Raw genomic sequence first — 50520 nt, 5'->3', positions numbered from 1 at the left:
AATTTAATTTTTTTTAGTCGATTTTTTGAGTTTAATGCATATAAAAAGTACAGATCGCCAAACTTTGTTTAAAAATATGATAAAGATATTGAAAATAAGGTACGACCGGAATTTAACCCCCTGCTTGGAGCAATTTTCAAAAACCACCAACTCGCCAATAACGGTCTTGCGCCGTGTTTTGCGAAATGTTCAAAAGCGAGGGAGCAGATGTCCAATCATAGCACATAATAAAGGCGAAAGATAATAGGTTTGCCAGTCTGGAGGTTGCCAGCTTTGGCGCGTTATCGCAACTTTGTGAAGAAGGGGGTTAAACTCCGGTCGTACCTTATAGCATACGATAAAGATTTACATTTAAGATACCAAATTTCATTTACCTAGGTTATTACGTTTTTGAATGGACAACTGGACACTGGAGTATAAAAGTACAGATTGATTGACAGTCACCTTTAAACAGATTTTGTTCCGAATTTGTTGCAGATCCACATTTTAGATGATGAATCTGTGCACCAAATTTTTCCATTTAACTCTTTTCTTTTTGTAGTTATCGCTTTAACTTTCTTTCGAACAGCTGAGCAAACAGACTACCTTCTGAATATATTTCACTCATAATTTGAGTGCTTTTCCGTTAGCCGGGCGCAAACGAAAAATCGCCAAGTAATGTAGAATTCCGCCAAATTCGCGTTTGGTTCGCTACATTTGCGCCCGGCTAACGGAAAAGTAGCATAATATAATTTGATGTAAATACACAAATTTGTCGAAAAGACCATGTAACAAATTTCATCCCTGTCACTCAAAACATTATTCAATTATCATGTTCACATAGAAGCAGAAATAATATCAAAAATGTTTTATTTTATTTTCGCAAAGATCAGAGAAATTTGAAAAGTAAAGATTCGTCAAAATCCCGAATATAATATTTTTGTCGATTACGGGAGAGTGAGGCTAATTGCTTCAATTTTTGGAAAAATGTCATTATTTTTAAATGCATGAGTGATTTTTTGAATATTAGCAATTTTTTATAGCTTCAATTATTCATTTCTAACAAGCATTAAAAAAATATTAAGCGATTCATTGATTTTCGTACCAGAAATATCTTTCTCCTTTTAAATTTGTTGATTGTTGCAGCTTACTCTAGATTATAGGGCAAATTGTAACAATAAAAACATAAATATTTAAAATTATTTTATCATTATCTTATTAATAAAAGTGCATAAGGCATATGGGATTATTATCATTTGGCATAATGATAATAAATTATATCAAGGTTATGGTTCACAGCATGATAAAGACAAAAAACTATTTAATCATTCAGCACAAAAATCTGCTCCAAAATTGCAGTCAACCCAAGTAAATGGTAAACTGCTTCCTATCGTACACATTTTGCAAATTAAGCATTGAATTCATTCTCGTTTTTCGGAATTACAGGAGATGATAGCCTCTTTGTAATGTCTTGGCTTCTGAGTTGGAAAAGTTCCTGATTTGATCTGATCGATTTCACCGAGGGTTTACCTTGTAAATGGATGTACTATATGCTAAATTTGTCGGGATTGAGCGTCTTTCCCTAGTGGGTCGGATGTGATAAGCTGAAGCAACTTATCCTTGTGCCAGCTTAAGTGCTATCCTCGTCGTCTGATAGCTGTCCAGCATTACGTAGTCTGCCCCAAATCCAGCCTGTTGTTGCTTCATAATGGAGTGTTAATATAATATATCGTCAGAATTGCTGCACGCATTTCCCTAAAGTAGAGCAAAACCACTCTTCTTTTTCAGAATCTGTATTTTGGTTTGGAATCCTATTTTCCGTCTTTTTCTTCATTTCTTATCTCTTTTGGATTTTTTTTCCTTAAATTTTATCTTTGTTTTAATCTTTTTTCTTGTTTTTATTTCTTATTAATCATATCGTCATTTTCTTTTTCTTTCGATTCTTTATTAGTTAATTAGACATTTTTATTGGTTAATTAGTTCATTTGGTGAGTTAGACACTTTTTTTTTATTTTATTTGTTTTTATTAAGTGACTTTCTTTTAAACTCCTTCAAAGATGAATTCTTAGGGAGAAATCTGAACTTTAAAAGTGCGTGTTAATATTTAAAGCAGAAAGTCTAATGATATGAGTAAAATACATATGAAGGTAAGCCTCGCAAGTTGTAATATACCTCGTCTCATCACATAGTTCGGGCTGTTTTTGTTGATTTACACACGCACACACACACAAATGATTTCGATTGGTAAAAAAGTGAAAGCACTTTTTTAAATCTTGAAACTTAGGCAAAGTAAAAAAGTAAAATCACTAATTAATTTAATTTAAATAAAAGTTTACGAAATATATTTTGCTTCATTTACTGGAAATTTGGAAATTTCCATTTACTTTTCTCCATCTACTAAAAAAAACAACCCATGTTCACAATTTCACATTAGTATTTTCGTTGGACATTGACTGTTATGATGTAATAAGTTCTGTCATAAAAACCATGTTTAGCTAGAATTCTGATTAAAACTTTTAAAAGACGCGGTTTTGGCCTTTTAAATGTAGATTCTTATCAAATTTTGAAACCAATCTGTAGAATTCTACCGTTTCCTGGTCTAGCGCTGGTTGTCTATTATTTTATGTATCACTTACATGTAAAAGCGAGAATATAAAAACTTAATGAATTAGATAAATGAAATTTAATATACGACTTTATTTAAATTGTAACTTTTGTGTCAAAATTTCTTTTCAGTTTATCGGAAAAGGGCATCGAAAATGCATACGTGGCTTTCTCCTCTACTCTACAAAGTATTTGTGGATATCTGAAAAAGAAAATCCGAGGGCTCGCGGTATTTAAAGGTTCCCGAAGGTCCGCAATTTTTGTATGAGGGAAGAGGGGGGGTAACATCATTATTTTGAAGCCTGCCAAAATGTTTTCAAAACTGCAGTTGGTTGATTCTATTTGTGTAAAAACCCTATTATTCACACGAAAGTATTGGCTAAAATCATTTTAAAAATGTTATTTAAATGTAAAAACTTTGCCGTTTTTCTAGTATTAAATATATTAATCTATAAGTAACATAGTAGAGACAGTAACTTTAAGGGCTAACTATGTTCGGAGCATCAGTTTTGGAGAAATGTTAAGAACAAGGTAATAGCATTTGTATTTCGCTTTTTAAAATCAAATATAATGGAAGGGGATGGGAAAAATAATTTGTGCTTCGTCAGAAATAAATAGTTTACAACGTTACACTATTGAGTTCAGTTAAAAAAAAAATCATCTCACAGCGCATTTCAAATAAAGTTATCTACTTTTGTCAAATATAAAAGACACTAATTTTTCATAGTGATGAACAAATGCCAGATATGAGATAAAACATGACCAGTATTCGTTGCTAACAATTTTGCAATCATTAGACGAATCATGCCTATTTTATAAGACATTTTTACATGTTAAAAACTATATGCAAAATAACAACAGACAGACCAAATAATTTACTTATATTTCTAGAAAAAAATCATATTCGAAATATCATTGCTCATCTTGGATTCAATTGACAAATAGAAGAGAAAAACTCGTTTTTTATATTTACGAATTCTATAAACAGCAGTAATAGAATAAAAATGAAAAAAAGAAGGCAGGGATGAATTTATAAGTAGCAGATATGCAAACTGGAACTGCTTGGAAGTCAGTCCCAAAAGGCATAAAAATTCGTCTCACTTAGTAGAGCAGTGGTAGAGCTGTATTGGGTACAGACCAGTCTTGGCATACTGCCAACTATGTAACACTTTTTCTTCTCTTCCTCAATTTCTCCCACGAAAATAATGTTCTAAGTTATATTCCATTACAATATATAAATGAATGAAAAGCCACAAAAAAAGAGATTGTCATTTTATTTGAAATGGATTTTATTGAAAACTATAGTAAACCCAAGAAAAATGTGTAAAATATTCTTCATACTAAGCGACAATTTTCAACTTCATTTAATCGTTTCATATTTTTCGTATTCGAGCTAAAATAATAGTAATGTATATAATTATATCAAAATTATGCATATGGCTTCACTTTTTATATCTGAATGTACTGTAAGAAATAGAGTGAACATTTCATATATATTTAGATAGGTGTTTTTGCTAGTATTAATGATATTACTAGATCATTATTTGCTTGTATTAATGATTATCAACATCATCCAAGTGGTAGAAATCTAGAGGCGTTTTCTTTGACGAATATCACCAGGAATCTCAATCCTCAGTTAGTTCTATTGTAAGTTGGACTGCATTCAATGTTTCTTGTTTTCCATTATGAACAAGCAGAAAGAAATGGATTTTATTCAGCTGTGAACTTCTTTTTCTAATGATAATGATATTGCTTTTATTTCCACATTATTCAGGAGGCAGAAATCTAGAGGTGTTTCCTTTGACGAATACCGCCAGGAATCTCAATCCTCAGTTAGTTCTATTGTAAGTTGGACTGCATTCAATGTTTCTTGTTTTCCATTATGAACAGGCAGAAAGAAATGGATTTTATACAGCTGTGAACTTCTTTTTCTAATGATAATGATATTGCTTTTATTTCCACATTATCCAGGAGGCAGAAATCTAGAGGTGTTTCCTTTGACGAATACCGCCAGGAATCTCAATCCTCAGTTAGTTCTATTGTAAGTTGGACTGCATTCAATGTTTCTTGTTTTCCATTATGAACAGGCAGAAAGAAATGGATTTTATACAGCTGTGAACTTCTTTTTCTAATGATAATGATATTGCTTTTATTTCCACATTATCCAGGAGGCAGAAATCTAGAGGTGTTTCCTTTGACGAATACCGCCAGGAATCTCAATCCTCAGTTAGTTCTATTGTAGATTGGACTGCATTCAATGTTTCTTGTTTTCCATTATGAACAGGCAGAAAGAAATGGATTTTATACAGCTGTGAACTTCTTTTTCTAATGATAATGATATTGCTTTTATTTCCACGTTAGCTAGGAGGTAGAAATCTAGAGGCGTTTTCTTTGATGTATATCGCCAGGAATCCTTATCCTCAATCAATACTATTGTAGATTGAAATGCTTTCAAAGTTTCTTATTTTTCGTTAGAAACATAGAGGTCGATTTTTTTTTGAATCACATGAGACATTTATTGCACCAATTATAGCAGCCATTTTTGGTTTCAGTTTTTAAATAATTGTGATTTAGAATTTCATATATTCGAGTACAGAAAATACAATGATTCAATTTCCATGTTTGAGTTTTTTTCCCAATATTACTTTAAAGCAGCTGTTGTGTCAAGTTATATATGCAGATTTTTTTCCATTCAAGTCCAGTAAAGAAGATACGGCAAAAAATAATCAATTAAAAGCAAAATATATATTTTTTATTTAGGATTACAATAATCCCAAATTAACTCATAGCCATTTTTTCCGTTGATGTAAATGGATTTAAGAATAGCTCCAATCCATCCCAAAATCAGCACTACGCCTACAATCTCGTAAAAATCCAAGCTCAGGTACATAAGTAACTTTATGAACCAGAAAAAGAGGCTCCAGCGTCCAACCTCACGCCTGGCTCTGTTGAAATCCATTTCGGAATTCAAATCGATGTATTTATCTCTAATAAAATAACGAATAAATCGCAGTCCAATAATCAGAATTGTATTCAAGATCGCAGTCAAAAAATTCAAGCGCACTTTTCAATAACAAAGTACAAAATGTGAGAAACAATCGCTAATAACAAAACAATTGATATTTTCAAACAATGAAATGATGCATTATATGGTTACTGAACAATACAATTTAAGACTAAATGGTACTGTTATACAGTTTAATAATATAGTTTATAATATAGCTTGCAATATTTTACAACAATTTAAAATTATATGTAGCTAATCTTGTCAACAATGGTTTGTTTAAACAATGCAATTTGTGATATCAAATTTTGCTGAGTTTTCATACAATATATTGCAATAACATACAAAACCGAGAAAAATGAAATCATTGATATAAAAAACCCCACTCTGCATACTCTATACAAAAGTAATACCAAATTATAGATTATGCCAACAGCGAAGTAATTCTAATTATTGTGAGGTCATTAGATATGAACAATTCTAACTAATAAAAAAATTATACAATTTAATAAAAGAAGCTCAAAAACACTCAGATAAAAACTATTTATTAATACATCATTCATTATTATAATATATCAAAATTTTTTCCCCTATTCAATCTTTAAATTTCGAAGCCACACTTTTGTAAATCTGAAACGTTTTTGCATTGAAACTACTCAAACTTTTACTAGCAATGTCATTTATCAATATAGGTTTGAAATTTTATGTACTTCGTGAAAAAAATCTGGCACTAAAATATTCTACCGACTCCAGATTAAGTACGCATCTTGCTAAGACATATATAATGATTTGGGTTAAAATCTGTTCCTATATGACCCTTTATATCAACAGCAACGCAAAGCCGCCAAAGTCCAAAAAGAGAATAGATACTAACAGGTAGATAAAGCATAAAGAAGATTCAGAAGGAAGGCAAGTGGACAAACACTGGTTAATTATTTGAGAACCCTTATCAGTGACAAATTCTAAAAGGTGCCATTTGATTTCGATTTTAATTTGATTTTTTTATAGTTTTAGTAACTCTCCCATTTTTTAAAGAAAGTAAAAACAACCAGCAGGAGTGATTTTACCGGAAATTTTTTTTCGTATGCTCCTCAATAAATTTTTTTTTATCCAACTCCGCTCCCGCATAAAATTGTGGTCCTTCGGAAACGTCGAGAATATCTTGCATCGCAATGGGGGACAATAATTGCAGATTATAAATCTTTCATGTAAATCTGCATTTTTATTGAATCTATTGTGATATGTATTTTACACGCATTTTTACCGACAGACTGAATCAAAATGTGATAGGGCGTTAAAGTTGTAATAACAAGATAATTTTACGAATTTCATTAATTTCGTATTCCAAACTTGAAGTGGTTAGTAGAAATAAGATTCTTTGACAACTACGCTGCTCGACGAATGTGTGACCTGTTAGATCAAGCCACAGAATGTTTCGCTACTTGTTAATCGTCTTCAGTTCGTAATGATATTTTAACTCTAATTTCAATTTAATTAATTTTCAAGATTTTATCTTAATTTAGCCCATAGTAAGTGCATTCTCTTATTTCGTGATCCAATTCCACTATCGCTACTTAATTAATTCAAGAGAAGCTTTGTTAAGCTGTCGAATCAGCTAAAATCTAACTTTCCCACACTGCGCGTGAAGAGATAAAATACCGCTGATCAGCAAATTCTATTTTAAAATCTCCCTGTGTTTCCCCTACCTTGTCCACATGTAGTTTCCCCTTCAGCAACTTGCTTTCTTGCTGTCTAATCCTCTCCAAAATCTCTGCGTGTCGGCGACTCCGACTACTCTTCATACACCACTTCAGACGATACACACAACTTCTCTGACTATCCACACAACAACTTCTTCGTCGCTTCAGAGTTCCCGTCTTTTATAGTTCCGGGAGGCGGGGCTAGAATATTCAGACCAATCAGAGTGTACCTCGGTGTATCTCGGTTATTTCTGGATGGATCGTGAAACTTCTCGAACTTTCCGGTATTATTCATTTAGTCGCAAAACTCGCCAAATTCATCGCCAAGTCGCCAAATAGTCGCCAAGCTCTCAGGTCATTGACGCACAGGACAGATCTTACAAAGGTTTTAACCGTTTTTCCCAGGATGACACAATTCGTCCCGATTAACAAAATTACGGATTTGTAACAATATATATATATATATATATATATATATATATATATATATATATATATTGATTATTATTCTCTATATTAATTCTAAAAATACTAAAAATTCGTCCAATTTTCCTACTTTATGAAATAAAATTTTACGCTAAATTATCTATAAATTGAATCAAAATTTTAAGTGTTGAGATCTTGCACATGCGCAGAAATCATAAGTGTTATTAGCATTGTGATTTTAGGTTAGACTTCAATAGCATTTGAAACTTGATGTGGTCATTCCTATTAAGAATCTTTGAACCCTTTGTCTTTCTTGGGATGTGTGGCCTCGTGAATAGAACGACAGGGTATTCCAGTCCTTTTCGCTGGATTTCATTTCGAGTTTCGAAACCAGAGAATAGTTTTATAAACTTTTTGTCTCTTTTTATACATTTTAATTATTATTCTCCATACTTATTATACAGTCATTACGAATTCGGCAAAATTTCATACTTCATGAAATAAAATTTTACGTCAAATTATCTATACATTTAATTTAAAATTTAAGTGCTGAGATTTTGCGCATGCTCAGAAATCATTGGTAATCTTAGCATTGTGCTTTTAGGCGAGATTTCTTTGTATTTGAGATTAGTGGTATTAAGAATCTTAGACACATGTGTTCCTCGAATGATTGGCCTGGTGGATAGAAAGCCTGGGTGTACCGCCTGCATTCCGTGGGTCTTTAGTTCGGTTTTGGAAACCGATCGAAAGTTTTATATATATTATTTCTTTTTTATATATATTTTGATTATTATTCCTCTAATGATTCTATAGTTACTACGAATTTGTCCAATTTTCATACTCTATGAAATAAAATTTTAAATCGAAATATCTATATATTTAATTAAAATTTTAAGTGTCAAGATCTTGCACATGCGCCGAAATCATTCTAATTCTTAGCATTGTGTTTTAAACGAGATTTTCATCGTATTCAAAACCTGAAGTGGTTAATCATATTAAGGATCGTATACCCGTGTGCCGCTCGAAGGTTGTGTGACCTCATGGATAGAACGTTAGGTATACATCTGCTTTTTGTTGGTCCGAGTCTCGAAACCGTTGAATAGTTTTATATATTTTTCTCCTTTTCCATATATTTTGGTTATTAGTATCTAAACTAACTCCACTGTTGCTACAAATTCATCAAATTTTCATACCTCCTAAAAAAATTTAAAGACAAAATATGTATATATTTAAATGAAATTTTAAGTGTCGAGATCTTGGACATGCGCAGAGATCATCCGTATTCTTAGAATTGTGCTATAAGATCAGATTTACATCCTGTTTCAAATTTAAAGTGGTTAATCGTATCAAGAATCTTAGACCGTGCCGCCACAGTAGGAATGCCTGGCCTGCTGGAAAGAGCTGCATGGTGCTTTACGCTTCTTTTTGCTGATCCTCATTTCGATTCTGGAAGTCATTAAATAATTTTTCTATATTTTTATTCTTTTTATATTTTTTATTGATTTTTTTTAAATACTAACTTTACAATTACGACAAATTAGACCAATTTTCCTACTTTATAAAAAAAAATTTATGTTAAAATATTTATAAATTTAATTGTAATTTTATTCGTCGAGATTTTTCACATTGCCAAAGATCATTCGTATTCTTAGCATTGTGCTTTCAGACGAGATATCTATCGCATTTGAATCTTGAAGTGGTTAATGGTATTAAGAATCTTAGACCATGACACTGCTGTAGTAATGTGTGGCCTGGTGCATAACACGACGTACTTCTTTTTGCTGATCCTCAGTTCGAGTCTGGAAACAGCGAATAATTTTTCTATATATTTTTTCTTCTTTTAAATTTTTTCATTATTAAATTATTACGAATTCGACCAATTTTCCTGCATCTTAAAAGAAAATTTGATGTCAAAATATCTAAAAATATCTATAAATTTAAATGAAATTTTTCGCGTCAAGATCTTGCACATGCGCAGAGATTTTCCATATTCTTAGCATTGGGCTTTCAGACGAGATTTAAATCGCATTTGTAAGTTGAAGTGGTTAATCGTATAAAAAATCTTAGATCGTGGCGATGCTGTAGGAGTGTGTGGCCTGGTGGATAGAAGGAGATGGTTCTTTCTTTTGTTTTTTGCTGATCCTCAGTTTTAGTCTGGAAGCCATCGAATAGTTTTTCTATATTTGCACACTTTTCATATTTTTTTTCTTGATTTTTTAAATAATAATAATTTTTCTAAATATTTTCTTTTTTTAATATTTTTATTATTTTTAAAATGCTGAATTTTTAGTTGTTACGAATTCGACTAATTGTCCTACATCGTGAAAGAAAATTTGGCGTCAAAATATTTAAAAGTTTAATTGAAATTTTACGTGTCGAGATCTTGGACATGCGCAGGGATCACCCGTATTCTTAGCATTGTCACAACTACCGATAGACAAGGCCTCTGCAGTCTTCCGTGACGTCAGAACGAGACGTGACACTTCATTCCTTTAACGTTAAGTCTGAGCGCTAGAGAGTCAGGTGAAATTACTTTTCACTTGTTAATATCATTTCTTAGACATTCATATCATGCAATTCAACACACATATATTGTAGAATTCGTTAATAATTAAAATGCAGCCGCTTTCCACTTCATCCTGGAGGTACGACGCTTGGTATGCGTTACCTTCTTTACATTATGTGCTAGGTAGATTTCCCAGTAGGTGTATCCCCCCTAGATTTAAAACTATTTATTTAGGCAAAAAATGAATGAAAAAAATTGTTGATGAATTTCAAAACAACTCCATACAAAAATGGTTTTATGAATATTTGCTGTGGCGTCAACTCCAAGTAAGCAATAAAAACAATATTCCACGAAACAGTATTCAATTCTATTGACACTTCAAATAATATCAAATAAATCTTTGAAACATTTAATTATATATTTTATCATTATTTTGTTATATATAACTTTACTAAATTTATGAAGTTGTCTTTTCTTTCCGGCTTCAGAAGAGCTTTTCAAGCTGTCATTTAATTATTCAATAATGCATTGAATGTGGACCAAATTACCAGTCTATAAACATTTTCTGGTTTATGTCCTGAATTGCATTCGCTATAATCATGTACTTCATTCAGTAAATCAATGAAAATTATCTCTGTTGCGAAATATTTTTGATTAAAAAATTTCAAAAAAATCTTCTTCATATATGGTATATAATTTTTGAATTATAATATAAAAATACATTTGCAATGTTTTTGTTGATTAATATCAAAACAACTCCATATAAAAATGGTTTTCTGAATATTTACTGTGGTGTCAACTCCAAGTAAGCAATAAAAGCAATATTCCACGAAACAGTCTTCAATTCTATTGACACTTCAAAATTATCAAATAAATCTTCGAAACCTTAGAAGAACTTTCTTATTTAACTATATATTTTATCATTTTAAGTACTAATTTGACATTTTGTCTTTCTAAATTATTCGGCTCCAATGCTTTTAATGATAAATTGTATGCATATTTAAAGATGTTATTCTTTTCAGTTTCATACAATAACTTTAATGTTTTGAAGGATGCTGTATTAAAATCAATTTTATTTTCAGATTTACTACTAGAACTCTGAGTTATTTTATCGTCAGAGTGAATGACATTATCATTAGTTTCTAGAACATTTTTAATACAATCTTGTGAATTTTTTTCTGAGATGGTTTCTTGAAAATTGGGGTAAAACATACTTATCATAAATGAGTTATTGATTTCATGCTTTATATTATTTAGTTTATTAGTGTATAAAAAGTTTATGAAATGTGCCCTCTTCTGAAATGAAAAGAAATATTAAGTTTCGAATCTATAATTGTGTCCGGTAGATGGCGACATTCAACCATAAATGCGTTATTGATTTCATGCTTTATGTTATTTCGTTTGTTAGTTTAAAAATAGCTTTTGAAAAGCGCCTTTTACTGAAATTAAATAAAATAATAAGTTTTGAATTTATAATTTTGTCCTGTAAGTGGCGACACCTAATCATTAATGCGTTATTGAATTCATTCGTTATTTTATTTCGTTTATTAGTTTAAAAAACGCTTACAAAATACGCGCACCACTGAAATTTGTTTCCAATTTATAATTTTGTCCTATAGATGGCGACTCCTAACCATAAATGCGTTATTGATTTCATCCTTTATGCTATTTCATTTATTAGTTTAAAAACAGCTTGCGAAAAGCGCCTTTTATCGAAATGAAACGAAATATTAAGTTTCGAATTTATAATAGTGTCCTGTAGATGGCGGCCCATAGCAATAAATGCGTTATTGATTTCATTCTTTATGGTATATAGTTTATTAGTTTAAAAACAGCTTGCGAAATGCGCCCTGTACTGAAATGAAATGAAATAGTTAGAATTGAATTTATAATTTTGTCCTGTATATGGCTACACCTATCCATAAATGCGCTATTGGTTTCATTCTTAATGTTATTTCGTTTGTTAGTTTAAAAACAGCTTGCGAAAAGCGCCCTCTACTGAAATGATTTGTTTTGAATTTATAATTTAAATATATAATATATATATATTGCTTCCAATATATTTTACTTCAAAATAAAAGATACGTTTTTTACTTCCAATATATTTTGCTTCAAAATAAGATTAAATATTACTAATTTAAAATGATAGGGTATTCATGTTAAAACCAATTTCAGTCAGAATACCACGAAAATAGTCGAAAAATTCTGCTTCTGGTATCTATGAGAGCGAATATGCTGAAAATAAATATGTGTATTCCCTGATCCCACATTATTTTAATAAGCTGTTAGAATGTATTCTTTAAAATAATGGGATATTCACGATAGATGGTGCTTGGTCTCTGGTGGTCTTGGTCTCTTGGTGTCACACTGACACCTTACTAGGTTGGATATCATCCCCTGTAACAATAAGACTGAGAATGCAGACATTCTTGAACAAAAACAGCTTGAAACGTTTTTTAATGAGAAATCTAATTGTTATTCAAACTTGAAGAAGATAGAAAAAATATCCCAGTTCTAAATTTTGTTTTATTGAAATTTTAATTCTATTTCTAAATGTAACTTCGTTTTCATTTACGAATCTCCATAAAATTGTACACGGTATTCATAAGAAGGCACACATGCACTTTTTCTAATATTCATCTGCATTGTTGCCAAAACTATTAAAAGAAAACTATTCAGCAATTAAAATTAATAAAAAATGCTGACTTGAAAAAAATATCCATATTCCTTTTCCATACCATGTCAACCCCCCGAGGGCATATCAGCCATGGGGATAAGAATCTTCCTTTAAAGTGGTTGGCTCTTGCCGCCGTGGTGAGTACAGAAATCGTGTAAGGTCTGCTACTCCCTACCGATAACGGAATATGCCTCCTCACGAAAAGGGATGCACCGTGGCCGGTGATGACCCTTAGAACTGAACCTTAGTTTCAGCCAGCTTAGTTTCTGTAGGGGAGCTCAAACAGATTTTTTTCCCGTGGACGAAGTAGCTATTTATGGTTTCCATATCATGCCATATTGTTTATATGTATGCGTGTGTGCGGCACAGGGTGAGAAAGACAAGCATTAATAACACACTTTACGAAAATTATCGCTTTATTAAACAAACATTCTTTATTTTCTGTATCAATCATAGAAACTCAGGTGCATTTTGAGCAGCGATACAATAGACAGTCAACTTCCTTAAAGTATGTCATGCTCGAGTTGGCATTCTCGTTCCCAGCTTTCTGGAATGAAGGGTTGAATTTTCTTCTCGAAGTATTCCAATGGACAGAATTCGGAACACCCCTCCAACACGAGAGAGTGAGGCTCCCCCACGTCACTCTCGGGCCTGGTGGAATTGAGGTAGAGAAGTCGCACAGCATTTATGTTGTTCTCCATCCTGTGGAGCTCGAGTATCAAAGTAGCGCTGTATGGTGGCCTTGGGATGTTTGTAAAATTCAAAGCCAGTAACACAGCCCCTAAATTGTTATCATGCTGAAAATAAAGAGCAGCTCAGGTTGTAAAGAATCAGCGTTAGTGATATTCCCAAAATTCCTATGCACGCTCTCTAATAAAAGTGTTAAACAAAGCCTTGCATGGCATTGGTGTATAATAGTTACGAAATATTTACTTATGACACGTGGTTAGCCCTTTTATTGAATCTATCGTACAATTCGTTTTGAGTTTTTTGGCGGTTAATCTTTTGCCTATGGTTAATAATATCCAAAATTCGGATTTGTGTTTTAGACGCGTTTTTTCCAATTGACTGACATCAAAATTTGACACAGAACTATACTTTCAGTCACAAACTCATGTACCAAATTTGACACAGAACTGCACTTGCAGTCACAAACTCATGTACCAAATTTGACACAAAACTACACTTGCAATAACAAACTCCTGTACCAAATTTGACACAGAACAACACTTGCAGTCACAAACTCATGTACCAAATTTGATATATTTAAGGTATTGCGTTTTTAAGTCGTCGCGTTTACATATTTCCAAAAATACAGGCCGAGAGACAGTCAACTCTTTACTGAATTTGGCTTCAAATTGGATAGGTGTCTACGCTATACATACTACGTGTGTGTACCGAATTTTGGTCTTACTCTTACCGTTTTGCAGCTATCGTGTTAACTTATATTTGAACAGCCGGACAGATAGATTTCCTTTGAATAGATTTTGCTCAAAATTTGACAAAAAAAAAAAAAAAAAAAATCTTTAAATTTGACCATACACTAAGTTTCATCCTTCTACTTCAAAGCATTTTTAATGATCCTTGTCATAGACAGACATAGTGTTGGAAAAGTATTTTTCAAACTCGTAGAGGACTGAAACGTGGGAATTCATCACAATATCAATTGAATTTTTTGATGACAATGACATGTTAACTTATATTTGAACAGCCGGACAGACAGATTTCCTTTAAATAGATTTTGCTCAAAATTTGACAAAAAAAATCTTTAAATTTGACCATACTCTAAGTTTCATCCTTCTAGTTCAAAGCATTTTTAATGATCCTTGTCATAGACAGACATAGTGTTGGAAAAGTATTTTTCAAACTCGTAGAGGACTGAAACGTGGGAATTCATCACAATCTCAATTGAATTTTTTGATGACAATGACATGTTAACTTATATTTGAACAGCCGGACAGACAGATTTCCTTTAAATAGATTTTGCTCAAAATTTGACAAAAAAAAAATCTTTAAATTTGACCATACTCTAAGTTTCATCCTTCTAGTTCAAAGCATTTTTAATGATCCTTGTCATAGACAGACATAGTGTTGGAAAAGTATTTTTCAAACTCGTAGAGGACTGAAACGTGGGAATTCATCACAATCTCAATTGAATTTTTTGATGACAATGACATGTTAACTTATATTTGAACAGCCGGACAGACAGATTTCCTTTAAATAGATTTTGCTCAAAATTTGACAAAAAAAATCTTTAAGTTTGACCATACTCTAAGTTTCATCCTTCTAGTTCAAAGCATTTTTAATGATCCTTGTCATAGACAGACATAGTGTTGGAAAAGTATTTTTCAAACTCGTAGAGGACTGAAACGTGGGAATTCATCACAATCTCAATTGAATTTTTTGATGACAATGACATGTTAACTTATATTTGAACAGCCGGACAGACAGATTTCCTTTAAATAGATTTTGCTCAAAATTTGACAAAAAAAATCTTTAAATTTGACCATACTCTAAGTTTCATCCTTCTAGTTCAAAGCATTTTTAATGATCCTTGTCATAGACAGACATAGTGTTGGAAAAGTATTTTTCAAACTCGTAGAGGACTGAAACGTGGGAATTCATCACAATCTCAATTGAATTTTTTGATGACAATGACATGTTAACTTATATTTGAACAGCCGGACAGACAGATTTCCTTTAAATAGATTTTGCTCAAAATTTGACAAAAAAAATCTTTAAATTTGACCATACTCTAAGTTTCATCCTTCTAGTTCAAAGCATTTTTAATGATCCTTGTCATAGACAGACATAGTGTTGGAAAAGTATTTTTCAAACTCGTAGAGGACTGAAACGTGGGAATTCATCACAATCTCAATTGAATTTTTTGATGACAATGACATGTTAACTTATATTTGAACAGCCGGACAGACAGATTTCCTTTAAATAGATTTTGCTCAAAATTTGACAAAAAAAATCTTTAAATTTGACCATACTCTAAGTTTCATCCTTCTAGTTCAAAGCATTTTTAATGATCCTTGTCATAGACAGACATAGTGTTGGAAAAGTATTTTTCAAACTCGTAGAGGACTGAAACGTGGGAATTCATCACAATCTCAATTGAATTTTTTGATGACAATGACATGTTAACTTATATTTGAACAGCCGGACAGACAGATTTCCTTTAAATAGATTTTGCTCAAAATTTGACAAAAAAAATCTTTAAATTTGACCATACTCTAAGTTTCATCCTTCTAGTTCAAAGCATTTTTAATGATCCTTGTCATAGACAGACATAGTGTTGGAAAAGTATTTTTCAAACTCGTAGAGGACTGAAACGTGGGAATTCATCACAATCTCAATTGAATTTTTTGATGACAATGACATGTTAACTTATATTTGAACAGCCGGACAGACAGATTTCCTTTAAATAGATTTTGCTCAAAATTTGACAAAAAAAATCTTTAAATTTGACCATACTCTAAGTTTCATCCTTCTAGTTCAAAGCATTTTTAATGATCCTTGTCATAGACAGACATAGTGTTGGAAAAGTATTTTTCAAACTCGTAGAGGACTGAAACGTGGGAATTCATCACAATCTCAATTGAATTTTTTGATGACAATGACATGTTAACTTATATTTGAACAGCCGGACAGACAGATTTCCTTTAAATAGATTTTGCTCAAAATTTGACAAAAAAAATTCTTTAAATTTGACCATACACTAAGTTTCATCCTTCTAGTTCAAAGCATTTTTAATGATCCTTGTCATAGACAGACATAGTGTTGGAAAAGTATTTTTCAAACTCGTAGAGGACTGAAACGTGGGAATTCATCACAATCTCAATTGAATTTTTTGATGACAATGACATGTTAACTTATATTTGAACAGCCGGACAGATAGATTTCCTTTAAATAGATTTTGCTCAAAATTTGACAAAAAAAATTCTTTAAATTTGACCATACACTAAGTTTCATCCTTCTACTTCAAAGCATTTTTAATGATCCTTGTCATAGACAGACATAGTGTTGGAAAAGTATTTTTCAAACTCGTAGAGGACTGAAACGTGGGAATTCATCACAATCTCAATTGAATTTTTTGATGACAATGACATGTTAACTTATATTTGAACAGCCGGACAGACAGATTTCCTTTGAATAGATTTTGCTCAAACTTTGGTAAGAAATCTTTAAATTTGGCCATACACTAAGTTTCATCCTTCTAGTTCAAAGCATTTTTAATGATCCTTGTCATAGACAGACATAGTGTTGGAAAAGTATTTTTCAAACTCGTAGAGGACTGAAACGTGGGAATTCATCACAATCTCAATTGAATTTTTTGATGACAATGACATGTTAACTTATATTTGAACAGCCGGACAGACAGATTTCCTTTGAATAGATTTTGCTCAAACTTTGGTAAGAAATCTTTAAATTTGGCCATACACTAAGTTTCATCCTTCTAGTTCAAAGCATTTTTAATGATCCTTGTCATAGACAGACATAGTGTTGGAAAAGTATTTTTCAAACTCGTAGAGGACTGAAACGTGGGAATTCGTCACAATCTCAATTGAATTTTTGATGACAATACTTCCTTCACACATCTTGCACGAGGAAGTTAAAAAAAATCAATTTCATAAATAAAAGCGTTTAAAATCAACACCTGGATCCTATGCAAATCGAGAACTGTTTTTTAAATCTCGGGGGAAAAAAACAGCGATAAGAAAGCCCTTATGGTTGACAATTTCTAAATTCAATAAATGGTTTTACAGGAAATAAATGTGTAAATGAAGCTTTTAAAAATTAACTTATGAAAGACAAACATTAATAATGATCTATTTCTATTTTTCTTTTATTTCTGCAATGATTCAAAAGTAACTTCATTTCACAAATGCAGCTCAATAAGGATTTTTACTACATACCAAAAAGAAAAAAATAAATAAATTTTGTTGCTTTGTTGAAATACTTACTGAAGAGAATACTTGAACTTTCATACCAGGATTTGATCCATTTATCTTTCTTTCCATATTTTCAATTATTTTTTCAAATAAAGGACCTGTAAATCAAAAGATTTCCCAAAAACTTATGAAACGTAACATAAAAATGTGTCTGAAGAGTATCCAATAACAGAAGATAAGTTCAATTTGAATGCCTTTAAATTTACATTTTGAAGTTTCCAAATCCTATTCGTAAAACCGTTCTGTATACACAGTAAGTTTTATTTTAGAGTAATAAAAGTGAGTAATAAATCAATCATGCAAAAAAAAAATCATTTAACATAGGATTTTTCAGAAAATTTTAATGATTCAGATTAACTTCTCCGATTATTGTGTTTACTGATGCCGATAAATAGCTTATTAATAGAGAATTTGTACAACAAGGTTGGGCCGGAATTGTAGTGAGAAATTTAAAGTTAATAGTATTTTGATACTCATATAAGACGAATGCAAAGGGAATACAAAATTTTCAATAAATTGTAAGTAAGGAATTATGGAGAGTCTATCAGCTTTCTGCAAAGAGGAATTAGATCTTTCAATTGTGTGAACGATTCGATAAGATAAAGTAATCGATATCTTTATTAACATAGCGCTATGAGAAAACTATACGAACAACATGCTTAAACGGAACTCTTCTATTAGATATGGGAGTTTGGGGTCAATAGAAATGTAATCGCAAAAATTAAGGCCCGACTTTAAACCTTGGAACTTAATAATGAAAATATTTTAGAAGACAATATGTCTAAATTTGAATAATTTGAAAAAATTGTGCGTGGATATGCAGAAAATTAAAATCCAACTATCTTTTTACACCTGTGATGTGCAAGCGTCTTTAGGAACGAGCCAAGAATAATTTTTTGGAGGGGCAATTTGATTAATTATTAATGTATCGATAAATAAACAAAAAAAGTATTTAAAATTTTTTTAATGCTATGAATATTGCAAGCGTATTGCTAAAAATTCACTAATAATACTTTCCGAAAGTGCTAATTATACTTGTATTTTAAGCTATTATACTTTATTTTAAAATAAAACCACCGGAAGTAGTCTCCCAGAAACTTTCTCGCACTCTTCAATTAAGGGAACTCCTGAAAAATTACGGACCTTGTGTAAAGCTGCAAATGCCTCGCATAGATTAGCGAACAATAGTTACTAAGTGCAGAACAGTAGTTACTTAGATGTGAATCATCCATCATTTTTATTGAATCTGTCGTGTGAATATGTATTTTGAATCTCTTATTGTTGACCGAATAGAACCAAAATTTGACACGGAAGTAGGCACGCAGTTGTAGGCACAAAACAATATAGTGAATTGCGTTGATTTATGTCATTCCGGGTATGAGTGATTGCATTTACAGTGTACAGATCAACTGACGGTCGACTTTTGACAAATTTGGTCCAAAATTTGAAAAGCATCTATATTTTAGAAGCTAAACCAGTGCTTCAAATTTTATGTACCCTATCTCTTTGCATTATCTAGTTACTGATCTCATTTTTAATCGAACAGACAGACAGGCTTCCAGTAAATAATTTTGTTCAAAATTTGATAGAAATCTATAAATTTAGTCGTAGGTTCTATAAACCAAATTTCATTCTCAAAAGTCTGTCTCAAAGCATTCTTGTGTTATTGTATTTACAGATAGACGTAAGGCCAAAAATGTGTTTTTCAAATTCAGGGAGATGAAACATGAAGATGCATCATTTTGATGTGAAAACGTGAAGAGCCAACATTTTCTCGAGTTTGAATTTTTCGACGATTGCAATACTTTCTCTATACTTCATATCCAAGAAAATAAATTCCTTATACCATTAATGCCAACATATTCATTATTCTAAAATTAATCTGTTTCACTGAATGCGCAATACCAACTTAAGATGAAAATCTATTATCTCCATGCATTTACCGAAGTTAATAAACCAGAAGAAGTTACCTCCTTGAAATTTTGTCGTATATTCCCCTCTTCCCCTGCATAAAATAATAGACCTTAGGTAATGCTGTAAATGCATTGCATGTCATTGATGAACGGTAGTTACGAAATGTAGATCTTTGATGTGAATGTAGCATTTTTGTTGAATCTAGTGTATGAATATGTATTTGGACACTTTTTTCCGACTGGCTGTTGAGCTGTAGACTATAGAATTGACAAGAAATGACAAGTGTGGACACAAGATCACATTCCAAGTTTTACTGATTTAAGTCCATTACATTTATGAATTATCGCGTTTATATGCATGCGAAAATACAGACAGACAGTCCACTCTTTGATAGATTTGATTCAGAATATGATAAGAATCGACATTTTACATGTTGAACTTGTCTATCAAATTCAAAGTTTAATTTAATAGTTTAGGTTTTGTAGCTATCGAGTTCGCTTTCAGCCGGACAGGCAAACTTCCCGAGAATAAATTTCGTTCAAAATTTGATAGATCTTTACATATCTGGCCGAAAGTCCATAAACCAAATTTCATCCGTCTAGTTCAAAGCGGTTTTGAGTTATTGGGCTTACATACAGACAGATATTACCCAAAAATAAGCGTTTGAGCTCAAGGAGCCCTATAACGTGGAGATTCATTAAAAGCTCGAGTTCAAAATTTTTAACAATTACAATATTTTCTTTGATACTTCGTATACGAGAAAGTAAAGGATTTTCCCTCGTAGCACAACCTAAGACAATGCGGGACCATACAAGATGACAGATGCAGTCACGTGTATTACGTGAATGTGACGTCAGAAGAACGAATCCGTTCAGAACAAGCACAATCAACTATATGAAGATATCTTACTCTGTAAAGCTTATTTTTTTAGAAAAAGCATATTTTTTTATGACAGTATATTATTTTATTAAAATTTATTTTCATGGCAGTTTAAATAAAACTAGTATTACGTGAATTCAGTGACCAAGAATTGGTTTACAGGCACTTAAACAGGAAAATTTTATTATTTAAAATTTAATATTCCTATCACTTAAAAATATCTTATTTATAACTAAAAAAAAATTAAATTTTAACTAAATGGTTCTGATACTCTTAATTCATCGTGAATTGAAATAGTAAATTACAAAGATACCTGTACGTAATCGCAGTATGGTGAAAGAACTGAAAAAGCTCCGATAGATGGCGTCTGCAACTTCTCCAATCTCATTCCAGTATTGTTCTGCCCATTCCGGAATTGAGATATTGTGTATTGTCTAGAATAGAATGAATTGAAAAATTAAAACTAATTTAATAGCGAATTAAAATATTTTCGAAGGTTTTAAAAAGTTACTTTATAGAAAGTAAAAAAGTGGAATCATACTCTAATTTAAAGGTAATATTCAATTTAGTAAAAAAAAAAAAAAAAAAAAAAAAAATTGGCTGACGCTTAGCCATAACAACATTTTACATCTTGAATGCAATATGAACACTTTTAAGATTTATTTTAATGCCAGAAGTTTATTAAAATAAGTGTTTTATTAAAATATGCGCGCCAAATTAAATAAAAGGTAGAACTTGCCTCAATAAGCAAAGTGTCATGCAGTCGAAAAGCACTATTTCCTCTTGAAACGTTATAGCCCACTTGATCAGATATAAAATCCAGTATTTTCTGAAAAATAAAAAAATATTTAATCAACTACTTCAGAAATTGATTTTATGTTGGGGAGGAGGAGGAAAGTGAAATCAAATTAAGGGGAAAAATTCTAAATATTGCGTCTAAGGAAAATATTTTGTCAGCTTTGGACCATTCTTAAAGAAATTTTTACAATATGCTTCAAGTTCTTCCATTCTTTACTTTATTGTTTATGAAACACAGGATGTCCGAAAAGTGTCTTCACATTTTCAAAATAATTCTTTAAAAACGGTTATGGACTCTTCAATTTTTATTTTCGATTAAAAAAAATCTCCAAAATTTTTGCACCTAGACTCGGGCTTTTTTTTCAGTATCAGAGCATTTCAATAAACACATCATAAGTTCTCCGCTATTCTGAAAAGTCGAACGAACTTCAATCTTAAAACTAGACATTAGAGTATATTTATTATGCTACTTATAAATCATCGGCATTGATGATTTCTGTTTTATACAGTCCGAATTTTACTACAGTTAATATTATTATTTTTAATACAGTTTATTGAAAAAAATTTTTAATCAACATTTCAAACTAAGCAGGCGCGATTGCTATTCTATTTCTGTCTTCTTTTTTCCATATAAAGAGAAAATATTATAAATCTCAAAAAGTTACTACTTTCAATTCCATTTTAGGTCTCCCAGAGTCCGAAAAATGCATTTTTAAATATTTTTTGTTTATCATAATACGACATTTCATAAATGAGAAGATAGATGTGGTTTTTACACCAAATTTGCATATTAATTTTAACGTTGGGCGCTAGTCTTTTATACATGATTCTCACTGAGTTGTAGCTAATTTCGGTAAATATGCGAAACAAATTCAGTATTACATTTTTTCGCCCAATTTTGTTAGAAATTATTTATTTTTTGAAAGAGCATTATCAATATAAGAAATTCAAATAACTATTTATAAGTTTTCATAAAACAAATATAAGTGTTATTTAGATTTTGAAACAATCTTCAACATGAAAGAATGGTTTTCTGTTACACGTTCCACAGAAATTTTTTTATTGTTTTTCTTCCTCCAGGAAATTTACGATTGGGGCATACTAATGAGTCACTATATTTTCCTTTGGCATCAAGTTGCAAAATATGTAGTTTTCCGTCTCATCTTTTCTCGCTATCTATTATTGATGGCTTTCCATATCGCGCAGTTTCATCGTCATTTAAATTTCCATTTAGTGACATAACTATTTTCCAATTTAATAAAGTGTTATGTTGTTACTGCTACTCTTATTACTAGAATCAAAATCTCTTTGAGAATTGTTTTCAAAACATTCACTGCTACTATCACTATCGAAATTTATAAAATTTTTCCATTCTTGTTTAGGCTCAATATATTAAAATCTCGGCGCAAAAAAAATAGCGGTATATCACTAGGAATGTCAATTGCTGCGTTGCTGATGCTTAACTAACAAAACAATCGTGCCCATACTTCATAGCGAATGAGTTTCAATAGATTTTTTTTATCACCCCCCCCCCGTCTATGACCGTAGCGCCAAAGCAATATTATCCCCTGAGAGCCGACTTATGACCATTAAGAGTTAAGATAAAATCTGTCAATGATATATCTGCTTATGTGTCCATTTTTTAAAATTAGAATACGATAAAAATAAAACGAGTCAGACTGGCTAAATTACACCTTTAGTAATTTGGACCTGATCTTTACACCTTTACTGCAGATGCACTTCAAATATAGTGTCGCATTGGTCAAGGACGATTGCGTGACATCTGACGGTTCCGAAATGCATCCTCGATTCTTTCCATTATGCGATAAATCTTGCATACTATGGAACAATATTACAACATATAGGACAAAAGACAATAATTTTTGTATTAAAATGTAAATACAATGTAAAACATTTGATTGGTACAAGCGCATTTTGTCATATACTGAAACATTTTGATACATACAGGGCGATTCATATGGGAAGGAAGGATAGTTGAGTTTACTGGCATAAGAGCCAAATTTGGCTATGCTGCGCCAAACATATGTTGAACGTATAAAAACATGGGCCTAAGTGAAGATTAGTGTGCACCAGCTGTTTGTCGCCAATATTGCAACCCATCGGATCCCTCTTATAGCAACCGTACTGCTGTTTTGTTTACTACTTGTTGCAATGGTTGAGTTGTACACAAACTACAATGACATTATGAAAAATATTAAATTAAAAATATTAAAAAAATATCGATTAAAGATTTTAATTTTGTTCTTTATTATAATTAAAATTTATTAAATAAAGAAAGTTAAGCTTATAATTAAAAGTTATTTTCTTCTTTCTTTTTTTAATGTGAATACGAACGGAAAATATTTATTCTTTTGCAATTTTTAATTGTCAGTATGCGCTTTAAAAAAATCGTCTGCAATCTCACTTTAAAAGACAGCTGCAATGGAATTCTTCGCAGTTCTCGTAATTCTTTTGGTGTAATAACGGTTGGTTCCCTTCATAATTTGTTATGTCGGGAGTATTTCGAACCTGTAGAATGGATGAAGGGTGAGTTAAATATGCATATAAATATATTTTACGAGTTGATGAAGTCAGGAAAGGATGCTTGTTTGAAATTTTGTATTGAGAATGGTTTGATATCGAACCGACAGAATGGATGAAGGATGAGTGGAATATATATATATTTTTTTACGAATTGATGAAGTTGGGAAAAGTATGTTTGTTTTGAAATTTTGTATGGAGAATGTTCCGATTGCTTATTTCTCCGTTTTTTCTTTTATTTTGGTTATGTACTGTTTCTATTATCCACACAGTCTTTATGTTCAATGTGCTAGCGAAGCTACTAGGTTCTCGCTCCCGCTGCTAGCGAAGCCGTAGGATGTTTTTTTAAGTTAAAAAATTCTGCCCGGTGCCTGTATTATACACGTAAGACATCTGTAGAAGGCACCGGGCAGTATGGAAGAAAAAAAAATACTTATCAGTAAAAAGTTCTGATTAGATGGCGGGAAATGGTAACCGTAACTGTTCCGCGGAAGTATTTGTTTATTTTGTCCGCCATCTTTATTGGCGACTTGGCATTGTTGGCGCAGCTGGGTGCACACTAAAATTCACTTTTACCAAAACATGTTAGGTGATTCATATGGAAAAAGGTCAAAAATAAAATACTCCCATGAAAACTGTAATTAATTTAATTTGATAAATCGAATTTACCGCTGTTTGAAGCAAATTCAGTTTTGCACTCGCATGGCGCCTGGGCTTTTCGGAATTTCTTCATAAATATGTCATGGAGTTTTGCAACGACTTCGATTTTGGCAGGTGTTCGTCCTGGGATGGTTTTCTTACACAAGCAGCCAGGATCCTGAAACTGCTTCATACATCGATCGATGCTGTGACGACGCAAAATCTCGTTGAACGGCGGGGAAGGAAGATGTTTTTGAATATTCCAAAACAAAAAATATTTTTGCTGCGGGAATAACGCTTTTGACATTTTCTCCTTTCCCTTTCTTGTAACTGGAAGAAATTTTGCTGTTGCCAGATTAAACTCAAATAAGTGTAGTTTCAAATTATAAATTATTTTATAATTCAAATTATAAATTATTATTATAATTTATATTAAAAATAAATTATTTTCAGAATTCATACTATGCTATTTTTGTACCATTTAAAATGAATCGCCCTGTATTTAGAGAATAAGCACAATTACTTTTGCCATTTTGCCATGATATATTTCAATATACTCCATAGCATTTAATTTAGACACAAATACCTTATGTTTCTGGAAGATCCCTTGTACTTGCATGGAATTATACAATCTCTTCGAATCAGCCAAAGATCGGGGGCAGGGACTAGCGAAACTCAGATACTGGAGAAAAAAAGATACATATTATATATCACATCATAAAGGAAGACACTCAACGGTTTATTATTTTTGTGTTGCTAACATCCTTTTTCCACTTCAAAAACAAAACCTGTTGCTATCAATAAGATCTCAATGGACAGAATATATTTTTACCGATTTCATACAAAGCATATTCAGTTTAAATAAAAACGCATTGTTATTTTTTAAATTTAAGCTAATAGAAAAAAAAAACATTATAGACCTTGTAAAATCATGGATTCGTTGCTCCTTCTTTCTATTAAAATGCCAATCTATACAAATCACGTTACTTCAGACTTGATCATCTTAACCCAATTATTTAATTTCATTACCCAACAAATAGCTAAGCAACTATTTTTGAAGAGGGATCAGAATGGGAAAGGCTGAATATACGAACGTTTCGCGTGAGCTTACTACTGCGATGCAATTTATTTCTGAATTTATTTATGACTGAATTCACCTATAAAAATTGCATTATCTGGCCTTTTTTTAACGTGAAACTACTTTAATGAGACTAGTTTTGGCATACATTAACTACAATGTATCAATTGCATGAGGCAAGCTGCATAAAAATATTCTTCATTTCGCAACAATTTGTCTAAATATTTTATAACCTCTATATATTACATATTTGAGTTGTTTTAAATGGTTATTTTAAAACTTGGTAATAACATTTGCAATAAGTTCTGAATGGTTTGTTCTGAACTTTTATGACGCAAAAATCAGAATACAGGTTATGCCACGCCAAACAAGTTGTTTTGTTTTCTTTCAGTCCAAATCTCAAAAGAGACGACTTCAATCAATATTAAGTAAAAATAAACATTTTTAAAGTGATAATAAAATATATTAGTCCATTAAACCCACAAAAGGTACTTCAAATTAAAATATAAAATCCTATGGATTTTAAAAAACAAAAATGTTAGCATGTGAATCTTTACCAAGCTACATTGGCAGAATCATGGTAGCTGTTTTAAAATAAAACAAGCGCTGTGAATTAAAGTATGGAAATTCATTAAGAATGTGAAAAATTGTTGCATCACAATTACAATGTAGACAGGTAGGGAATTAGCTCTTTTAATTGCAAGTATTTATAAGTGAATCTGGTGTGGCCGATTCGCAGATGGGTCAAAACGGCGTCATGTTTTTTAGCTATTTAAAGAAAGAAGGTCAGTTTTCTGTGGTAAATTTGGAAGTATGTAAGTTTCCAAATTCCATTCAATTTGTCTGCTGATGTAAAGGCAGTTCTGAGTTTGTTTCTTAAAGTCGCTTGAAAGTATGGAAGTCACCAAAAAAAAAGATATGCGGAAAAAGATGTCAACCAGTTTAATGATGTTCTTACATGAAATGATATCCAACATAATAAAATTGTAAAACCTCGAGAAATGTGTTTATAATGTAATTCTAAAACCTTAAAATTGAATTAAAACTTTCTTTATCAAGGTAGACCTTCTTGAGTTTGCAAATAATTATTTTTAAAATTATGTCTAACTTTCTTTGTACGTATGAACTCGACATCTCTAAGATAAATGGAATATCTGGTACGTAACCATAATATAAAATTTGCATCTTAATTTAACCAGATTCGTCAATGGATCCCCTATTGTCCGTGAATGTGATATTTCAGTACTAAAATGGGCTGGATGAATTAAATTTAGTAAGTAGTTTAACACCTAAGTGGCTGATCAGCTTAAAGTTTGGGTTCAATGGAAAGAAGTGTTGATGGAAAATGCTTATTCGATTCTCTTCACTATGCAACGAAGCAAAACCCAAAACGATCTCCTCTCATAAAAACATTAAAGTTGAGAGGAGAATATTCCCTTTATTTATTTTTGATTTTTTTATTATTATTATTATGGACCATTGATAGATTTAAAAGGTGCAGGAATCAAACCTGGCAAAACTGTACTAAGTATTTGGGTAAACAGTCAAAGGTAATGTTAAAAAACGAATAAACTGGAATAAATCCGTAAAAAAAAAAAAAAAAAAAAAAAAATCGATTTTGATAATTAGTGACAACAATTAAGTTTTTATTGAAAGTGAACTGCTGTGAAAACACTATTTTGTTAAAACTTGGAACCTCAAGTTATACAAACAAATAAAAATCAAAACATCTCTAGAACGGGATAGACAAGATGGAATTGGGAACTTTTTGGAAAATTCCTTCCAACATATATGAAAGTCTTTTAAGGGAAATAAATTGTTGAAACACAAAGAGAGAGCATTCTTGAATAAATGAGTTTTTGATGCATTGAACCGAAAACATTTTATTGGCTAAAGGGATATGAAAATATAGGATGCAGGTGCTCTGCAAGTTAAATTTTATTTCTTTACTTTATCCTGTTCCGTAGGAAGGTAGTGAATTGGAATAGGTTGCCAACTAAGACCTTCCTCGAACTTCCAGATTCCTTCCGGAGCGTAGAAAGCAGCGACGAGTGCCTCGGCGCTTCTCAGGCATCGATCCGCTGAGGAACTGTTCACAAGAACCTAAAAAATGAGGAGATAACACGTGTTAATTGCTAGCAGAACAGCGATGATTCATTACACAATAAGGTATTCACAAATATAGCAATTTAACTAGAAGTTAAGCTAATTAATCTCAAAATGGAATTGCACCATAGTAACCACAGTGTCAGTCACAAAGAATGTTATGGGTTGAAAATCATCTATCATATGAATCGAAATAGCAATCAGTGATATTCAGAGAGGATAAAAGTGCAGCCTGAATGGTTTAGATGGTTGGACAAAGAACTGTTATAATTTGTGCATAGAACTTCGATGTTGTTTCTACTTTTTCGTATACGAAGATTAGAGGAGGTATTGTAATCACCAAAATATTCGAACTCCACAGTTGCACGAATCTCCAAACCATTCAGCACATTTTTGTTCTGCACACTGTTCGAAAAGCACATTTTTTGGCAAATGTCTGACTGTGACAAAGATAACACGAAATCGCTTTGAATTTAGTTTAATTTTTTATATCAAATTTGTATCGTCGATTAAATTTTTAGCAAAATCTATTCAGAGAAAGTCTGCCCGGCTTTTCGAATACAAATTAACACGATACCTACAAAACGGAAGCAGATAGATTAATAAAATTCAGTATTTTTAGCACCTATAGTGTAGAAACTTATCAAATTTTGAGAAAATTCCAACAAGGGTTTCAATTTCTGACAATCTGTACCTTCATTAGCATGTAAATGTGAAAACTGAAAAACGTTGACTTATATACATCAAATTTGGTATGTGATTGTGAGACTGCAGCTATAGTTCTCTTTAAAATTTTTGTTTCAATCGAATGGAAAAAAACGGGTTTAAAAATATTCGATTTTCGGATACTATTAAACGGATGCTAGGGAATAATTGCCAAAAAAACTCGCCAAGGATAACACGATAATTTCAGTAAAAACTCTAAATTCCCGCCAAAGATTAAGATTATTTAATTGAAACTGGGTCTCAAGGCTGTTAGCCAAGTAGTTTGCTTTATCAATGTCAGAATTAACAATACTAACCAGGCCTTTAAGGGCGGAAATTTTTTGCGTTTTCTTTTTAAAGGATGAGACAAAATTCCAGAAGGTGCCATCATATGTGTTAGCATTAACAAGTTTATTAATAAATTCATTTTGCTCAGTTTTTTCGTTAAATATTTGGATAGTTTTATTGAGTTTATTCATAATTCTCTTGGAGACTGGGTTGCTAGTGTTTTGAAAGACCTTTCTGGCATAATTTCTTTCTTTTCGGAGATATCGAATTTTTGGGTCTATATCATTTCGATTAAATTTCAGTGGTTTCGAGGCAACAACTTTGGCATCAATAATTATTTTTTCAAAATAGTGAACAATTTCGTCAAGTTGCTCAGGAATTTGTGGATCCAAATTTTGATCGAATCTGGCAGTAGACAATATTTGTTTAAAATTGGTCCAATTAGTGGCAACTTTTCTATTGCTGTCTGGCAGTGAGTATTTAAGACAAAAGCTAAGAAGAACTGGATTATGATCGGAGTTGAGTTCGGGGATAGAAACTATTTCATATGGGAAAAGAAAGTCTTTAACAATTGCAAGATCTATTGTACTGGCAGAATAGACACCATATCTAGTGGAGGTACAAGGAGCTAAAATTTCTAAACCTGCATGCAGTGCAAAAGAATATGATGAGTTACCACGTGCATTATTATTTTGACAACCCCAACTGAAATTATGGGCGTTAAAATCGCCACAAATAACTTGATTCGAACTGATTTGTAGCAAGTTTTCAATGTCAAAACTAAAGAGAGCATTATCAGAACTAGAGAGATGTAAATAGAAGTAAGAGTAATTGAATCATTTTTAATGTCCAGGGCAACTAACCGTGGCTTCAACATAGTATAGAGCAGGAGGAGTGATCTCATGATGGGATATACTATTTTTAATCAGAATTACAGTACTACCACCAGTATTGTCAATCTTGTAACTATAGTAAGAGTGGTAATTAGCCAGAAAAATCTTTCTTTGCGGTCTAAGGTGAGTTTCTTAAATAAGAATTACATGGGGGTTATTTACAAAGGACCGAAAATCATTTATTTTGATTGAAATGCCATTTGCATTCCAGAAAAAAATACGCAGGCTGTTACATTTGAATGTTATTTTTCAGAGGGATTGACGAGACTATCAAAAATTTCAGAAAGAATTAAGACTTTGTCGACTGATGTTTTAGCATTTTTAAGTTTACGACTTTGAATTAAGAGGTTAGGAATTTCATTAAAAAGCTTTTTAATTTCTTTCATGCCCTCAATGAGTTCCTTAAAATCATTAGAATTCATGAAATTGGGGGTAGAAGTATCATCCTTGTCAACTTTTTGCGTTTCTCGTGGCGCCATCTGCCTTGCTTCAGCTGGTTTGAAAAGATCAGTGCAAGGTATGTTTTCACGAATTATTATTGAAAGTAGCTCTGCGTTGTTTAGTTATGTTGTTGCGATTTTGTTGTGGGGTATTTGGGAATGCCTCGCATCCTCTGTAAGAAGCAACATGCCCATTTTTGCCATAATTGATACATTTCGGGATTTTAATGCGCTCCTTGATTTCGCAAGCATTGGTCTCATGAGTATCACCGCATTTAAGACAACGTGACTTGATGTTGTAGCAATCTGCCCTGTGGTGAAAATAATTGCATTTTAAACACTGCCTTGTCATATTGCGAGCACGATATGGTTCAATGGAAACGCGAAGATAATTGATGCTATTGACGTTGTAAATACTATTGGTTTCATCATTGCGTTCCAGTTCGACTAGATAAAACGGCAGCGCCCTCTTTAATCTTGTTTGTGTAAGTTGAACTTTGGTGACTGGAAATCCGAGTTCATTTTTAATGTGTTCAAAAATTTCTTCTGATTCATCATCAATCAATAAGGAGACCTTTGATGACTACCTTAACTGGGCGTGTGCTCTTTGGGTTAATGATGTAGTTATCATAGCGCTGAGATGTTGCATAAGATGGAATTTTTTTGGTGTTGTTCGATAGAATTAGGGAACATTTTAATGAATCCGTTATTAAATTTATTTTCTGTAGAGCCATAGACTTTTTGAATATCAGCTAACATAGTTTGATATTTGTTAGCGTACTTAAGCAGTATGGGTTGGACTTTAGTTGGCGTAATTGCGGTTTCGGGCTCTCTTATATTTTTCATTAGTAAAAATTTATTTTTAGTGGTAATTTCTTGGTTGGAATTTTGAGAAGGGTTATTCCTTGCCTTTTTACGTTTAGTAGGGGATTGAAATTGTTCGTTGACTTGCACTTTAATGAATGTTGGGGGATTTAGAGATATGTTAAATTTGGAATACTGACAACAATGGAAATAAAAATCGAATTATTTTTTCACACTTTTATATCATTTACAATTGGTTGCAAAGGTGGAATTTCGTAACTGACTTTTTTCTTCTTTCTAAATGTGCTAGATTTGAAATTTTGGCACATTTTTGTGTTCGTGATGATAGTGCACCATTTTAACATTTTCAGATCTATTAATTAAAAGAATATTAGGTAAATAAATTAATTAACATTTAATTCGTACCAGTGGAGTTATGTAATAGTAAATATGTGAAAAACTGAATTTCAGGATTCCGTAATATTTACAAAAAATGAATAAATGGAAAACTAATTTTTTTTAAATTAAACTATTCTAACTTTAATTAAGTTTTTTTAAATTCTTTAAAATCGGTAACTTTAATTAACTATCTAAATGAAATATTAACAGAATTGTCAAGTTCAAAAAAAAAAAAAATTCACCGGGTTTATTAAGCTTTTATTTTTTAAATTGACTTGCTTTATAAACATAAAAAAGAGAACTTTGAAATCGATTTTCCACTCACTTCCGTATGTAGTGGAGCTTTGAAGTTTTATTTACCTGTGTATTCTCGATGCTAATACATTATTTCACTTTACTCTGATAAATTAATTGATGGGATATTTTTAGCGGCACTGGAAGAAAAATGTGTGGAAAATTTCGACAAAACTGATTTTTCTTCGCCTGAGGTCACAAAATTATATGTTTTGTTAAAAGAATTTTTCGGCAGCACGAATGAGAAGGCCCCTTACTTACCCCTCTCCGCACCCTTACCTGTCAGTTCAATTGAGCAGAAAATGGAAACTTAAAAATATTTGCTCATAATACTTGTGCACATCAACAATTTCAAGTTTTATTTAGTTATATTAATGTTTGAAAGCAACACTAGGACTATTTTGGGACAGACCTCGTGTTTTTGAACCGCGGTCAGATGATGAGGGCGATACCTGAGCTGGCACCACCGCAGTCTTCAAATTTCGACTCCTCACCAGATGGAGGATGTTTGGCCCCGACGGATTTAACATGCACCAAACCCGCTTACACGGTGGTTCTTCGGTGGAAATGGGTCACGAGCCTGAAACCCTCCCGTTCCGAAGCCGAGACCTTACCACTTGGCCACTGCAGTCCTCAACAAACTCAAATATATTTGTAAAAACATTTCTTAAATAGATGAATTTCAACAAAAGGGGATAGAAGAAGATTCGGTTATGCGAAAAACAATCTTTTATATAAAGAGAAATCATCAGATTTTATAAAATGTATAAATATTTCGAAATATAAAATAAGATTTAAGCCTATCTAATTAATTAAAAAGTAGCGCGATCCAAATCTGAATTAATTAATGTAACATATTCATAACTTACTTCATTCGGATTTGAAGTGACGAAATCTTTGTACATGGAACGCAGAAACTTTCCAACTGCATACTGCTGCTTCCGTCCTATCTAAAATCGAACAATCGAATCAGTTAGGAGAACATTACAGATTTATAACCCCATACAGATTGTCCTGAAAATGTGTAATTATTAATTCTTAAAATCTGTAAAGGAATCTGCATAGAAGTGGATGAAATTTTTTAAAATCCGCTTTAGTTATTTGATGTATTTAAAAATATTATTTAAATAATTATCAATCAAAACTTACACAGATCTGTAATCAGCCGTCATTTTATGGATTTCGGTTTCACTATTGAGTATAATATAAAAGTGTGCTTGGTTTATTACACAAAACTAAATAAGGGAAGTATTTAGTGCGTAAAAAAATTCTTAAAAGTTTTCAATAAAAGAGTTTTAAAAAATGCAGCATTAGAATTATTTTTATTTTACTATCACGTACCGGAAATGTATAAAGAGAAAATATAATAATTGTCGGAAAAATGCGATCTTGAAATTTTGACAAATTTCCGCGTTTCAGACATCCCAGAATCTGAAAAATACGTTTTGAAATCGTCTATCTATCACTCTGTAAGCACGATAATTCAAAAACATTCCGAGTTTAACAGATGAAATATATTTTAAAGAAGTTTGTCTTTCGGAGATCAGAATAATTACATTACGCGAAGAGATAATGTGAAAAATAAAAATTGGAACTCAATCTTAGTTATACGAATAAATTATCTGGTCACACAAATTTTGATCGGTCCAGTTGTACAAGAATTGCAAAACGTGAAAAAACTAAAAACTTAAAAAAAAAAAAAAAAAAAAAAAAAGACATTTGAAGAACAGTTTTATTATCTAAAATGTATATTTATGAAATTTCTGTTTAGTTTAAACAGAACATTAACGTCCTGCTTTAAAACAAAGCCAGGTTTATTTCGAGACGGATCTCGTAATTCTGAAACGCAGTCAGATGACGAGGACGACACCTGTGCTGGCAAACTTTCGCACCACAACAGTGGAAGGGCATTTGGGCCCAGCGGATTTTGGCAATCTTTCGGTGAACTTGGATATCGAATCTGGAGTCCTCAGGTCCCGAAGCCGTGACTTTACCATCAAGCCATCGTGGCCCATCAAATTTTGGGTCAATTCCATCAAAAGAGAGATCGTCTGTTGGTTTGTACATTTGCCTCCAAGTAAACGCGATAATTAAAAATCACAACGACTTAAATAAATGAAATATGGTATATAAAATGGTAATTCTGTGTCAAATTTTGATATGAATAGGTCTGAAAAACGAGCGCCTAAAATGCATATCCGATTTTCTTTACTATGGTACGAAGATGAAAACTCTCATGGCCAGTATGGTGAAAGCGCACCTTCGTAGCATTCACAGTCTGACTCAAGCTCCACAATTTGTATGCGTGGGAAGAAAAATAACTTTATTAGGAAGTATGCGAGAAAATTCTCGAAAGACCACTTTGCTTGGCATAATAGGATTCACTATTATATAATTGCATTTAAATCCAAGAACCGATTATGTGAGAAATCTCTCTTAATTTACTCAAAACCCGATTCTACTTATGATCCGTTGTGTGTATGGGCCTGGTGAACTCGAATCAAACATCATGGATCCATCGTCTTAACACTGGTAGTGCAAAAGCTCGGATAAGAGATGTCAGGTGCCGTACTCGTCAGATAATCATAGCTCAAAATTATAATGTTTGTGTTAAAATACGATATATTTTCGTGTTATTTTAACACTATACACCAATACAATAAACGAAACCGAATTATCTTAAATGGAGTCAAAATTATCTCCATGAAGAATCTTTCCAGCTCAGAAATAATACATTCATACCGCTGTTTGCCTTTATATTCATCATGTTTCATAAACTAATATGTTCTTTGAAGATAAGTTTGTTACGCCTTTTTGAAGGTACAGACATGATATTACATTGGGAATAACTCAGTTAATTTTTCTTCTGAGCAGCGATAAAATAACAGTTGATGAAATGATCACAAGTTCACTTGAATTTACTTTTATTTCGAAATGTTTAGTTCCAATAGGTGGAACTAAATGCTTTGTTTATTTGTTAAAAGAATAAGAATAACGAATTCATTAAAATTGCTTTGCATGAAATGTTCGTGTGGAACAACTTCTCTTTTATGATTAAATCTCCTTTAGGTATGAAGCATGAAAAAAAAAAAAAAAAAAAAAAGAAAGAAACGGATATTTGACATGATTTTGAAAGACGTTTAATTAATATTTATGTATTTATGAACGATTTTTAAGAATATTATAGCAACGAAGAATTTTACTTTATCACATCGAGTTGTCTATAATACGTTACAATAAGTAACAAATAAGTAATATCAACTAATTAAATCACAGGTTCGTTATTACTGAAATATTCCGGAAGTTGTTGTATGAGTAGTGAAATCCAAAGAATATAATGCAGCATGGTTTTAAAATTATAGTCAAACATTTACAATAGATTTACAAATTCTTTGAGAAACATTTGCAATTCGTAAGAGTGCAGTTAGTTGTGAAAGTAAGTTATGAACAAACAAGTAAACAAAAAAGGCATTAAAGAAAAAACATAAGTTGCGTATGGCAATAGTAGAATAATTAAAACAAATAAGTTTGAAAACACCAACGATATTCTGTGTCTTAATTAAAAGTAAGAAACCAAACGATAAATTAGTAATGCCATCTAAAGGTGCCATCACTCATAGAAATGCCGAACATAGGAATGCCGAGAAGTAATAATAGCGTTTTACAAAAGTTTATTATGGTTATTCTTTTTTCAAATAAATGTAGTGTTTTACTCGAGTAATTAATTTTCCCAAATGACGGTTTAATTTTTATATAATATGTGATTTTTCTCAAATTATTATAACATTTTTACCAGAGTGAGCTTCCCGAGACCTTCAGGCCAGGGAGCTGCTTCATTTGGATCACTGGAATATAACCTCGATGGAGACCGATCGCCATGCCGAAAAAGCTGGAAGAAAATTTCAAAAAAAGAAAATAATAAAAATAATAATTAATTGGGAAGGAAAATTTAAGTATCAAAATGTTTTTCTTCTTGAAGAAGCTACAGCCCTAAGTTAAAATCGAAACGCATTAATTTACTATTTACATAATAACTGACTTGAGCTGAATCAACTGAGTAGTAAAAAAAAAAAAAAAAAAAAAAAAAAAGAATGAAAAGAAAACTATGGTTGTCTTTTTCCTCGAATAAAATATTTGAGAAGTAATGTACAAGATTATAATGCAATGCGTTATATTTTTTGGTGTTTTGTGACAACTGTAAAAAATTACATTTATAAATGAATGATAGTAAGAAGAGACTTATGCAAAAATTAATTTTTGAAAGATGAAAAGTTTGTAAAATTTTGTAATACTTGATTATATTTTCCTTTATTTAAAGACACAGCTAAGATAATGTTGTTCGTTAATGAAACTTTGGATTGTATTGAAATAATAGTTCAAGTGTGAATCTTTTAAGAGTCATTTTCATTTCTCAATATTACTTAAAAAAAGGCTTTGTTAAGTAATGTCGAAATGTTCATTTATAAAATAATACTTTAAAAGAAAAAAGACAGAAAAAATTATATGAAGAATAAATAGGGAAAAGAATCACTAATTTTCTGCTTCTGGTGAAAAGATGCTTAATTCTGAAAACATTAAAATAATAAATAAATAAACTAGTTTATAACAAAAAGTTTAAAAAAAAATTAGTTTTATAAAAGAACAGAATTTTTATCAAATTCTTTCAGAATAAGGAAAAATGCAAACGATACTTTTTTTATCGTTGATTTGCTTCAAGATTTTATTTCCAGAAAATTACATTATATAATTATTTGAAATATTTTTAGAACAATCTGAACAAAAAAACCATAATGATCGCTCTTGTGGTGAACTCGCCTTTTCAAAATAAGTGTTTTCAAATAAAAAGAGCGATTCGTCTTACTTTTCGACTAGAAACTAGCTACCAAACAATTGTCTGTTTTGAAATTTAGGGGAAAAAACTTATTCCTTTAGAAATGCTTGTTACTATCTAATATATCAGAAATATTTATCAGATACTTCAATGCTTGAGATTCCGATTGCAAAAAAAAAGAAAAAAAAAAAAAAAAGAAAAGGAAAAAGAAAGAAAGAAAAGAAAAGAGAGTTAAGCCGCTATATAAGTGCCAAAACTTAGTTTTTTCTTATCGAAGTCTATTAGCTGTCGCAAAATGAGCAGATGTGTCAAGTTTCTTCATAATTTATACCCCTCAGGAAGAATATAGTAAAATAGAATAACAAAAGACATAAAATATTTCATCATACAAAAAAAATTTAAAAACTTCCTGGAAACAAAAGAACTAAAAAAATCGGTCGTAATAAAAATAAATAACACTGCAATAATTTTTTTAACTGACAGTTTAACTCGTTTTTGTTCATTGCTTTTTTTTCCTTCTGTGCTATCAATAATTTTTTTTTCAAAAATAACCAAAAATTCCATTAATAACCATTAAATTCCATTCCATAACCATAATTCCATTAATTCAAAAATAACCAAAAATTCCTACAAGCATTATTGTTATTTACATAATGAAATAAATTGGATTTTTAAGAAAAATAAAATCAGAGAAACATTCAAAAACTTTCTGAAAGCATCTTCTTGAAGAGAGAGAAAAAAATAATAATAACTTTTACATTTTCTTACTGTTTGCACTAATAGTAATGTCGTATTTTCTTTAGATGATTGACATGAACTTGAAAAAAGGCCAGTAAGCAGCAACAGCAACCAGAGTCTCATTTTGGGAAGCTGGAAATATTTGGTCTGCGATTGTTTCCTTGGAACTGAACACTTTTATCTCCTGTTCGAAGATAAGAACATACGTTAATATTGCAACGAAATTCATTGACCGTAAACATTATCGGAATATTAATCTTTTCCTTTTTGATCACAGTTGTGTTTACAAAGCTGTACTGGAAGTTTAAATGCAATGCAGTTTACAAATGCATTTGTAGTCATAATTTTTAACTATTAAAATTCCGCATTAAGTATAAAATTTAAAACATTTTTAAATCAACGAAAATTAAAACTGAACTCGAGATTCTGACGAGTTTCCACCTTTTAGACTTCCCTGAATTCGAGAAACATTTTTGTAAAATGTCTGTGACAAAGATAACTTAAAATTTCTTTGAGTTAGACGAATGAAATTTGGTATACGATCTTTAGAACAAATTTGTAGATTTCTATCAAAGTGTGAGCAAAATCTACTCGGAAATACACATGTCTGGCCAGCTATTCGAATATAAACTAATGTAATAACTGCAAAATGAAAAGAGCTAGATAAATAAAATTCCGTACACAGATTTAACATGCATAGTGTCAAATTTTGAATCATATCCTACAAGGGAGTGGCCATCTGTAGAAATTTACTTTCAGAAGTCTGTAAACGCAATAACTCAAAAACAGGACGACTTAAATATATCAAACTTGGTATGCAATTTAGTGATTACAAGTGTAGTACTGTGTCCAATTTTGGCATCAGTCGATTTGGTAAAAATACATCTAAAATACAAATTCACCTTTATTTAAGAATATGCGAGAAAGTTTCGGAGAGACTACACCAGCTTGTTAAGTGGAAGGAGCATCTTACATACGTCCAAAGTTATTTACTTCCAAAATGAGAATGCGTGCTATGCACTTCCCATGTTTTTAGAATTTAAAATATGCAAGATTTCAAAGGCAATAAAGATACTTTCCTATATTTATAAGTAAAATAATGGAAAAATTTTCCGGATTATATTACACATTCAGCCGGTAAACAAGACCTAAAAGAATATGCAAGTAATATGCGAAATAAAATAAAAGTAGCTGAATTATTTGGGGGGGGGGGTATTGTTGGAAGGAGAACGTCGCATTGCACATTTCAGTTTGAAGGAACATGAAATAAGTCACTCTGAAAGAGTTGTTTTAAATGGACATTTGCCAGTTTGCTTTCAGCTCAAAATGTTGAGTTTAGTTTAGATATATTAACATCCCGTTTTAAAGCAACACTAGGGCTATTTCGGAAGGACCTCATAATTTAAAAGAGGAGTCAGATGACAAGGTCGACTCTTGAGCTACCATCCCGCCCCACCACACTTCCATACCACACCAACGGGAGGAAGTTTGGCCCGACGGATTTAAGCGCTCACCAGACCCGCTTACACGACGTTCTTCGGTGGAATTGGGTCTCGCACCTGAGATCCTCAGGTTTCGAAGCCGAGACCTTACCACCAGGCCATCGCAGTCCTCAAAAAGTTGAGACTAGTGATAAAGCAGCCAGAATCCGTGGCATAGTACTATAACCTGAAAAAGATCACTATAAATAACATCATGTACCTCGAATCAATGGTTCTTGATACAAGAGGGAGCAGTTGATGGTCCTAACAAGTAGCCCTAACAATTCTTTTTCATTATGTTCGGCTACAAATAAAATTTATTTTACTTACCAAATTATATTGGACAAACTAGAATCTAGAAGAAATCTTTAAGAACTGTTGATAGTTTGTAATTAAAGAAATAAAATTCTTCAAAATTGTATTCTTTAAATATAAAATATAATTTCACAGCTTCAGCTTATAAATAAAACCTAAATGGTAAACAATAGCAGTTTTCTTTTAAGTATTAATGAAAATTGCATAAGGCTACTCATTCAGCTGTTCGTTACAAGATGACTGCACTTACCGAATAGAATTATTGATCCAAGTTAAATCGTGTCCGAAGTATAAACTTTGCATATCATTTATGTCAGTAAAACTTTTCTGACGCACTCCATCCAAAAAAAATTTTATGCTGTAGTAAATTGCCCTGAATTTCAAGTTGGACGGAAAACCAGTTTTGTCTCTCAGCAAAGTTCGAATGGTCATTACTATGGGTTCCGCCCATGCTTGAATCTGGAATTTTTGTTTGGCGCCGGTAGAACCAGTTCAGTTAATTTTAGTTAGCATTAGATCAGATAGTTTTCACGGGACACTAACGTGGTTTCGCTGGACAGCATAGAGTTAACATTAAGCCTGCGAGCAAGAAATTTCCTGACAAATAAAAACAGCTGTTGTAAGGAGTGACCGTTATGCACGGCTGGCCGCTTTGAGAGATTTTATTGCACATTTGAAATGAAACATTATCCACTTTAAGACCTTGTCAGACGGGAAAATGCGGTCTACACTTTGATGGACAGTTTTTCGTTGATGCCTTCAGGGAACCGGTTAAGCAAGATTTTCGCCACCGTGAGCTGAAAGTGTTGGCGATAGTGACGGAAAGAAATTGCAAATGAAATTCAATCAATCGTGTATGGCTTTGGTAGTGACGTAGTTGTCAAGAATGGCGCGATTGGCGCCAACATGAAACTAATTTGTAAATATATTTCCGAATCACTCCCTCTCTGTAAAAATACGGCAAAAAGAGTTATATGGTCTTATGATAAAAAATCGGTTTTGATTGGCTTTATTCATGAAAAGCCGGTTATTTGGAATCCACTAAATATTCATTATTAAAAAGAGTTATAGAAAAATTCGCACAAAAATAATCAGAAGATGAAGAGATACCAACATCAGTAGATAGTCATGAAAAACAAGAAAATGTATCTTCAGAGTTAAAAAATTTTTAATGTTTATGTGAACTGTCTTCTTTTTTGTGAAATATATTTGATCATATTGAATCTTTAATTTTTTAAAAAAAATAATGGTAGAATTTTTAATTATATGCTTTGAATTTCTAAAATATATAATTAACACCTTCCATATAATTAAAAAATTATTTAACTCCTTTGCTGATTAATAAGGATCAATTAATTTGCTGTCACATTTGAGGGAATTGTAAAATATGAATGACTTTGCTGCTGTTTAATGCTTTAATAATAATAAAAAAATGGTGAAGCTTTTATTTTTAAAGTTAATTGCACACCCACTCACAAAATGTCTTTTTTAGAGTATTTCTGTGTTAGATTTGATATTCACAATTTAATCTATAAAATACCAATACAGACACATTATGCAATTATTAGATTTTTTAAAATTATTTTTTAATGTAAACCTGTCATTATTACTGAACCCGAAGAGGACATTCTTTTTCTTAAGAGAATTCATTCTCTTTATTTCATTCTTCATATTAACTTGTCTTTTTTTAAAGTTCATTTAAAGGTACTAGCAAATGATAAAATTACACAAGTATAATGCTTACACCGTTTCTAATTGGGAATATTAGTTTGTAGCCTTCGGGTTAAAACTTAGTTCATACTTGAAGGCCGAATGTTAAACGCAATAGTTATCTTAACAGATATTTCAATGAGTGCTCTTTAATCCAATCAAAGATGGTATCCCATACTCGAATTATTCAATAAAGGGCTAAATTATTTACATTTTATTTGAAAATTTAAAGGATTTTGAAAATGTTAAAGTATTACATTTATGTCACTAATTGAATTAGCTATTCAAAGGAGGTAACAATACCACAATTTGTTTTTTCAAGGATATAAAAAAATTTCGAAATTCCTTATCTACTGTATATTTAAAATCAGGATTTTATGAAACTTACATAGGGATTTTATTCCTTTTGCTGTCATCATCTATATTAAAACACTTTGATATGTTGTTCATTTTTTAACTTATTTTCTTCTTCAAATTACCGATTTAATTAATTAAACTAATATAGTCAAATAAATAGTATCTTCATATTTAGAGAAGTTTGGTAAGTGATTTTTTTTTGCGTTAAATTCTAATATTTGAGAAATTTATTTTTAGATTTGAATTCTTAATTAAAAGTCTTAAAATATCTTACCTCATATAACTGCATAATTTTCAGTTTGTTTATACAAACGTAACGAAGGAAATCGTACAAAATAAAAGCAGTGTATAATATGATTTGTTTTCAGAGCTTTGGTAACAGCTTGGGTCCATGGCTTCGTGTGGTCTGCACCACACTCGAACATCAACTTTTATCAACTGCACCATCAGCTTTGATCAACTGAAATCGTGATTCATTTGACCGAGCTACAGTTTTCCAGTCGTCTAAGGAACAGCCGATATGGTCACGAGCCCAAGAGAGATGCAGGCGATTTTGTGCTGTAAATAAAAGCACCTGACCGTAGAGATGCATAATCCACGATTTTTTGAATAACAAATAATATTGCTATTGTTATTTTTAAATATGCGTTCCAAATATCTGTTATTTCAATCATATTATTAATTAAAAATTATTACTTAATATTAAATATAAAATTTATTAATTGTAATTAATAATTAATTTACTAATTTAATTAACGTGTGATTGAATTAATTTATCTGTTTCAGCTTACTTCTTAAATTTTTTATTTCTCAAAACTATTTATCTAATTTATTTATTAGAGTGAACCATTTTCTGGAAAAGATGAGTTAAAAATATATGTCATTTCTTTAAAATGTTTACTTTAGTCCTATATTTTACCAATAGATGGCGCCAGCAGTAGACAGAGTATATGTAATCAAAGTCAATCATGTCACGAGCAATAAAAAATGATCTGTATGGAATAGTGCATCATCAAATACGAATATCGGTGACTTCGCACTTTCCAGTGAAGCCTCGCACTTTCCGGTGAAATCACCGCTGCGATAAATTTCAGTGATATGCAATTCAATGATACGATACGATAATTCCAATAACCGGTCCGTTCACTTTTCAATCCAATCACAGATTTCTTTCGAGAGCTTCCATTGGACAGATCGTATCTGCACCGTTCCGGCAAATTTCAGTGATATCGTATCGATTGTTAGTTTCTATCGTGAGCCAAAACTTGTAATCGAAATATCATCAGAAAGATCGTATGAAGAATTTGAATGAGACTCCTCTTTGAAAAGTATTGATCACTTGTATTTGTGACTTTTTGATATTGGTTACGTAATAACCGCTCTGAAAATATTCGTCATCCCTACCTCACCGAGGTAACAAACACAACCTGTTGCACAATATCGTATAATATTGTGCGATATTATTTGATATTAAATAATATTCCAAAATATTAAAAATATTAACCAATGTCATCTAATATTATGCAATGTTTGTGTGCTACTATGCGAGTCAGTCTTCTGCCTCTAAAGCCGATTAAAGCCAAATTTCGACGCATTGTCCTAACTGACACGTCCGTCGTAGATCCCACATTGATTCCTGGGATTATTTCACGCAGTGTTGCTTGTCTATTAACACTGACAATTCTATGCACTCGTCGCTGATCTCTATTTAAGTGCAAACCGTCGGCACTGCTTTGTCCATGAAGGGAGATTATGCCTGAAATAGGTGTTCTCGGCCACGACCTCCGTAATACAAGGCCTCACAACTAGTTCGTGACGTCACACGATTAGGATGATTGCCTGCCGTGAGCAGAATCCTGCTTTCTTCCTTGATGTTTAGATATATTTTAAATTCACTTAAAAATAACTTATTATTCCAAATATTAAGACATTAATCTTGCATAAAATTCAAGATTTATTTTTTCCCGTGTGAATAAAAGAAACGACATGATAGAAAATCTTCCTCTATAGCGTATATTTACATTTATAACATTTAATAACATTCAAACTTTCGAAGATGTAAATTTATTAGATATATACATTGAGGTATTGTTAGTTTTCTTGTTTTAATAGTTTTTTTTATTTTATTAAAAGCTGTTAAAAATCGTTTTATTTTTTCCTTGAAAACATTTTTTAAAGCTTGAAATTAAATTAATCATTAAGACTTTTTAAAGTTTTTGATGATTTTTTTTTATTGTAGTGACAGGTAATACATGTATTTTATAAATTAACATGTAATTGTTTACTTCTCAAATTACTTATGAACTTTCAAATAAAATATTAATGTATTTAATATCAGATTTAAATTTTACACCAACTAATTCTGTTGATAAAAAAGAATTACTTTCACACCTTGTTTTTTCATATTAAGAATTGTTTTCATTTAATATATTAGTAATTCATACAATTTAATAAACTAGCTTTTATTATATCTGATTTCACATTCCAATGCATTTATACTTCATCTGAAGTAACAATAAAGGATAACACAAATAAAAAAAATCACACACTATTTGAATCATAACATTTTATTTTCAGAGAGACAATAACAAAATACATTTTGTTTCCCAACTTTATTATAAATTTCACACAGACAAATGAAAATAATTATAATATTAAATAAAATTAAAATACAAATTTATAAATAAAAGTTAATAACAATATTAAAAGAAACAATTGTGATAAAAGTCAATTAACAATTTAAACTGATATTACTTGTTATGCTTGAAAGTTTAATATTAAATATTTTTATCATCCCTCCTCTTTTTCAAGTTAGTAATTTTTAATTTTTTTTCCCCCTTTCTTTTTTCTGCTTTCTTTACAGCTAGGTTTTTTTTTCTGAACTAAAGCTTTTGACCATAAAAACTTGGGCACTAGAAGCAGAAGCTTCAGAATCACACGACATGCCCGTTACACAACCACCTTTATACTCAAAATATTCTTTTATGTGAACTTCATCTAGCAATAGTCACAATTTTATCTTTCTCCCGCAAATATTTAAATTTCTGTTTTATGTACAACAAAATATATGATTCTAGCTGTTCTAATTCTGGGCTTACACTATACTTTGAACACAGATGATTTATAGTATTTGGATGAGGCAGAACCAAATATCCACTTTGTCTTAGGAATTTATATGCAGATGGTGCTATAGTATACAGTAAAGATGAAAATATCATTATATCAGATGAATATCTGCGTGCATATTTATTATTTCCAAGAAAAGAAACTTGCTCCATCAAAAAATTAATTGCTTGCGAGCTAACTTCAGAATTTTCCGAAAGGGCCTTTAATAAGTTGCCTATTAACTGGACTGTATCTTTTACTTCAATTTTCCCTTTTAACTCATACATAAAATTTTCTAAATGATCTAGAATTTCTATAATTGTACCTGATTTACTTATGACTAATGGAAAAGAAAAATTGCCTAAACTTCTAACCTGCATGATCTGCAACATATGCATGGGCTTCTAATTTGGAAGAAATTAATAAAGAATGACTTACCTTAGAAGCTTGAAAAGTGTCTAGATAAATAAAAATTATTTCGTTTGCTTTTTGAATTACACTCCATATATTTGATTCAAAATTTTTAAATTAAATCAGAAAAAGTGTTGATTTTTTCTAACTCCTCTTTTTTTGCTATGTCCTGGAGACTGCTATTTAAAGCTGCTTTTAAGTTTTCCATATCCTTACGTGTTGCCCTATCCATTGGAGTTTCTCTTCTTGCTTTTGATTCCGAGGAAAAACATGAGGGTAAATTAGGGAAAATTGAAGGTACAGCACCAGGTACAAGCCTAGAAAAAAAAAAGTGGAATTCATTAGATAAAAAAAATTAGTAATTTTATAATGCATAAACTGAAAGCTAACGTATGTTGGACAGTATTAAACAAAATCATACTATTAAATAATAAAATTTAAAATCAACAGAAACAATCATTCATCCAAAATAAATAGTTCAATGTTGTGTTGGAATATCTAAAATATTTCTTTATACTACCATTCAAGTAATACAATATTCTACATGAATTAATCAATTGATTTTACAAGGTATGAAAAATTCATTTTAAAACAGTGAACTTTTCATTACTTTTTTTAAAAAGTTTAAGATATTTTGTAAAAGTTGCATTCATTTATAATTAAAGATTGTGTATAACTAATGATATTTAAAAATAATAAATATTAATTGTTTTATATATAATCTGATGATTTATAGATAAACAAATAAAAACTACATTTTCTAAATCTATATGAACATGCAATTCATATTGTTTTACAACTATATCTAACTTTTTTACATAATATTTTAGAACAAAATATAAATTTAATTTGCTACAATCTATAGTCATGATATATATAATTAAAATTTAAGTTTTATTATTCATTAAATGACTTTAAACTTTTTTTATAAGAGTATAATAACAGTAAATCACTTAAGTAATTTGTAAGATTTTGGTGATAATTATTACATATTTCTAAAAAAAACTTACCTTTTATACTCCATTGGTACTTGAATAAGTTCTCCTGTACTGGTATTAAACGCTTCTCTAACAGTTAAAAACTGATTTTCTGGAAAATGTTTAGCACAGACCTACATAATATATGAAACAAATATTAGGCCTAAGTCAAATTTTAAAAAATATATATGAAGTATAATTAAAAAGATACAGAAGCAAAACATTTTAAATATTAAGAACAAATAAAAAGACTATGAGAAATAACAATAAAACAAAGAAATTTTTTATTTAGCTCAAGCAAACAATAACAAAGTAATTGGAAGCATAAGGATCTAAATGTAGAGAAAACAAAATGACAGAAGATAAATGGAAGTTATACATAATTTTAAATGTTTCACAGTTCAAGAGAATTAATTAACTAAAAACTGTACAAAAAAGAATCAAACTTACCTTACTATACTTAGTTGGCACGAAATTGTCCCGCTTTACTGCAGAGATCCATGCTGTTCTAGTGTTTTCATCTCTTGGAAACGAAAATACTGAAATATTGGGGCTATTTTTCGTGTAATTACTTTTACAATTAGGAACACAGCACGCACTAGGCATCTTTATTACAATAAATTAAAATTAATATGAAAATAAAGATCAGAAAACTTTTAAATAAAACCAGTAACACATTACCCGCACTTCGCTACGCCAACATCTACCGTGACTAACCGCACTCTTTTACACCAGCTGCCTTTAGAGTTTTCTTGAAAATTCATCCAAACTCGTGACGTCACGGGCTGAACGTGTTGGCAGTTGTGAGGCCTTGTATTACGAAGGTCGTGTCTCGGCACACTCTCGAACTGTTGAATTTCCCTAAGGATTTCCGAAATGAAATGTACCTCCAACTACCATTTAGCGTTCAAAGTCTGTTAATTCCCGTCGAGCGGCCATAATCAGATCAGAAGCTTTTCCACGTGAATCGTTTGAATACAAATGAGAGCCCTGCTAATTCACTGCCCATTTATACATTTTGTATGCGATACTTCTGCTATCTCTATATTTACATATCGCCATCTCATGACTTTTGTCATCCGAGTCTATGCATATCAGTCAATATTGTATTCAATAGAAAGTGTGTATTCCGTGTTTCGCTTCTTTATAACAAGCGAAGAAATTTGAAATTCACCTGTTGAATGGAACAGAATTGTCATGCTCGAAGCAATATACTTTTGGTTTAGTTTTTATATTATAATGAAATGTTGCATATAAATGCGTAATTTAGAGGTTATAGTAACGTTCTGTTACTACAACCTTTCTTTTTTTTTTTGGTTAAAATAATTTTATTGATCATTTTATAACGATACCCTTTTTCAAAAGTATCAAATATTTCCAAAACAAAACATAATTTGAATATAATTACAAAGCAATTTTTTGTGCTTATATATAACATATCCGACCAAAAATTCGTTTAGCTGAAAACGTTTCTGAGTTATTTTTCCCACAGACAAAAATAAAACCAGAAATGTGTTTTTCGAACTTAGGGAGGTCTAAAACGTGGAGATGTGCCAAAATCTCGAGTTCAAATTTTTTTATATTTCGTATACGAGAAAGTTAAAAAAAAGTGAACTCGAGATTTTGACGAATCCCAATGTTTCAGACCTTTCCGAGTTCTTTAGATATATGATGTGTTAAACGCAATAATATATAACCAAAATCATATTATATATATATATATATTAACTGACCCGGCAAACGTTGTTCTGCCTTATAAATTATTTCTATTGAATATTTTAGATGTAAACGAGTGTATTGTAAGTGTGTAGGGATGGGATCTATGACAGAAAGAGGAATGGAGCACTGTAGACGATGGTCGCCGATAAAAACTAAAAAACACCAACCATTCATTTTCTCAATACAATGTATTTCATTAACGTAACGAACTTATACATTGTTTGATCTCTTAAAAGTTAAACGTAAATTGAAAAAAGAAATATATTTTTGTCCTAAAGTATAAAAATGAAAAGTAAAGTAAAGAAAATCAATATTCATTTCGAAGAACAATTGAGTGTACGATATTTTTTCTCAGCCCGTCTTTAGCCAACACAAATAAGCTCGATAGTTTGCCCGCGCGAGAACATGCCACGTGTGAAAAACATGGTGTGCCCAAATCTAAGCCGCAAACAGACATCGTTTGGCCTTGCGACTTATTGATTGTCATTGCGAATGCCTATCTAATAGGAAATTGAACGCGTTTGAATTCAATTGGCACGTCTGTGAGAATCACTGGAATTCGTGGCAGCAAAACATTTTCGGCTCGGAATTTACCATTCAAAATGGTGGCTTCGATAACGTTTTTCATCAATTTTTTAATGACCAATCACGTGTCATTGCACAGCCATGGTGGGTTCAAATTCCGAAGTAAAATAACCGGAGATCCAACTTTCAGTCGTAGAAGGTGTGGTGACATGCCTGGCAAATCCAGTGAGTTCAAAAACTCTGTTGGATAATTTACAGCTTCGTCAGCATCGATCAATTTATATGATACCAAGTCGCCTGGCAACGATGCTGTATCTTGAAGTTTAAATCGTCGACGTCCACATTATTTGCTGGCAAAATGGCTCTCTCTGCCAGCCAAGCATGATTTATGTATTTTGTAAGTACATCGGGAAATATGCGGTCAATGAGAGCATTTTGCGAATCAACGACAGTGCAGAAATGAGTGGGCAATTTTATGCACCCAGTATTTTCATAGACAGCAACTTTTCCATCACCGATATCTAACAATTGGTCCGAGAATGTGTCAGCAGATGGATCTTGTAGCATTTGGAGGTGCGTGTATATCTTTAGCTGGACTTTTTCCACATTACGCCACAGTGGCGATGATTTCAAGCAAGCGTTGATCTCCTCATCGTGCAGTGACCATGGATAGGAACACCTTAATTACCTAGCGTTATGAAATATACTTTACGACCTATTCTCATACCTACCAAATACACATAAAAATTTCATGAAAATCGGTCGAGCCGTTTCGGAGGAGTTCGAACACAATCACCGTGACATGAGATTTTTATATATTAGATATAAATTGAATGAAAAGAAAGCACAGAGATTTTAAATCTGCTGGATTTATATGAAAAGAAATAGTTTTGTTTATTGATTCTTCGAAAGCAACGAATATTCGACAAAAGCACAACTAGAAACTGTATAAATCTCAAAATATTTCAATAAGAGTATTATATTTCATAAATGAGTCCTTTTTAAAAAATTTTTGATCAAAAGAGCAGATTATCGGAAACCACGAATCAACTACAGCCCGGAGCAGATGAATAATAGATGATTAATGATTATAACGTGTCACATGGATCGGACAGGAAATTCCTTTCGTACGTCTTCCCATTCCCCAACACAGAGAAGTGAAGTGTACTGGGCGCTAGAATTTGCAGAACAATTGATTTTTGAAACACTGTGTAGTATTGCAGATTGTTGGAAACGAAAACGTCCCACCCTCTTTTTTTGATTGAAAAACTTTAGAGAATTCGATAAGAACGTTAGACCACAAAACACTTTAGCAGAAAGCCCTAAAATCCCCACAAAGCTTTTTCAATTTCCAAAACCGGCAGAAATTGAAAAAGCATCTGCAGAATGTAAGAGAAGCCACTCCTCTTGAATCAGACTTGGTTGAATAGTTCGACATCATACGTGCCAAGAAAGTAGCCATTAGTGCTCTGATCAAGGAAAAAGTCTTTCAACAAACCAAAAACACATTGTGAAAAAATTTTCTGCATCCAATGATTGGGTCGACCGTTTTAAAAAAATGATTTCACTTGGTCCAAAAGAGAGTAAGTGGGGAAGAAGGGATGTAAATGAAAATGTACTTAAATTATACATTTTCATTTCGATTGGGAGGAAAAGTTGCTCAGCCTGATTCGTTTTTACAATGCAGCATGAAACGCAATTTTATTTCTTTTTTATTAATATTTCTTTTAATTTTTTCAAAGGTAATTTGACATTCATCAATCCATTAAATTTATCTTTAAAAAAAAACTGGTTTAAAGGATATCTAAGTTTAGCATATTCAGAAATAAATTTATTGTAAATATTAATTGTAACATTAAATTTACTGTAAAATAATACAAATAAATTTATTGTATTATTTGAAATTCTATTACTTTAATGGATGATTTCAATTTTTTGGTAGTTTCTACTCGGTATTATTAAGAGTAACCTTATTTTGATTAATTTCATAACTTTAAAAAGTTAATTCATTTAATTTGAATAAAAACACATAGATATAGGCAATTTAATGCTTTCTTTTTGACAAATATCAAGGATGATTCCAATATTCTTCAAAGGAAAAATACATGATGATATCGAAACAATTAAAACAAAATCAATTTGTTTAATAATTTTCGAATTACAAACCGAAAATTTCAGAAAATACTTTAATGCTAAATAGCAATCTGCATCATTCATATAAACTAAATTTAGGTAGAAAGCTAATTTTTCAGTATTATTTGGATGGACTACTTGTCAAAAATCAACATGCTAAATCTAAAGAATTTTTTTTTTGCTTTTTATAATTTATTGAACACATTATCCACTACAACTAAAAGTTTAGAATCTAACTTTCATAGAGCAGTTTATTTTATGAAATATATATTTTATGCTCAAAGCGAATAATCGGTTATTATTAATACTAAACAGTCATTATTAATAATAACCAAACCAGTTAGTATTAGTAATAACCGGTTATTCACATTGACCATAACATATTCATAATCAAGTCTTTCTACTTTTATCAAGTTTAAAACTCAGATATAGAAAAATACAAAGTATTGCTTTCTTAGACACCTACTTTCAAAACATTCACAACTCTTTAATTATTTGCTCTTCAACAAGTAAAGTACAATAAAGTCTTGAGCTTACTGTTAAATCAGAGTTGAGCACTATTCTATGGTCATATAGGATTAAATAA

General features: G+C 31.3%; 1 protein-coding gene across 3 annotated transcripts; it reads right to left on the bottom strand.

The window, feature by feature from the left end:
• Positions 1-13294: 13294 nt before the first annotated feature.
• On the bottom strand, positions 13295-39628 carry LOC129981534 (lysosomal acid phosphatase-like). Of its 3 annotated transcripts, none has more exons than XM_056092404.1 (10): positions 39248-39628; positions 37232-37385; positions 35426-35521; positions 32502-32582; positions 27654-27806; positions 25212-25307; positions 21387-21476; positions 20961-21081; positions 17867-17952; positions 13295-13693 (listed from the first exon to the last, which is right to left on the bottom strand). In XM_056092404.1, exons 2-10 carry the CDS (start codon positions 37322-37324, stop codon positions 13400-13402), a joined length of 1110 nt encoding a protein of 369 aa, XP_055948379.1. In that variant the 5' UTR covers positions 37325-37385; positions 39248-39628; the 3' UTR covers positions 13295-13399. The 3 variants fall into 3 exon arrangements, with proteins under 3 accessions (XP_055948379.1, XP_055948381.1, XP_055948380.1); XM_056092406.1 differs by lacking the exon at positions 39248-39628 and adding an exon at positions 39013-39151; XM_056092405.1 differs by lacking the exon at positions 39248-39628 and adding an exon at positions 38903-39047.
• Between the last annotated feature and the right edge of the window lie 10892 nt (positions 39629-50520).

The sequence above is a fragment of the Argiope bruennichi genome, chromosome 8 (assembly GCF_947563725.1).
Source record: "Argiope bruennichi chromosome 8, qqArgBrue1.1, whole genome shotgun sequence".
Lineage (NCBI taxonomy): Eukaryota > Metazoa > Arthropoda > Arachnida > Araneae > Araneidae > Argiope > Argiope bruennichi.
The sequence above is the reverse complement of the archived record's forward strand: the minus strand, read 5'-3'. Positions and strand labels throughout refer to the sequence as shown.

What these genes read in the sequence shown, in the direction of transcription:
- LOC129981534 (XM_056092404.1), bottom strand. Translation starts at nt 37,324, where the DNA reads ATGAGACTCTGGTTGCTGTTGCTGCTTACTGGCCTTTTTTCAAGTTCA. An exon ending in CATTACTATTAGTGCAAACA is followed by an intron (nt 35,522 to 37,231) that starts GTAAGAAAATGT and finishes ATTTTCTTCCAG; the next exon opens with CTTTTTCGGCATGGCGATCG. An exon ending in GGATCTTCCAGAAACATAAG is followed by an intron (nt 21,477 to 25,211) that starts GTATTTGTGTCT and finishes TTTATTTTTCAG; the next exon opens with AAAATACTGGATTTTATATC.